Raw genomic sequence first — 71591 nt, 5'->3', positions numbered from 1 at the left:
GAAACAGCATCCCAAAAGAGACCACGGCAAAAATATAAAGAAGCAAGGATCCCCAAAACCCTTCAAGCACAAATAAAAAGGAAGACTGAGACAGATCGGTAGAAAGAAGACAGGAAAAGAAGAAAAAAACAAGAAGCGCAAAACGACCTCTCATGACACAGACAGCAAAAGGGCCTCGGGGAACCAGGACAGGGAAGAAAGAATAGCAACGAAGGACTTTCAAAAATGGCAGAACAAGATTCCACCCAAAAACGGAAAAGAGGAATACGCCAGAAATGAGGATACCGAGAAGGGCATACCTCAGCACGTCCCAAAGAGGATGGCCGACCAGAAGCTTTCGAAGGAATCAGAACCAAGAGAAGGAAAGAATGAGAGAAAACGGCAAAGGGACTTACCAAGGCAACAGGGACAGAACATGCTCTGTTTGCAAAAGAGCAAAACAGAGGAACCCGGGATACCCAGAAAAACTCCATTATAAAAGGAGGGGACGGGTTATGAAGAAGGCAGCGAGAAAAATAGAAAAGAAGCACAAAAAAAAAGAAGAAATTCTCTAGGAAGAACCATTAGAAAAATCCACCCAGAAAGAAAATACTAAGGGAAGAACAAAAAATACTGTTTTCCCGATATCCTGTAAAAGCCACTACTGCACATACTCGGATTCAACAGGAATCAAACTTTGCAAGTTTTGAAGGCTGAAATAGCCATTCAAGACTGCAACTTTTGAGCTTGATTGGACCTTGTATCACGTCCTAGTGAGCTTTCTGTAATCAAACAGATACTTTGTTAATGAAATACTGCTACATAATTCCCAGGATCCCCATAGCACTATTTCTCTGTTTTATCATTTTGCTAATCCTGCTTTGTTTCCTTCTGAGCTTACGTTGTTAATTTTGGTACTCCTCGATATCCTTGTTTGTTGTCTTTCTGTATATTGTCAGGAGTATTCTCTGCATTCACTTGATTCTTAAACAGCTCGTTAGCTGCGGTGAATCAAGGCCCGGTCAACCAAATCCTTCCTTTTCATTCAGGCCCAGGATCCTTGGGCTTGAGTATCCTGAAAAAGGCACTCTCACACAGTTCATGTGGTTTGGATTACAACTAAGATCCTATATCTTTACACCTATGTACTTTGGATTACTATTAATGGGATCCCCCAATTAGTACAGAGAATCCTACTTAGAATGGAATTACACATTTTGCTAGAAGCAGCCATTCTAGCTTTGAAAATCTCTTTAACCATTTACTTTGTTTTTCTTTCCTCAACATGGATCCTACCGTTTCTTTGTAGCCATATATATCCATTTCATTTTACAAAATGTTTCTCTAAAACTTTCCCTATTAGATTTCTTATTATTCCCCAATATATCAGCATATACCAACTAATATATCAGGCATCTGCACTATGCTCAATTTACTTTTGCTGTTTACCAATTCCTCTGATCTTTATAATCGCTAACACTTTACAGCACCTAGAGATTGAGAATGTTACAATTTCACGGCCTTGCTAGTTTGGTTGCCGAGTTTGAGATCAGTTCAGACACTTCAAATTATGGAATTTACAACGTACAATGTTTTTTTAAATGGCATTATAGTGGTCTTTAGAGATACTTTGTCATTCATATGATTTCTTTTTGTTTTCATATTATAAATTATTTGGAATTGGTAACATTTTAAAAGTAAATTCGTGACAATTCACTTCAAGCCCCATATATTATATGTGCAATATATTATAATTGATTTTTTTTTTTTTTTATCTTTTCTTCATATTTAAGTTCCAAATAACTGTATTTGGTTTTGGTCATTTGGTATTTTTCTATTGTTAAACTCTCTCACTAGACTCTTCACCTTATTTGATTGTGATCACAATTCACAACAAATATTAATGTTGCAAAGGAGATGTCCTACAAATTATTTTGAAACGATACTATAGTGTAGTTGCATCGTGCAGGTGATCATCACGTTACTTCTTAAAAAAAAAAAAAAAAAAAAAAAATCATCTTGTTACTTGGAAAATGTGGAGAATAATTGATTAAAAAAAAACATGAATGAAGTTTAAATTGACATAGTAGATATTAATATTTGGATTCTGAATTAAAAATCCACTTATAATGAGCATATTATCACCCTATAGACATGTAATGACAAATTTTCCATTTATCACACTCATTAGTTCTAAACTCATTTTATCGGATTGAAATTAGGGTATTGCACTTGATGCAATTGTTATGAACGATTATGATTTAAAGTTGCAAAAAAATAACTTAAAATTTCAACCATTGAATAAAAAAATGAAAAAAAAAATAGTAAAAAAATAAACAAATTTTGTGAGAGGAAGGAGTTTAATTGTACGATGCTATTGCAATTGTACCGGATCTCAATACCATTTTATCACATTCATTCATTTTTAACCCATTTGATATCATCATATTTTCAAGTTTTCCATTTCCATTACTTTTGGAGCATGCTGCTCTGATTCATAAAGTAATTTAGTAATCTTACAATTTTTTTTTTTATATAAATAATCTTTACACATTTTCTTTGTCCATAAGCAAATGACACTTTTCGGGTTTTCCATACAAATATTCGCATTCAATTTACCATTTAAAAATACAATTTTAATATTCATTTGATATATCTTTAAATTATGCAACACTGTAATAGCTATTAACATACAAAAGAATATTAGTATTGATATATGTCAAAGTGAAGCTAACTTTCTTTTTGATTGTAACCCATGACAAAAAGTCAGTTTTGTATTTGAAGCCACAAAATTTTAGTTTATGATATAATTTCTTTATTATAATAATTTTTGTTCATCAAATCAAGACACTAATTAATTTCAAGCATAGATAAGATTTGAATCTCTTATTTAAAAAAAAAAAAAATTACAAGTTGATGTAAAAATATTGAAAACTTGAGGAAAAAAGAAAAAAAGAAAAGGAAAACGCATTATTTTTCCAATAACCGCTTAAAATGATTGGTGGGTGAAAAAATGAAAATTGAAAAATAGGGCTTTGAAGTCTCTCACCTTCTCTTTTGAAAACCCCCCAATTCCTTTATTGGAATCCCAAATACCTGAGATTTTACATCCTCAAAATCAAAGAAATTGCAATGAGCAAGATAGGGTATGGGTTGAACCTTAGGCTGCCATCACAGCAGAAAAAGAAGAAGCAGCAGCAGTCTTCAAAGCCGCCTCGCCCACCTGCCTTCGGGTTTAACGACGACGACGACGACGACGATGATGTGGAGAGCGATATTTCTCGACAAGCTAGCAAGAACAAGTCTCTCAAGGACATTGAGGAACAGCAAAAGAAAGCCCTCGAAGAAGACCCCACTGTTTTTGATGTGGAGAGCGATATTAAAACACGTGCTCAACTGAGGTCCTTGTTTGTGTAAGTAGATCCCTGCAATCATTGATTAAATTTGTTAGAAGTGGAGGATATGTATTGTTCTCTGATGTAATTCATTGAACTGCTAGCTCGGAATCCAATTCTAATCCCCAATTCCAAGCCAATTGTAATCCATAGTTCCAGACCCAGTGATACAGATATTCAATTTAATAGAGAATATCATTAGTCAACATCCTTTATCGACTCAAAGAATGACCCCTGCACCGGCCATTCCTGGATTTCCTTTTACGCTTCCATTTTACAATCGACTCTTCTTGAATAGTTCATATTTCATTTTTAAAATTCCATTTATTAAACCATTTGGCAATTTCGGTGCCAACATTGGTATGAAAGGCATCATTCTTTGTATAGTATGTCACGGCTTCTATCTAGCCCATCTTTTTGCTTTCAGACAAATAATGAGATTCCACCAAATCTTTTATCAACTAGAGTATGTATCAAATAGTTAATTTACTTTCACTCAAAAGGAAAATGATCCCACCCAAACAAAATTAAAAGATATATACTTTGTCTCAATGCTTAAGTCTTTCCCTATTCCATGCTTTGCCAATGGCCTAAGAAAGAATCATAGTGCAATAATGACATCTCTTATTTGCAATTATATCCGAACTCTGGGGATCATATTGCCACAGAACCGTATAAGGCCCCAAGGTCTGTCTAATTCAGAATCCCAAGATATAGGATTTTTGGTTATAAAAACAGCTATTAAGACTTTAAAGGCATTGATTTACTTTACTATCAAGTATCAACCCCCTTTCCATCCCACCACCTTGAGAACATGGACGAAATAGCCAAGGGCATCGCAGGGAAGGTCTTGGACCAGCTTGGATCGCTTGTTTATGAGGAGCTCAGCTCAGCATGGGGTGTACGAAGTGATCTAACAAAGCTTGAGTGCACCGTGTCAGCCATTGAAGCCGTACTCTTAGATGCTGAGGAGAAGCAAGCAAGTAACCGTGGGCGGAGCCTTTGGCTAGGACAGCTCAAAGACGTTCTTAAGGAAGCGGAGAATGTGCTGGATGAATTTCAATACCGAGTTCTGCAGAAGGAAGTAGTGAAGAGATGCAGGAGCACTTGCAAAAAGGTGCGTTATTTCTTTTCTGGTTCTAACGCACTTGTATTCCGTTTTGAAATGGCACATAAAATCAAAGGTGTTAGGAAGAGGTTAGATGATATTGCAGCTCTTAAGGGTCAATTCAATCTTGCTGAACAACTTGATAGGAAGACAACAATACACAGGAGGGAAGTGACCCACTCCTTTGTTCCTCCTCATGTTGTCGGTAGGGATGAAGACAAAAAAAAAAAATTAAAGATCTTTTGAAGCAACAAGATGCAAATGTCCCTGTAAGTGTAATTCCTATAGTTGGGATTGGAGGTTTGGGGAAGACCACACTTGCCAAGTTGGTTTATAACGATGAGGAGGTAGTTAGTCATTTTCAATTGAGAATGTGGGTATGTGTGTCTGAGGATTTTAATGTTACAAGTTTAATAAAAGAAATCCTTAAATCTGCACTTGGTAAAATTGATGAGAATTTGGGCAGGGAACAATTGCAAAGGCTCTTAAGAGAAACTTTAAAAGATAAGAAGTTTCTGCTTGTCTTAGATGATGTTTGGAATGAAGATCCCATCAAATGGTTTGAATTGACAAATTTGTTATCTGAGGATTATAATGGAAGTAACATCATAGTAACTACACGGAATATCTCAGTTGCTACCGCTATGGGCACTGTTCCCCCACACAATTTAAATGGTCTATCCCCAGAGGATTGTTTGTCTTTGTTTAAGAAATTGGCATTCAAGGATGGAGAAGAAAAAATTCATCCAAACCTTTTAGAAATTGGAAATGATATTGTCAAAAAATGTAAAGGGGTTCCATTGGCAGTGATGACTTTAGCTAGTCTACTTTATTTAAAAGTTGATGAAGGCGAGTGGAAACGTGTGAGAGATAATGAGATATGGAGGTTGAAACAAAATGATGATGACGTCTTACCTATATTGCAGCTCAGTTACAATCACTTGCCCTTGCACTTGAAGAAATGCTTTGCCTATTGCTCTCTTTTCCCAAAGGATTTTGAATTTGATAACCTTCACTTGATTCAATTTTGGATGGCACATGGACTTCTTCAATCACCTAACAATGAAAATCAAAAGTTGGAAGATATTGGTGAGTTGTATATCAAGGAGTTAATGTCAAGATCTTTGTTTCAAGATGTTAATCAAGATATAGAATTAAATAGTCCCTTTTATTATACCTTTAAAATGCATGATCTTGTCCATGATCTTGCACTCTCAATTGCCAAAAGAGAGTGTTCGGTAGTGACCAAGGAGTCCACCCTTGCTACAGAAGTTTGTCATCTGTCAATTTCGGAGAATAGCCAAGAAGTTACAACACAATTAGAGAAGTTGAGCAAAGCTCAGACTATTATTTTCCAAACAGAGCAATCCATGTCCTTACTTGAAACATGCATATCAAGATTTAAGTACTTGCGGGTGCTTGATTTGAAAAATTCATCCTTTGAGGTGTTGCCAAGTTCTACCGGAAGTTTGAAACATTTGAGATATCTCGACCTATCAGGTAATGACATAATCAAGAAACTTCCAGATTCCATTTGCAAGTTGCACAGTTTGCAAACTTTACTGCTTGATGGTTGCTTCAGTCTTGAACGGTTGCCCAAAGGTATAAGGGACATAATCAGCCTCAGGTTTTTGGTTGTTACAACAAAGCATACCTGCTTGTCGGAGAAGGCAGTGGGTTGCTTGGATTCTCTTAGGTATTTGTTGATAGGTGGATGTGAGAATCTAAAATGTGTGTTTGAAGGGATGGAGGGCACCTCACCAATCTTCGAACATTGGTTGTTGCACAATGTCCAAGTTTGACCTCTTTATCACTCAGTATCAAACACCTAACTGCCCTAAAGAACCTACAAATTGTGGATTGTGAAGAGCTTAATTTGATGGAGATGGAGGGAGAAGACAATCAATATCTCAAGTTGAGCCTACAGAATTTGATAATTTCGAGTTTACCTAAGTTGGAGGTTTTTCCCCAACAGCTCCAAGGATCTGCAAACACTTTACGGCAGCTATTGATTCAAGAATGTGAAAATTTAATTGCTTTGCCGAAGTGGCTGCCACGTCTGAAATCGCTTCAGACACTTATGATTGACAATTGCCCTAAGTTGTCATCTCTATCGGAGGTGAGGAAAGGTCCTACTTCACTAAGAAAATTCATAATTACACGTTTATCTAAGTTGGAGGTTTTGCCCCAATGGCTCCAAGGATCTGCAAACACTTTACAGCTGCTAGGGATTGGACATTGTGAAAATTTGAAGGCTTTGCCGGAGTGGCTGCCATGTCTGAAATCACTTCACACACTTCGGATTGTCGAATGCCCTAAGTTGTCATCTCTACCGGAGGGGATGGAAGCTCTCACTACACTAAGACTATTGAAGATCAGAGGTTGTCCTAATTTGAGTAGAAAATGCAGAGAAGAAGATTCGCACAAGATTGCTCATGTACAACAGATTTATCTCGAAGGGACCTGGTTCACAAAAGAGATGAAGATGGCATCAGCGAGTACTTCCTAGAAGAAGAAGAGAAGGGAGATGAGGTAAGGTCATATCTGTCTTTTTGTTCTTCTTTGTTTTATTTAACTACAGTATTTATTATGGTTTTTAAGTTTTTAGTGTTTATGCTTAACAATGACTACTGATTTTTTTTTTTTTTTTCGATAAGCACAATGAATATTGATAGTTGATAAGTTGATAGTGGATACTAATCCTGAATGCTAGTTATGTAAATGTTTAGCCCTTTTCTTTGTCTAAATAGTTTTGAAGTAAATTGAAACCAAAAATATCTTTTTGGATGAAAATTGAAAATAAAATTCCAAAACTTAAGTAGTATTTCAAAGGGTAAAATACTCTCTTAGTTCTTAAACTTTACTAAAAGTTTGTTTTTCACCCTTAATCTTTACTAAAAGTTTGTTTTTCATCCTTAAACTTTAAGACGTTTATTTTTCGTCCATAAACTATTGAAAAGTTCATCTTTTGTCCCTAAATTATTAAAAATATTTGATTTATGTTCTTAAATTTTACTAAAAGTTTGTTTTTCATCTCTAAACTATTGAAAAAAGAAAATTTATCCTTACTTTTGTCTCTAAACTATTGAAAAAAACTCTTTACAAAATTTAGGGATGGAAAAAGAACTTTTTATATTTTAGGGACAAAAAACAAGCTTTTGTTAAAGTTTAGGGATCAAAATAATATTTTATACTATTTTATATCTTTTTTTCCCACACCTTTTCCTCACAAAAATATAAAAATAAATAGAAAAAAGAAATAAAGATAGAAGAAACATTGATCTATTTAATTTATGGAGGAATTAAATCTTGTTTATGGAACACTGTGTTTCGAAGTTTGGGCAACAAGGCATTGACACCCATAATCTTGATTGATTATATTAAAATTTTATTTATTTATTTAGTTATTCTCACCGTAATTTTCTTATATACTAGATAATTGCAAATTTTGTTTCAGGAGTTCAACATAAGTGACATCCAATAGAATTTGAACATTGCTCAATTCAAAGTCACAAGTTCCTTCCATAATTCATAAATATTTCTTGATTGCAATTTATATGATGTAAATAAAAAAATACTTCTGTTATTTAGTTCACTTTTGAGTGATGTAAATAAATAAATAATTCTGCTATTTTAATTTGCACTTACTAATGTAAATAAATAAACATATATGTCATTGTAATTCAAAGTAAGAGATGTAAATAAACAAAGAAGTGATGTGTATACTCACTTGACTACATTCTTGTGTATAAAGTGGAGAGTTCCATGGATTGGTTTATGCAATCGTCTGTTCTTATAATCATGTTTTATGATTCTTCTTTGTAAGCAATAAGTACTGTGTATATTAACATGCTTAATTAATTAGAAAATATGATGTGTAATTGACATTGAAGGGAGTGACATTTTTATTTGGAATAATAAATTTTCATTTCCATCAAAAGCTCCTTCTAACTTAAACTAAAGTTATAAATGATGTATTAAGATTAAGTTTAGAGAAAAATGACACGCCAAAGATTATAGGCCGTTGGTTCTCAGGTTTGGGAACAATGAGTGCCATTTTCAAATCCTTCTTATGCCAAAAGAGTCGAAACACTAGGGTTTCTCAACAAGAATTGCTTAAATCTCTACTACCATCATGTTAATTATTGAATTTTATGTTGTTGGAATTCCCTCCGATATTGTCCATATCAAAATTGAAGAACATAAATGCAATCCCACTAAAATTATTGGAAAAACATTTGAGGGAATAATATGAAATGGCCAATTATATAATGGAATTCTCTAATATTCAATTAAAATTTGGGATCTAACTTCTAAGAACTAGAATTTAACTACTCAAGAGCCAAGGTCCAATTAAAAGAAGAAGAAGATAATTTGGTCAATATTAAGATAATAGGGTTAATATTTAGACGTTGTAACTTAAACGCAACCATTTTTAAATAGATACGTGAAAACATGTAATGCAATCCCAAAATGAAAAAAATGAGTGTCACTTAAAGTCCAAAAGGCACAAAACGTTAAAAATAATAACTTCTATTTTTTCTTCTTTTTTTTTTTTTTTTTTGGAAACAGCCTTTACTTTTCTTGAAAGCTAATTTCTATGTCAAATTTAAGGACACTAGGACCAAAATGATTATTGCATTTGTTAGCAACTAAGGTTGCGTTTGTGTATGTTTGGATAGTGCTGAAAAGCACTTTTCAGCTGCGTGAGGTTGTCAAAATTGGGATCCTACGTAGGATCGTTGAAGGTAGGTGGGATCGTAAATCGTAGGATTGGATCGTGAATCGTAAGATCCTACATATTTTCAGATTTAAAGCAAAAAACGCATTGATAATGACTTTGTATGTTGAATAATCACGTAAATTATAAATTCATTCATAAAAAAAACTAAGATTTGCATCATATGATGTAATTTGCATGTCATATATCACTAAGTCTAAACTAACGAAACAAATATATTTAAATTTTGACTCAATGTATCTAAAAAGTTCAATAAATGTTTAATTAGTAACCAAATACCAAAATATGTATCAAAACATATGGAAAATATTTTCCAAGTTCTAAGTTCCAAGTTTGAAATCCAAAATAAGTTAGCAAATGGAAACTAGCTAACTACAATATGAAATCTAAAAGCAAGATGAATATTAAGGTGAAGTAAACATTTAATTATTCTCATTCTAATTAAGGTTTTCATAATCACCATCCTAAATTCCTAATCATCATCATCCATTTCATCATCTATGTAAACATTATATATTTATATATTTGTATACTAGAGTTGCAAAAGACATCAAGATACAATTTCACACTCAACTATTCAAGTTATATAACTCAACAACAATTAAAGAGCATGCTCAAAAAAATCAATCAATCAATATACAAATACAATTGTACAAGCATAATTGATAAAATTATATTAAAAAAAAAATATTTTAGTAATATTAAAACCCAAATTAGTATATTGATCAAACAAATTTAACAACATTATAGCTTAAAAGGCAACAAAGCCAACATCGAATTCTTCATTAAGAAATGAAGAAGCATTCCTTCATTTTAATTACAAGTGAACTAAAAATTAGAAAACATTTGTTTAAGTTAACATAATTTTATAAAAATAAAATAAAAAGTCATACCATCACAACATGGAAAAATAAAAACCCTTAAAGCTTCATCAAAAAAAAAAAAAAAAATTATCCCTAAAAAAAAAAAAAAAAAAACCAAAAATTTATTTTTTTGGTAAGATCGGTAGGATCGGTAGGATCTCATACGATCCTACATGATCCTACGTATGATCCTACCATTTTTACAATCCCAATGCGATCCTAAACGTTTTGGTGAGATGGGATCATAAAATCGTGCAATCCTACCATTCAGATCGCGATTTTGACAACCATGGCTGCATCCCACGTTTTTCAGTGGGTCCCCTACACTGTTTATGGGACTTACAAGTACCTTTTTCCTTTTAAACAACTTCAAAACTGGGTCCCACGGCACAATTTACACATTTAAAAATTATTTTGCTACAATGTTTTCAGTTTTCAATAATAAGCAGTATCCAAACACACCCTATATTTGGCAGTTTATTTTACTATTCAGCTTATTTTTGCTATTATTCATAGGTCCCATGACACTTTTTGGTACTATTCATAGGTTTCACTGTACTATTTCAACTAACTTTTAGCTTTATCTACAGTATTTTCAGCAAAAAGTTTTCAATTTCAGCTAAATAAGCTGTTCCCAAACGGACCTTAATTTGTGCTTAAAATTTAAAGACAATAATGTCTCAATACAAATTATTTCACCAACCATTTCGAAACATTCTTGTTAAATAATACCTTCAATGTTTTTCAATGATATCTAATGTTGATCAACTTTGCTGTATATTATAAAATCAAAGTGACCAATGGATTGTGATATCCTCCCTTGATTTTAATAATTCTCTAAATTAGATTTAGCTTTGAATTTTTCTTGCATCAATTACTTGCTACTTACTAGAATAATTTCTGAGCATTCTATAATAAAACCATGCTGTTATACTCTTATTACATGAAAAGATGAAAGAAAAGATTGTAATTAAAAATAGACAAAATAGTAAATTCTATTTATTTATTTATTTAAACATTTTCTCCCCTACTTTTCCTCCTTTTTTGTCTTTTTCACCATATTAAACAAGGGAAACCTCTCATTTTCCTACATTTTCCATCCTATCCCTATTAGACCCAACCAAATAGACCATGTAATGGAATTTTTAGAGACAACAAATTTTTTTTTTTTAAATACCTGGAATAAAAAACGCTTATCAATCTAAGCAGCAATTTGTAATTAGTGTTATTGAGTTCTAACTACTAATTTTGGACACAAAGATTGCTATAATCCATCAAAAAAAGAAAAAGAAAAAAGATTGCTATATCATCTAGTGCGTCCAAAATGGAGCATCATTAGCATTGGAATGCGGGTTTTTCATTAAGAGTGTGACAAGAACTCACCAACACATGCAAGCATCTGTTAGCTTTGTAATACAACTTTAGTAAATTTGAGACATCATCAAGAATGAATGGACCAAGTTTACCCACCCTAAATAAAGTAAGAAGCTTTTTTAATACTATCAAATGAGCTTCTGAGGCCTTATGAGGTATCTTTAATGCCTTCTGCAGTGCTTCAAACTGTTGCTCTATAAGACCCTTCAAGTCACTCTCATCTTCTACATTACCAGTGAAATCTAACAAAGTTAAATACAAAACATATTGGACTTCTGTGAAAAGATCTTGAAAGGGAAAACGTAAAGAACTCGAAATTCAGAAATGGGATAAAATAAAACGAGATATTCACAGGTCACATGGAGACCAACTGATATAAGCCAGTAATCCCATTTATTCTTTTTCAAATCTTCTCATTGAAATCAAAATATCCACCTCAAGCGACACGTTCTTACTCAATGATAGTGCAAAACATGTGAATTTACTCTTCCTTAATTAATGTATTGTCTATAGGGTTCCTTGTAAGTTTTCTCTTATTTATTTCTTCTAAATCAAATACCAAAATACTGTCCTTTTGCTTACCTTGACGTCATCTCAACCACCCTAAAACAAGCTTTTGTTGTTTGCTCATTTATCCCTACCATAAATTATTGTCATTCACTCTTTCAACAATTCTTCATTTTACTTGAATGGAATTACATATTTTGCTCGAAGCAGCCATTCTAGCTTTGAAAATCTCTTTTAACCATTTGCTTTGTTTTTATTTCCTCAAAACATGGATCCTACTATTTCTTTGAAGCCATATATATCCTGATAAATATATTATTATTATCAACACGATGTATGAGATGCTATGTCATATATGTTAGAGTGGATGCGGAAGGGGAAGCATAGAATAGGAACATCAAGAACACGAGAGTTACGTGGTTCAGCCTTGTTGGCCTACATCCACGGAGGAATCCCTTAAGAGTTACATCTTTAATGTATAAGAGTGTAGTACAAAACCTGTGTTGCAATGAACCCTAATATGAGTATATATAGGCGACTAAACCTTAAACTACTAGTACAAGTAGGAGTGGGCTTAGGCCTATTACATTGGGCTAATATGTTTAATATACTCTAACACCCTCCCTCAAACTCAAGGCGGAAGCTCGATGAAGGCTTGAGGTTGGATAAGTATGAGAAGATCACTTGGAGATGCCTTGAAGAATGCCTTTGAAGAAACCACAATGAATAATGTGCCAATTGACCAATTTCAGAGGTTCAAATGAAGAAACAGAGTCCAAAATTAGAATCTATGCGAAAAATTGAGCAAGATAAGCCCTTTCAAAAATTTTAACTTTTGGTCAAAGGTCAACGCAAAAGTCAAAGTCAACGGTCTGGTCAAAGTCAACGAGCTATACAGTCTAGGTCGGATCACTAGTCGAACAGCAGAGTAGCTGACATCACACGATGACGTGTCAATGACATGGACTAGGGCTGACGTGGATGTGCTTGTATGGCTGCTGACGTGGAGTGATGATGTCATCCAGTGACGTCAGATGACACCAGCAGGAGTTTGGGGCGTGGATGGCACGTGATCGCATCCACCAACGTGTGGTGGCGAGACAGAAAACTAGGAGGCGCGTGGAGGTGCGTGCTTCGTCGAATGACAACTAGATTTCTCTAAATGGCAGATCAGCAGTCAACAAGGCTTATATGATGGCGCGTGTGACCTGTGGATGAGTTGCATATGAGAAAAATCATGGCAGGGCATGGGAGAAGTTGCCTGAGACTCTATCTGCGCGTGGAGGCACGTTGAGAATCAGATAGTGGCTGGACTTCTGGGTTTTTCTTGCGAGTGCCTGTGGAGCACGTCTGTGGTGTTGGTTTCATCAAGTGAAGGCTTGATGTACACAAATCTGAGAAGGTAAGTCACAGTTTGGTTGGTTGTTGGATTTTGACACAGCACTGAGCCATGGTGGCTGCATGATGTCGTGGAGTCTAGATCCAGCAAACAAACATGTGTGACTTTAGATGGTGGTGTGCATGTGAGAATCTTTTTTACTTGCTAGAGATGTTTGTTTGATGCTAAGAATGAAGTTTTGCTCTGATACCGTGTTGAATATATTATTAACGACGCGATGTATGAGATGCCATGTTGTATATGCTAGAATGGATGCGGAAGGGGAAGCATATAATAGGAACATTGAGAACACGAGAGTTACATGGTTCAGCCTTGTCGGCCTACATCCACGGAGGAGTCCCTTAAGAGTTACATTTTTAATGTATAAGAGTGTAGTACAAAACCTATGTTGCAATAAACCCTAATATGAGTATATATAGGCGACTAACCCTAGACTACTAGTACAAGTAGGAGTGGGCTTGGGCCTATTACATTGGGCTAATATGTCTAATATATCTCTAACATATCCATTTCATTTTACAAAATGTTTCTCTAAAACTTTCCCTTATAGATTTCTTATTATTCCCCAACATATCAGCATATACCAAGTTACCAACTGGTAGGGACATCAAACACCAACTATAAGCCCATGATACTGATAGGCTTCCAAATTTCCTTCGTGAATGAGCAATAAAAGAGCAAGTGATTCATGTCTTTCGATGTTTTTTTCTGCATAATAGACAAGCAGAATCTTTTAGCTTCTTAGTTGCTCCCAAGTTGCTGCACAAACAAACTTGTTTGATGAAGAAACAGACCAGATTGTTCCATCACAATCCTTAATCAGGCATCTGCACTATGCTTAGTTTACTTTTTTTGTTTTCCAATTCCTCTGATCTTTATAATTGCTAACCACCCTAGACACCCTGATAATTGATAATTGCGAAGAGCTTAGTTTGACAGAAGAAGACAATCAAAATCTCAAATTGACTCTCCGAAAATTGAGATTGTCACTTCACAAAAGTTTGCGGTTTTGCCCCAGTGGCTCCAAGGATTTGCCAACACTTTACAGCACCTAGAGATTGAGAATGTTACAATTTCAATGGTCTTGCCAAATTGGTTGCCGAGTTTGAGATCAGTTCAGACACTTCAAATTACTAGTTGTCCTAAGTGTTTAAACAAGAGGAAGATTATGGAATTTCCAGCGTACAACATTTTTTAAATGTCATTCATATGATTTCTTTTTTCTTCCATATTGTATATTATAAGGAATTTGTGACATTTTAAAAGTAAATTTGTGACAATTCACTTTAGGCCCCGTATATTATATGTGCAATATATTATTATTGATTATTTTATCCCCTCTTCATGTTGAAGTTCTAGATAATTGTATTTGGTTTTGGTCATTTGGTATTTTTCTATTGTTAAACTCTCTTGTTAGACTCTTCACCTTATTCATTGTGATAACAACAATATTAGTTGCAAAGGAGATGTTCTTCAAATTATTTTGAAGCGAAACTAATACTATAGTGTAGCTGCATCGTGTGTGGACGATCATCTAGTTACTTCTTAAAAACAAATAAAAATCATCTAGTTACTTGGAAAATGTGGGGGTATAATTGATTTTTTTCTTTAAAAAAAAAAATGAATGAGGTTTAATTGACATAGTGGATATTAATATTTGGATTCTGAATTAAAAATCCACTTATAATGAGCATATTATCACCCTAGAGACATGTAATGACAAAGTTGATGTATCTTTAAATTATGCAACGCTATAATAACTATTAACATACAAATGAATGTGAGTATTGTAATTGGCAAATATATGTCAAAGTGAAGCTTACTTCTTCTTTTTTTGCTTGTAACCCTTAACAACAAGCCAATTTTGTAATTGAAGCCATAAAATTTTAGTTTATGTTATAATTTTCATTCTATAATAATAGTTTTTATCATCAAACCATGACACTAACTAATTTTAAGCTTAAACAAAAATTTTGAATATTATATCTCTTATAAATAAACAAAAAAAGTTTTACAAGTCCTTTTTTTTTTTTTTTAATGAAAGGTTTATAATTTGCTGTAAAGATATTGAAAACTTAAAATAAAATAAATAAAAAAAATGAAAACGTTTTTTTTTTTTTTTTTTAAACCGCCTGAAATGATTGGTGGGTGAAAAAAAGAAAATTGAAAAATAGGGCTTTGAATTCTCTCTCACCTTCTCTTTTGAAAACCCCCAAATTCCTTTATTCGAATCCCAAATACCTGAGATTTTACATCCTCAGAGAAATTGCAATGAGCAAGATAGGGTATGGGTTGAACCTTAGGCTGCCATCACAGCAGAAGAAGAAGCAACAGCAGCAGCAGTCATCAAAGCCGCCTCGCCCACCTGCCTTTGGGTTTAACGACGACGACGACGACGACGATGACGTGGAGAGCGATATTTCTCGGCAAGCTAGCAAGAACAAGTCTCTCAAGGACATTGAGGAACAGCAGAAGAAAGCCCTCGAAGAAGACCCCACTGTTTTTGATTATGACGGAGTTTATGATGACATGAAGCAGAAAGCCATTCAACCTCGAGTTCAAGATCGTCAAGACAGAATGGTAATGAAAATACAGTTTGATTTTTATTGAAAATTTTCCCAGAATCTAATTTATACTTACTGCATAAATAAATATAGAAATGATTTTTCTGTAGCGTTGATATCAATTTCTCTATGTTTAAAGGTTATAGAATGATTCTAGATCTTTAAGTTTGAAAGGGAAATTTTTATAAGACTGCTATACAACCAGCTATGTTCTTATGGTACCGAATGTTGGGTTGTTAAGAAGTAACATATTCGTAAAATGGGTGTAGCTGAAATGAGCATGTTAAGATAGTTTAAAGGTAATAGAGTGATTCTAAAACTCTAGTTAAGGAAAAATTTCATAGCACTGCTATTCAACCAGCTTTGCTCTTACGGTGCTGAATGTTGGGTTGTTAAGAACATATTTGTAAAATGGGTGTATCTGAAATGAGAATGTTAAAGATGGATAAATGGGAAATAGATGGAAAGATAGGATTTGAAATGAGAAAATTCACATAAAAGGGTAGTCCATATTGATGAAAAGATGAGAGAGAGTTGATTGATATGGTTTGGTCATGTTTAGAGAAGAGTGATTAGTGCACTAGTGAGAAAGAGTGAGTTGAACCAAGTTGAATGAACAGAAAAAGGGACATTTCAATTAAGGAAGTAATAGAGAGTATGATTTCAGATAAGCTCTTATCATTTACATGTTAATGAATTAACTTTGGTAGTAGAGAAAGCCATCATATTCAATGGAATGGAAGTGCTATATATGGATGTAAAATTATGTTAGAAAAATAGTTCATAAGTTATGGGCATATTTCATTCTTGATTTTTCTTTCCCAGGTTCTTATACTTTTATATGATGAAAATTGGAGCATTTATTTTTAATTTTGTTTGTCTTTCCATAGATTTGGTTAGATAGTGTTTATAATTAAAACATGCTTGTTTCTATTGCAGCCAAGATATATTCAGCTATTGAAAGAAAAAACAAAAGAACGAGAGAAATACCGTGAAGTAGTATATGAGAGAAAAATTGCAAAAGAGAGAAGCCAAGATGACCACCTCTATGCAGACAAGGACAAATTTGTGACTAGTGCTTACAAAAAGAAACTTGAAGAGCAGAAAAAATGGATGGAGGAAGAACGTTTGCGTGAACTTCGAGAGGCACAGGATGATGTATGTATAACTTTTGCCTGGTCTTGCATTTATCTAACTCCACTTGTGTTCTACTTATCATGGTTCTTGTTTTATATTACTTTACATGTGACTAACTGAAAATTGCTAGTTTAGATTATGCATTTATTTTTTGCATGCTCGCATTCTATATTAATCCTTTGTTATCCTGTTTACTACTGCACATTGACATTTTCTTTAATAAATTTTCTATTTCTACTTGACATATTATTTAGGCTGACACATAAAGGTAGTTTAATAATTGAATTCCAATGTGATGACTAATGAGTGGGGTTAGTGTGGAGATGGACTGCACTTAATGCCACTTGACATCCATTTCTAAAATCAATTATTTGTTTTGTGTAAGTGGGCTTGTACAAAGTCAAGAGTCATTAAATCCAGACAGGATTCAGGAGTTTCATTCATTTAATTGTGAGAATGTTTATCATAAGTTTTGGATGCAAGTTGGTTGGACATTTTCCTTTTTTCTTCTTCTCCCTTTTTTTTTGGAGAAAAGGGATTCCCTAATTCTCTCAGTTCCTTGTAAAGCAGCCTCCACCATTGGGTTTAGTTTTGGTTAATGTGTTCTCAATTGGATGGTTCTATTTGAAGAACTGAATTAGAGAGGGTTTTCTGTGGATCTTTTTCTAAAGGAATTTTCTGATGTAAATTTCCCAGCTTTTTGTTGGTTATTACCTAGGTTTAAATAATTTTCCTTCAAGTGTCACTTATTAAAAACAAAACATTCCTTCAAGTGTCTCATTTGCACATTTATATTTTTTAATGCCATTCCGCCAGGGTCTACCAGGAGATTTTAATCCTAATCCTTAAGTTTATCCTTAGGCCTTTGGTATCATTCATGCCTTACTCATCTAAGAGATAGATGAGTGGTAAAATGCATTATCATGGATTTTTCCTTGAAAGGCATCCTCCGTTGACGAATCAATTTGAAGCCTATGATTCCCCAAGTTTTTTGATTGTAAATGTCTCAATTATGGGTTGAAAACTCAATGGGTCCATCTGTAACTTACCAATAAAGTGAATGTCTATAGGCTTTTGGCAAACTAGTATAAGTTAAAGCCAGTGTTTGGTTAAGTTCTGTTTTGGCTAGGCATGGTCTAGACTGGTTTGGATTGGGTTGTGTCGCATAATTAGAAGGGGAGGCACTAGTCAGAAAGTAGGAAATGAAGGGTTGGTGTTCGCTTAATGTGGCAGCTTGGTTTGGTTTAGATGTTTAGTGACTCCAATACCTGTCCTGTTGGCATTAAACCTTAACTTCAATAAAATCAGGCAGCTTTAGGAAAGTTTCTGGTTACCTAAGAAAGATTAGCCTAATCACTGCAGATGGATCTAGAGAGGTGCATTCACCCTATGATTCAACCCTTATGATGATGGTAACAAAGAGGGTAAATAAAGTAAACATGTATGAGTGTCAGCCAGGGCAAGAACAGAAGTGTACAATCAGTATTACTTGACAAGTCTACAATGAGGGCAAGATCAGAAGGCACTCTCAAGGGTCCTTGAAGACCATTGGAGGTTTACATAATGGTCTGTTTGGATTGAGGGGAAGTAGAGTAGAGTTGGCCCAAAATTAGCCTATTTTCAGCCAACACTACTCTACTCCCCTCCACTCCCCCCTCAATCCAAACGAGCCCTAAGTCTTGTAAAATTCTTTGTGCAGCAGTTTGGAACACATGCACCGGTTGCTGCTGCTGTTTGAATGTTTGTGAAGAATATTTGAGAAGAGAATTCAAAAACATTTGTATGATATTTCATCCATTTTTTAGGAGGAGCTGAAAATCTGATACAATCCTGAGCCAATATATTCCTCATAAATAGGAGAGTTAGTTACAAGAAATAGATAATATTCTTGACAATGACAATTGGTGGGGATGCCAAGAGCTTTATAGCTCAACTGGTTGGCACATCTTGGTGTTTTCTAAACATTCAGGGTTCAAATCTCCCCTCCCTTGTTGTAACTATTGAATTTTCAAAAAGAAAAAAATGGCGGTTGGTGGGGACAACTCATTATTGACACCCTGCCACTGGGATTTCTAGACTCATATAGAAGTATTCAATATAATTTTTATTTAGTTTTTGGATAAGTAATCGAACTTCATTAAAAAAATTGAAAGAATGTATACAGGTGGTATACCAGAGTTTAAAAAAAGGAAAGCAGAAAGAAGAATAAAAGAGCAACAACAGAAAAGTTCAAAGCCTTTGTATCAACGGCTAAGGCATAAAGACTCTAAAAACACCATTATGGACTACATAGAAGGGGTATGAGACTGATGCCCGTTCGAAGAGAAACTTAATATTAGGCAGAGAAAGCTCCTTTCCCTAAAATGTGCATTGATTATGCTCCCTCCAAATACACCACGTAAGACACGCTGGCTCTACCCTCCAAACTTTTACATATCTTCAAACTCCCCTTACTCCATCCCAAGATTTCAGCATGGCTTCAACAGAGTTTGGCATAACCCAGTTAGTCCCAACTAGACAAAATATGAATGCCCACAGATCATGTACAAAAGGACAATGCAGCAGCAAATGATTAACAGATTCTCCATCAGATTGACAAAGACAGCACCAATCTGCCAAAAGGAAACCCCTCCTCCGCAGGTTGTCTATCATCAAAATTTTGCCTAGGGCGACCTCCCAAACATAAAAAGAAACTCTAGGAGGGGAAAGAGACTTTCATACACACTTCCAAGGAAACAGGGAAGTGACCTCAACACTTGCTCGCAGCACCCTATAGTAGCTCCTAGATGTAAATCCTTCTTTGGGTGAGCCATTGACTCCACCTCCCAATCTTGTGCCTCTCTGATGAACACCGGTTTCCAATGTAACCTACCATTCACCCACTCCATATAGTCTGACAGCTGACCATCTTGATCTCTAAGAAATTAAATAATTCCAGATAGTGGTCTTGAAAAGTACCACTTCCATCCCAAAATTGTTTCTAAAACTGAATTTGAGAACCACATCCTGCCTCAAACCGAATGGAAGATGCAATCATGCAAAGTGGTCCCACCCAATCTGATATGTTTCCAAAGCCCCACCCTTACCTCACCAGAGTATCGCTCACTGTTGTTTGTACCATATTTGCAATCAATAACCTTCCTCCATAAAGAATCCCTATCCAACCCATATCACTAGTCACTTACCTAACAGAGCATAATTGAAATACAACAACTTCCTCACACCCAAACCTCCTTGTCAAATCAGTCTACAAACGATGGACCAATTAACCTGATGAATTTTATGCTCTCCATGAAAGCCCCCCCCCCCCCCCCCCCCACAAAAAAAAAAAAATTCTCTTTGAATCTTATCCAGAAGAGTACTATATAATTGTACCAATATTAGTTCTATAGCTCTAACTGTGAATATGTCAATGAGTGGGTTTCAGTTTGTTCAATTGGGAAAGTTTCTTGTCATTGAATTAGAGATTTGTAGTTTGATTCCCGCCTATACCAAAAACCAATTGATGTTTTGGCCTAATAAAGAGTAATCATTATGGAGCGGACATTGTATTTATCAAAAAAATTATGGAGTGGGCATTGTATGTTTGAAATACTATCATTCATATCTATATTAAAAAAAACAGTGAATATGTCAATGAATGTCATATTTGTAAACAAGGTCCCAGGAAGCTTTATTGGTGAACATCCCAACTTCTATGTAACTATCACCATGTGGCGTTATGATAAAGTCATGTTACTTGGAGTGGAATCATGTGATAATTAGTACATGTAAGGTTACTTTTATATATAAAAAAAGGACATGTAAGGTTGTTGCTAAGTTGTAAGTCCTAAGGTACTAACCCATTGCCCTTATTCAATTCGTCCAAACTCCAAACTTCAACCCTCATGATTTATGTTATGCTCATACAAGCATCCTTGAGCCACTTTCCAAGTTTGGCCAAGGCGTGTTAAAGACCAAGTCAAGCATTAGCCATGTGTTATGTTTAGATAAATATTCTATCCACGTCTTTATGTGACTACATGCTGTGATTTATATTTTCTTGAAGACCACACTAAATTAAATGCTTTGATATGATCATTTTTTGTTTTTGTTTTTTTTGTTTTTTTGTTTTTTTTTTTTTTTTTAAGGTTTTTCTCAAATGCTTTGAATCCATATTGATAATTATATATATGCATTGTTGTTTAAAGGTTACAAAGAAGAGTGACTTGAGTGATTTTTACTTCAACATTGGAAAAAATGTTGCTTTTGGTGCAAAAGATGCTGAGGTGAGGAGATCAGAGAAGCAGGTTGAGTCAAAGAAGCCAGTGAAACTGGCCGAGTCAAGGGAGTTAGAGAAGCTTGAATTAAAAGGCTCTGATGATATATCAGATGAAGGTCAGTCACCAACTGCATCAAATGCACCTTTGAAGGTTTCAGTCATGGAAGACAAGCATCAAGGTGAAAGCTTCATTCTAACAAAGAAAAGCGTTGAATCCTTAGATAAAAAGCCAATAACCAACACTTCAGATCAAGAAAAAACTTCAGCTGAACAGCCATCAGCAGAACAGCCATCAGCAGAACAGCCAAAGCGTGACCATCATAAGAGAAGTGGAGATGCTGTGGCTGCAGCTAAAGAACGGTTTTTGGCAAGGAAGAAGGCAAAAGAACAGTGAAATCTCTCTTGGAGCATGTTAATACAAATTTTAGAAACTAAAAAGAAAAGTTGTCTTATTTTAATCTGGAATACCTGTAAAACGTTCTCTCAGAAGTAGATTGTGGATGCCATGTTTGGTTTGTGCACAAGCTTTTTGCTGTCTTTCCCTCCCCATCAAGGACTTTTTAAGTTTTATAAGTGATTAAATTACTAGAATGGTATGGGGCTTAGCAATCAAGAAGGATTTTATCTAACTTGTCCAGGAAACACTTTGGAGCCAGACCTTAATTCATCACTCGTAAGTGGAATGTTAAAAGTTTTATTAAAAACTCTGTGAAGCCAATGAATCTCTGGTTTACACTTGCGTGTTGTGTGATATACCATTGAATTTTAAAGTGATTTCACATGTCTACCAAATGGTAGGCTTTGGAGTTTGGACCCATTTCTCTCTTTGTGACTCAGATGTTATGATCCATCTCTCTGCTTTTAGATTACCTTAATCTCGTATTTAGATATTCTATTCATACAACAAAAAAAATATACAGTAAATTTTCTATTCTTACAGCAAGTTATTGTAGAGCTTTGAAAGTATTTAGAGGAACATGAAATAAGGGCAAGAGTTTTATTCAGTTTTGCGTAATGGTCTCATATTTGTCGATCTCTGAAGATTACTTGCTGCTAGTAGTACTAATGTCTATGCATTTGGGGGAGAAGAAAGAAACGTAAAACAGAGGTACGATTTTCATTTTACTTATGCACTGAATAAAATTTAGGAAGTCTTATAAATAAATATAAACAAATGAATAAAATTTAGAAAGAACTGTTTTATAAGCCTTAAATTGAATAGTGGTTTTAAATTAAATACGATGTGTTCAAAAGTTTTAAAAAAATTTTGAAGGCCCAGAAGTTTCAAGATAAGTCTTAACGTTTCATTAGTTTTACTTTTACCTAAAATATAAGATTTAAAATGTAAGTTATTCTAAATATTAAGTTGGTTTTTTGCGGTAAAGATTATTGTTAATTTTTTTATTGTTTTTCGAATCAAATCATGTTTATATTAGAAAATAAAAGGTTCCAAAGATAAGGGAGGGCAACCTCTCATTATGGAATCCATAAATCTAAGAGTAGTATTTATTTCATACTCACACAACCGTACACATATTTTGCACTGAAATTGTGACGGTTGTATGCAATAACCGAATGTGCACTGGTATTTATTTCAGTACAAAGTGTGTATGTAGGGTTGTGTGTAACAACTGAGTGTGCTGTCCAACATCTCTAATTTAACCAAATAAGCTTGCCAAGTAAATGCACATTCTCTATTTGTAATATAAATTTCAACTTCTAGCATCCTATTTTAATGTTATCTTTAATTCCAAACCAATCAATCTCTTTTGAAGTATACAAAGTATAATCATGATCACTCTTCTTGAATACATTACTTATCTCAATACATTCATAAAAATACATCAAATCCAAACATACCTATATGAAGATGCTGTGTAAAAAAACAAAATGTCTCATCAATCATCAGTTTGCAAAATGTCATATCAATCATTGCTTAAAAATGATTAATTTGATTGATTAGGAAAATAACTTTTTATTTATAATCTATTAAGATTATTTTTTCTGCAGAAACCGCAAATTTGTTCACTCAAAAAGATTATAGAATAAACAATTATTAGCAAAATCTCATAATTAAGTTTCTATGTGCATCATTATAATAATTAATAATAATAACAACAACAATAACAAAAATAATAATGAAAATTCAATTGTGAAAGCTAAAATATGTCACTCATTCAATTATTTCCATTTGATTAACCTTTGCTTTTATCTAAGTAAGTGGCACTATAGAGTATTTCTTATACAATTATTAAGAGTACTTTCTCTACAAAAACTATAGTTTTGTTCACACAAAATGATTTAAAAATAAACAAAACTTAGTAAAGTTTCATAATTTAATATCTAATTGAATCACTTAAAAAAAAAGGAATTTTTTTTATTTTTGATCGGGAATTGGAATACCAAAATACCTAAATATGCATAAAAGTTGATACAAATTTGCCAAAACCAAAACAAACGTGAAGTACAATTAAATCAACAATAACAAAACGAACTATTGGGGGGAAAAAGTGGTTGGAAAAAAAAAAAGCATCAAAAGAGAAAGAGAGAGAGAGAGAGAGAGAGAGAGAGAGAGAGAGAGAGAGAGAGAATTGACCTTTTTTTGCAATGAACAACTTGGAAGGAATAGGGGAGAGATGTGGAAATGAAGTAAAATAAATTTATAAGAAAATCAAGTTGGAAGAGGAAGAGTAAAAGCAGATGAAAGGTTCAAAAAAGTGAAACTGTATAATTTATGAAGATGAAAGGTAAGAAGGGTGGAAGTAGATGAAAGGTTCAAAAAAAGTGAAATCATAGAATTTATGAAGATATAAAGGAGAAAATTTAAAAATTTATAAAGGAAATCAAACGAAAAATTTAAGAAGCCAATGATTGGAGAAGATGAAAAATTGAACTAAGAAGACAATGGTTGAAAAATATGAAAGGTTAACAAAGTAAAAATTGCAAAAAATTAGAAAAGACTGCTAATGACATGACACAAAAAGAGTTTTTGTAAAATTTATTTTAAAGCTTCAATTATTATATAATAGTATAGATAGATATGTATAGACATTGTTTTTGATTTTAGATTCTTCATTGATTTTATTGCTTAGTTATAACATTTAAATTAAAGTAGATGAATGTGTAAAGGCCAAATTATATATAAAGTTAAAACCGCACAAGATAAATGTGTAAATTTAATTTATATATATATTTAATATATTCTCAAAAAAATATTTATATATTTAATATTCTCACACTTTCTCTCCTAAATTATCATTTTCTCTTAACACTCTGTTTGTTTTGTTAGAAAACCTTCTGTGAAGATAGTTTTCTACATTTTCTAGTGTTTGGTAACATAAAAAAAAAAAAAAATGGTCAATGGAAAACTAACTTTAGTTAATAGAAAACCCTAATAACTATAGGTTGTTTAAAAAAAAAAAGGGAAAACAATCTCTCTCTCACGCAGCGTATAACTCTTATAAATATTATATTCTTCTGGCCCAGGAAACTATATATTTTTTTTTCTTTAGTCTTTCTCATAGTAAGCTCTCTCACTTCTTCTCTTTACTTTGTTTTTTTTTCTCTCTTCTCACACCCTCACTGCCACCCCCTCTATTCTCTTCTCTACCCACAGATTTCTCTCTCTATCTATCTCTCTTCTCTTTTTACTCCCTGTTTCTCTTCCCCTCTATAACACCGTTCTCTGATAAAGTTTTTTATTTTTTTCCCCCTTACAAATCAGTCAACAGTTTTATAACAATTTGGCATATTGGTATTTATCAAACTATTTGTTCTGGATTATTTTCCCGGTTAAATTATTTCGCCAATGTGGCATTTTGAACTATTTAAAATAGAGCTTACGCCTATTTTGAATTATGAGAAGTATGGTTGATTTATATATATATCTATATATCTATATATATATATATATATATATATATATATTTAAAATAGAGCTTATGACTATTTTGAATTATGAAAGCTTATGAATATATATTATTTACGTTACTGTTCATATATATGAGCAAGATGGGTGTTTGAGATCATGAAAGTTAGACAACTAATTTTGATTGTATTTGTTGTCAAAATTTTAGTTTGAAACCAAATTCATTTATTTATTTATTTATATTGATTACATTAGGTGGGTTTACACAATACACATGTTATACATGTTTTAAATTATACAAGAAACGTTATAAAAATTTGTGCATACCAAACACTAGAAAACATTTTCAAACTCATTTTCAAGGTTGTTGCCAAACACCAAAAAAATGGGATAGTTTTTTTTTTTTTAAATGCTCTCTAAAAAATGAACAATTTTTTTAGAAAATGTTAATGCTAAAACATTTAGAGTGGAAAATATAGACTTAAATTATCATTCTCTTTAGTAATAGACTAATAGTATTTCTAACAATTATATTGTAAGGATTGGAATTTGAGCCACCACAGCCCAGCAAGAACAATGGATGTTGGCCCAACAAGCCCAAAACAAAATATTTGTTAGAGAATGGGTGTTACAAGAAAACATCTTAGCACATTAAATATGGACCACAGATAATGGGATTCATGCCAATAAGAATGCAAACACAAATTAAGAGAAATAATGCTCCTCGGTCAAGTCTGAGGATGAGGTATTCTTATATTAATTCAAGCTTATGTTAATAGAATGTCTTTCTTCTTTTCTTTTTCCTTCTTAGATTCCATGCCTATTTTTTACGATGACCACTGTCTTATATAGTCCTTCAAACCTCCATCCCAACCTTCCACTTGTTGATCTTGTAGGTAATCTCTTGGATGTCTGTCCCATTAGAACCTCTTGGAAGTTTTGTGAATAGCTGTAAGCTGAAATAACATTGTTCAGGTGTCATTTCCCAATAAATACGGTCAGTTAGTTTGGTGTAGAGTATTTAATGTGGTGGTGACAACCTTCACCCAAGATATTTCTTCCTTTATTGTAAGCTTAGCTCTGTTATCCTCAAAAGAATGATTGTCTTTTGTATAGCATTCTCAAGATGGCTGGGTTCCAACCTTCCACAAGGCTTTCCCAAGGAGGCTCAGCTCCTCGGGAACTATTGCCGATCCATTATTATCTTCTCCTATCCTTGGCCCATTGTCTCCAAATCTTAACAAACCTTTTGACCATCCTTCAGCTTATATTTATCCTCGGGCAAGGCCCACAGCCCAACACACTTACTCGGCCTATTTATCCACAAGTATATAAACTCCAATTTCCATAACTAAAAATAAGAGATATATTACACTATTGTTAATTTCAAATTTTTTTGTTTTAATATAAAAATATTAAAAATCAAAATAAGTACACTTGCTGCAAAGCCACTTCAAAGTTGAAACTTCAAATATATGAACGTGAGGCCTGTTACTTCATCCCCTCCGATAAGGCCTTAGGCCTCCCATTGAAATTTTAGGCCCAGTATCATCCCTAACTCCAAAGCTCTAATTCAGAGAAAAAAAAAAGTAAAAAGTAAAAAACCATAGCTTTGAATTCCTACTAGTTAAACAAGCATGGCTCAGCCAATAGAGAGGTCACAACTCTGATTTCTCTGTTCTTCATCCATGGTTTTCTCACCGTTTCTCTCTAAGTACGTGTTACTACTTTTTCTTAGAGTTTCACCATTCATCACTCATTTCATTGAAATTGAAACTTAGACCAAATCGGAAGAAGGGTCATTGCCATTTCGCCCTTTTTTTTTTGATAAGTAATAAAGATTCATTGATATCAAAAAGAGAGAGACACCCAAGTACACAGGGAGTATACAGAGGTGAACATATCAAAAAAGAACATTACAAAAATCAAGTGAATCCAAAATAGAAGAAAAAGGTTGGTTTCTCCACACAGAAAACCAATCCAATAAAGTTTTGAAAATAGAAGCTTGAGATTAGGCATGGAACGCTCATTGTCTTCAAAACACCTACTATTCATCTCTTTCCAAATACACCATATCAAACAGTGAGGAACAACCATCCATATATCTCCATTACGATGGCGACCAAATCGACCTTGCCAGCAAGCAAATAGCCCAACAACAGACATTGGCATAACCCAATAAACTCCAAATAAACCAAACACCATATCCCACAACTTCAAAGCAACCGGGCAATGAAGGAATAGATAGTCAACAGTTTCACTATTACACTTGCACATTTAACACCAATCCAAAATGCAAACCTTTCTTTTCCTTAAAATGTCAATTGTTAAACATTTCCCAAAGGCAACGGTCCGTACAAAGAAAGCCACTCTAGAGGGAATCTTTTGCTTCCAAATGCTTTTTTAAGGGAAAAACTGCTTACTATGGCCAACTAGAAGATGGTAGTATGCACTAACCGTGAACCCCTTACTCTTACAAGGCAGCCAACATCTCTTATCTTCCCTTATCCCCCTTATAGGAGTGCTATAAATGGTATTGATGAAGCTCTTGAAAGCTTCCAATTCCCGATTTGCACATCCCTACAAAAATGTATTTCCCAATGGCATTGGTGTACCTCATTAGATCCGCCACACTTGCCTTTTTGTTATGACAAATCCTATATAATTCAGGATAGCGGTCTGCGAGAGAAGTTCCACATCAATGATCTAGCCAAAACTACACTTTTGATCCATCTCCAATTTCATACAGAATAAACTGAGGTAAGGAGTGCCACCCTTTTCTAATATTTTTCCACAAACTGAAGGAATGCCACCCTTTTCTAATATTTTTCCACAAACTGACTCCATATGGACCAAAGGAAGAGCTAGAACACCAACCACCCCAATCACAACCATACTTCACCTCTATCATTTGACGCCATGGAGCATCCCTTTCTTGCCCAAATCTCCATAACCACTTCCTTAATAAGGCTACATTGAAAGTTCTCAGGTTCTTAATCCCCAACCCACTTGAAGAAAGCGGAGTACACACCGTAAACCAATCAACCAGATGGAAGTTGGGCTCATCTCCTAGGCCACCCCACAGAAAGTCCCGCTGAAGTCTAGCAATTCGGTTGACCACTGAAGCAGGAATAAGAAATAAAGAAAGAAAATAAGTACGGAGATTTGCGAGAGTGCTTTTAATTAAAGTGACTCTACCTCCCTTGAATAAATATAATTTTTTCCAACCTGCTAATTTTCTTTCCATCTTCTCTAGAATTGGATTCCAAATTGACTTGTCCTTAAATTTTACCCTTAAAGGAATACCCAAATATTTCATTGGGAGAGACCCTTGCTTGCATCCTGAGACAGCCACCAAAAGATCCATGTTATGAACTGCTCCCACAGCCACCAGCTCAGAATTACCCAAATTTACCTTCAGACCAGACACGGCCTCAAACCAAATGAGCACCATACAGAGAATCAGGATTTGATCAATATTAGTATCACAAAAAATTAAAGTATCATCAGTGAAAAGGAGATGGGAAACCATCAAAGATCTTCCAACAGAAACACCTACACTAAAACCTGACAAACGACCTTCATGGACAGCCTTATCCAACATTCTACCGATGGCTTCCATAACCAACACAAATAACAAAAGGGACAAAGAAACACCTTGCTGCAACCCCCTTGAACTTCCAAAAAACCCATAGGGAGTACCATTAATAAGGATAAAAAAACAAACCGTTGATAAACAAAAAGAAATCCATTACCTCCACTTATCAGAAAATCCACACCGCTCAAGCACGTGAGTAAGAAATCCCTAGTTCACTTGATCAAAGGCTTTCTCTATGTTCAATTTACATAACAACCCTGGCTGACCAGACTTCAATTTACTATCAAGACATTCATTAGTAATGAGAACGGAATCAAGAATCTGCCTATTAAGAACAAAGGCATTCTAAGGAGCTGAGATGATCTCTCCTAAAACCATGCGAAGACGAATAGCCAAAACTTTAGCAAGAATTTTATAAACCCCCCCAACAAGGCTGATAGGCCGAAAGTCCTTTACTTCCACTGCTGCAGCTTTTTTAAGAATGAGAGCAATGAAAGTTGCATTCAAACTTTTTTCAAACTGAGCTGTAACATGGAAATGGTGGAACACAGCCATGATATCTGATTTGAGAGTCCCCCAGCAAACTTGAAAGAAAGCCATCGAAAAACCGTCAGGCTTAGGAGATTTATCCCCACTAAACTCCTTGATGACTTCAAAAATCTCAGCTTCCTCAAAAGGTCTCTTTAACCAATCCACATTATCCCCTGAAATCCTTGGAAAATCCAATACATCCGAGAAAGGATGCTGCTCTTGCTGCTCAGAGTATAGGTTCATATAGAATTGTTCAATATGGTTAGCAATCCTATCCTGGTTAGAAGACAAAGCCCCATCAATCATAAGGTTTTCAATACAATTATTTCTTCTATTAGAATTAGCCATCCTATGAAAAAACCTCGTATTGGAGTCGCTCTCCTTTAAATATAACACTTTGGACTTTTGTCTTCAGCTAATCTCCTCTAACAAGGCTGCCTTCTCAAGTTCAGCGCTAAAGGTTGCTTTTTCCAATTTTTCCTCCTTTGTTAGAGGTTGAATGTCCTCTTTTACATCTAAAGCATTCAGCTTACTCCATAAAAGTTGTTTCTTGGCTGTGATATTGTCAAAATTTGTTTCGTTCCACTTCTTTAGATCCGATTTTAGAGCAGTCAACTTCTTGGCAAGAATGTAACTAGGAGTCCCTTGAAAGTGGTAATTCTCCCACCAGGACTTCACCTTATCTAAAAACCCTTCTGCCTTCAACCACATATTCTCAAAACGAAAAGGAATTCTCCCTCTTCGATGACTCCCACTCTTCAAAAGAATTGGGCAGTGATCGGATAACACTCTAGGAAGCCTTTTTTGGGAGAAATGTGTGAAGTATTCTGCCAATACCGGAGAGAAGAGAAACCGATCTATTCTAAAGGCTGAGGTGGAGTTAGACCATGTATAAAGACCTCCCTCGAAAGGATTATCCATTAGCCCATGAAGAGATATAAAATCTGAAAAATCATACATGTAGCGAGAAAATCTTCCTACCCCTAACCTCTTCGATGGAAAGCAGATAACATTAAAGTCACCTCCCAAACACCATGGCAAATTCCACCAACTGTTCAAGCTTGCCAATTCCTCTCACATAAATTGACGCTTCCTGTTCAAATTTGGACCATAGATACCAGTGAATGCCCACTCAAATTGGTCACTGACGTTTTTGAACCTACACGAAATCGAAAAATGCCCTACTGTTTCCTCTATCTTTTCAACCACCCTTCTGTCCCACGTGAGCAAAATTCCACCAAAAGCACCCTCAGAACCCAAATATAACCAATCTATGTAAGGACAACTCCATATACTTCTAACAAGTCCTCTTGTAACCCATTCCAATTTTGTCTCTTGCAAACAAACGGTATCTCCAAGAATGTAAAAAATTACGAACCTTGAGCCATTTTTCCTTCTCATTTAAGCCTCTAACATTCCAAGATATAATCTTCAAATTCATTGGGAAATAATTAGAGCCATGTCCTTACCATTACCAATGCGCCTTAAAGAAGCTGAACCATAATTGACAGAGCAAAATAAACCCCTCAATTCCCTTATTCCTTTCCTCCCTGAGCTTTTCACGGCTTTTTCAGTTTTTTCCTTAATAGGCCTTTGCTGAGTTTCAGCTTCAAAAGCCAACAGGAATTTGGTTGCTGGCTTTTCCAAACCTTTAAGGGATGTCCCAAGAAAATCATCAAAACCACTGAATTTTTCTTGAAACCATTCTGAGTAATTGTCCTTACCCAGCAATTTCTCCACATCCCGAGTTGCTGACCCTTCAGAATTATCCTTGACGCCCCTAGGTAAAGAGAAAGCCAGTGGTTCGACGTTTAGAGGTGGTGAAGAATCAGTAAACTGAAAAGTATCCTCGGAACAAATATCTAAAACCAATCCTCCACAATAATATCAACCCCTTTTTCCAATTCTAAATTTATCTCCTTAGATTTCGATGACACCCCCAGTACCATCGCCAACTGGTTTGAGTCGTCCACTCCGACAACGACATCTCCCGGTGGCAAAGAAATTTGAATCGGGACTGCCACCCTCTTCCCATCTCGTAATGCAAGAACCCATTGCTCGGAATTCCCCCATTTCTTGATGACGTTGTCTGTGCGCTAATGGATGATCCGTTGGATGTCACGTTGCAAGGCCACATCACCATCTGAACATAGGGACTTATCCACGGAAGCATCGGAGCACAGAGACTCAGTCACGGAGGCATCAGAGTTGTCGAGCACTGAGAGAAACTTCTTGATGCATGTCGGTTCCAAGTGGGTCAGCGTTAGCTTAGCGTTGGCCTTAACGCTACCAGCTTTTGATGATGCCGAAGAGATTAGGTGAGAGGAAGGGACTTGCGAGGAGTACTTAGAGTGTGGGTGGGTCTGATATTGTGTCATATAGGGCTAGGAGGGTTTGGGCTTCCATTTAAAAACAGGTTTATGTTTGGGCTTATAAAAGTCAAAGGGCTTTGGGTTTGAAATTTGGCCAACCGTAAGGACAGGTTTATGTTTGGGCTTATTAAAATCAATGGGCTTTGGGTTTGGGACATGGCCAACCGAAGGGTCCACCTCAATAACTTTGGATCTGCTAATCCCTCACTTACCATGAGGCCCACGGCTGAGCATTCACCTTCCCAAGGCTGCTCTCGTGAGAATCCAGGGTCTGAAACTCAGGATTTGCTGAGTTTGAATTTCGAGAATCCAGCATTAAATGTTTTCCTTTGTGACCTCCGCTGCCATCGTTCTGGCTTCTCTCCGCCGCTGCCTGCCTGTGGGTTTTGGATTCAATTCGTCGGCCTGCCTTGCACCACCCTTTTTGCTTCATAGATACTCCAAATCTCCGAATTTTGGGTTAGTTTCTGAACATTCTTAGCTATTTATTCTTTGTAATGTTGAAAATATCAAAACTTTCAACCCATGCGAGCAAAAAGCTACAATCTTTGTTCAAAACCCATTGTTTTGCAATTTACTTAGGTGGGGTTAGTAGTAGAAATTTTAGTGATGATGGACATGGAGTCTTCTTGAATGATAACAATGGATTATCAGAGTCTGAGACTGAGTGGGAAAGGTTACTTAAACCCTTTGACCTCAAAGAGCTTAGGAAGTCACTTAATCAAATAAGCCCCTATCAGCTCTGTAAATTGCTTGAGCTCCCACTTGACGTGCCCACATCAATGGAGATATTCGAATGGGCGGGTGCCCAGAAGGGCTATTGCCATTCATTTGATGTGTATTATGTATTGATAGATAAGCTAGGGGCGGCCGGGGAGTTTAAGGTCATAGATAGGTTGTTAATGCAGATGAAAGAAGAAGGGATTGTCTTTAAAGAGACCCTTTTCCTTATGATTATGAAATATTATGGGAGTGCCAGTTTGCCTGGCCAAGCAACTAGGTTGCTTTTGGATATGAGGGGTATTTATTCTTGTGAACCAACTTTTAGATCTTATAATGTTGTATTGGATATATTGGTGGCTGGGAATTGTCCTAAAGTTGCACCTAATGTTTTCTATGACATGTTGAGCAAGGGTGTTTCTCCCACTGCCTACACTTTTGGGGTGGTGATGAAAGCACTTTGTATGGTTGGTGAAGTGGATTCTGCATGCTCTCTCCTCAGGGACATGACTAAGCACGGGTGTGTGCCGAATTCAGTGGTATACCAGACTTTGATACATGCACTCTCTAAGAATAATCGAGTAAATGAAGCATTGAAACTTTTGGATGAAATGTTTCTTATGGGTTGTACACCTGATGTTCAGACCTTCAATGATGTAATCCATGGCCTTTGCAAGCTCAATCGGATTCATGAGGCAGCAAAGTTGGTTGATCGGATGCTTCATCGGGGTTTCTCCCCTGATAATATAACTTATGGAGTTTTAATGCATGGGTTGTGTAGAATGGGGAAAGTTGATGAAGCAAGGGCATTGTTGAATAAAGTGCCAGCTCCAAATGTCGTGCTCTTCAGTACCTTAATTAATGGGTATGTGACTAGTGGACGGTTTTATGAAGCCAAAGATGTTATGTACAATTGCATGCTAAGTATCGGCTGTGCCCCTGATGTTTTTACATTTAACATGCTGATTCATGGGCTTTGTAAGAAGGGTTCTTTGACTTCAGCTTGCAGATTGGTTAATGAGATGGAAATAAGGGGTTGCGAACCTAATGTGGTAACATACACAACATTGATAGATGGGTTTTGCAAAGCAGGCCAACTAGAGGAAGCTAGTGATGTTTTAAATGAGATGTCAGCTAAGGGACTTAGTCTGAATACAGTAGGGTACAATTGCCTTATATGTGCTCTGTGCAAGGATGAAAAGGTTAATGAAGCTTTGGAAATGCTTGGTGAAATGTCTAGGAAAGGATGTAAACCTGATATTTTTACATTTAATTCTTTAATATTTGGACTTTGTAAGGCCAACAAGATAGATGAGGCCTTGGGAGTCTATCGTGATATGTTATTGGAGGGTGTAATTGCCAACACTGTAACTTACAACACTTTGATTCATGCTTTTCTGAGGAGAGGTGAGATCCAAGAAGCGTTTAAGCTTGTAAATGAAATGTTATTTAGAGGATGCCCTCTTGATATAATCACCTATAATGGCCTAATTAAGGCACTGTGTAAAGCTGGGGCTGTTGAGAAAGGGTTGGCGCTGTTTGAAGAAATGATGAGGAAAGGACTTAATATTAATAATATCTCATGCAATATTTTGATCAATGGTCTTTGTAGAGTTGGAAAAGTACATAATGCACTCGAGTTTCTAAGAGATATGATTCATCGGGGTTTGATGCCGGACATAGTCACTTATAACACCCTGATAAATGGTTTATGCAAGATGAGGCGTCTTCAGGAGGCTTGGAATCTCTTTGATCGATTACAACTTGAAGGAATCTGTCCTGATGCTATTACTTATAACACTTTAATCTGTTGGCACTGCAAAGAGGACATGCTTGATAATGCCTATTTGATTCTACATAAGGGAGTGGAGAATGGTTTCATACCTAATAATGTGACCTGGTATTTATTGGTCTCCAATTTTGTTAAAGAAAGTGCCAAGGAGAGTCAGACTTTTTCCTCAGATCTGTTTTAGTGTCTAGAAAGAAATTTTGCTCATGGAATGATCTCTTTGTTTAATATCTTGAGTTAAGCTTCAGAAAGAGTTGCTTGGACATTTGGTTTTAGCTATTATCCACACGTATCTTCTATTCTCAAGCAAGTGTATTGCTGATTAACCATTGATTCTCTTGCTTTCGAATATTTTGCAATGCACATCATTTGAGGCTTTTGGATCTCTGTTTGGATAGGTCACTAGTCACCTGGATTGTTCAGTGTAAATGTTTGCTTTTTGGGAGCAGTTGTGCTTGAAGCTAATCAGAATGGCTATGAAGATGACTTTGGTATGATTTCGTACGTGAATGTAATTTAAGGAAATGGCCCTTACAAAGCACAATTTCTTGCATTTCATATATTTGGAATTTGGGTTGGATGAGGGAAAAGTTGGCTGGCTGTTCTTTTTTTTTGGCTCATCTCAGTTTTGCGATGGTTAAGGCAGAAGGTTTCACAGCATAATGTATATTTCAAAGAAGAAACAATCATTTCCAAACTTGAGGTGATCATATCATTTATCATTTTCCTATATGTCTGCTATTTTACTGATTTATTTCCTGTATTTGATTATTTACTTTTAGAAACTTAATTGGTATTGGTTCATTTTTCAAGTATTCAAACTCAGTGGTTCATGCATAGTTGTATGTTGTGTTGTTAGAAATAAGTAAATTCTCCTTTGATAACTTCAACAGTTGGGATGGAAGCATCAGTGATATTAATTATCTGATTATCGAACTAGGGAGTTAAGTTTTATCCTCCACTTTAAGATCTTATGCAATGCATTATTGGCCTAAAATGTCTTATGGAAATCTTGGTTGTGGTACTCAGGGACTATTATAATGGTGTATCAAATTCTTCTTTGTTGACTTATAGATTATACATAAATATTAGTGTCTTTTAAGTTTTAACTGAATGATTAGAGTTACACACGCCTTAGCTAGGGATTTTTTTTTTCATTTTTGGCTTGTGGCTTATCTGCTTTATCCTGAGTTTGATTTATAATTTTTAAACTCTTAATGTTAAGCTTTAGGTTTGTATATGCCGACAATTGTGTAATTACAGTGATTTATTTATTATTACTACTTGTTTTATGGGCAAGTGAAAAAAAAAAAAAAAAAAAAACCATCAGATTTTGAGAGGAAAAGAAAAGCTCTCTTTTTTTGCATCTGTGTTAACATTTTTGTGAAACTTCAGTGTAGTTGAGTTCTTCAAAAGGGACCTCTGTCAGGGGCAAAAGAGAAGAAAATTATCTCTCTCTCTCTCAGGGATAATTCATGGATATAATTGCAGGCAGTTTTTTTTTTTTTTTTTAAAGTGCAGGTAAAAAATATAAAAAAAAAAAAACAGAAGACAGAATCCTGATTTGGTTTTACATATATATGCATCATTATAGCTTGGTTTTTTTTATGTTTCTGTTACAACCTTGCAGCATTTATTTTTAATTTTGTTTGTCTTTCCATAGATTTGGTTAAATAGTGTTTATAATTAAAACATGCTTGTTTCTATTGCAGCCAAGATGTATACAGCTATTGAAAGAAAAAACAAAAGAACGAGAGAAATACCGTGAAGTAGTGTATGAGAGAAAAATTGCGAAAGAGAGAAGCCAAGATGACCACCTCTATGCAGACAGGGACAAATTTGTGACGAGTGCTTACAAAAAGAAACTTGAAGAGCAGAAAAAATGGATGGAGGAAGAATGTTTGCGTGAACTTCGAGAGGCGCAGGATGATGTATGTATAACTTTTGCCTGGTCTTGCATTTATCCAACTCCACTTGTGTTCGACTTATCATGGTTCTTGTTTTATATTACTTTACATGTGACTAACTGAAAATTGCTAGTTTAGATTATGCGTTTATTTTTTGCATGCTCGCGTTCTATATTAATTCTTTGTTATCCTGTTTACTACTGCACATTGACATTTTCTTTAATGAATTTTCTATTTCTACTTTACATATTATATAGGTTGACACATAAAGGTAGTTTAATAGTTGAATTCCAATGTGATGACTAATGAGTGGGGTGAGTGTGGAGATGGACTGCACTTAATGCAACTTGACATCCATTTCTAAAATCAATTATTTGTTTTGTATAAGTTTCTAGGGCTTGTACAAAGTCAAGAGTCATTAAATCCAGACAGGATTCAGCAGTTTCATGCATTCAATTGTGAGAATGTTTGTCATAAGTTTTGGATGCAAGTTGGTTAGACATTTTCATTTTTTCTTCTTATCCCTTTTTTTTGGGAGAAAAGGGATTCCCTAATTTTCTCAGTTCCTTGTAAAGCAGCCTCCACCGTTGGGTGTAGTTTTAGTTAATGTGTTCTCAATTGGATGGTTCTATTTGAAGAACTGCATTAGAGAGGGTTTTCTGTGGATCTTTTTCCAAAGGAGTTTTCTGATGTAAATTTCCCAGCATTTTGTTGGTTATTACCTAGGTTTAAACAATTTTCCTTCAAGTGTCAGTTATTAAAAACAAAACATTCCTTCAAGTGTCTCATTTGCACATTTATATTTTTTAATGCCATTCCACCAGGGCCCACCAGGGGATTTTAATCCTAATCCTTAAGTTTATCCTTAGGCCTTTGGTATCATTCATACCTTACTCACCTAAAAGATAGATGAGTGGTAAAATGCATTATCATGGATTTTTCCTTGAAAGGCATCCTCCGTTGACAAATCAATTTGAAGCCTATCATTCCCCAAGTTTTTTGATTGTAAATGTCTCGATTATGGGTTGAAAACTCAATGGGTCCATCTGTAACTTACCAATAAAGTAAATGTCTATAGGCTTTTGGCAAACTAGTATAAGTTAGAGCCAGTGGTTGGTTAAGTTCTGTTTTGGCTAGGCATGGTCTAGACTGGTTTGGATTCGGTTGTGTTGAATAATTAGAAGGGGAGGCACTAGTCAGAAAGCAGAAAATGAAGGGTTGGTGCTGGTTGGTATTAGCTTAATGTGGCGGCTTGGTTTGGTTTAGACGTTTAGTGACTCCAATACCTGTCCTGTTGGCATGTAACCTTAACTTCGATAAAATCAGGCAGCTTTAGGAAAGTTTCTGGTTACCTAAGAAAGATTAGCCTAATCACTGCAGATGGATCTAGAGAGGTGCATTCACCCTATGATTCAACCCTTATGATGATGGTAACAAAGAGGGTAAACGAAGTAAACATGTATGAGTGTCAGCCAGGGCAAGAACAGAAGTGTACAATCAGTATTACTTGACAAGTCTACAATGAGGGCAAGAACAGAAGACACTCTCAAGGGTCCTTGAAGACCATTGGAGGTTTACATAATGATCCGTTTGGATTGAGGGGGAGTAGAGTAGAGTTGGCCCAAAATTAGCCTATTTTCAGCCAACACTACTCTACTCCCCTCAATCCAAATGGGCCCTAAGTCTTGTAATATGCTCTATGCAGCAGTTTGGAACACATGCACTGGTTGCTGCTGCTGTTTGAATGTTTGTGAAGAATATTTGAGAAGAGAATTCAAAAACATTTGTATGATATTTCATCCATTTTTTAGGAGGAGCTGAAAATCTGATACAATCCTGAGCCAATATATTCCTCATATATAGGAGAGTTAGTTACAAGAAATAGATAATATTCTTGACAATGACAATTGGTGGGGATGCCAAGAGTTTTGTAGTTCAACTAGTTGGCACCTCTTGGTATTTTCTAAACATTCAAGGTTCAAATCTCCTCTCCATTGTTGTAACTATTGAATTTTCAAAAAGAAAAAAATGACGGTTGGTGGGGACAACTCATTAGTGACACCCCGCCACTGGGATTTCTAGACTCTTATAGAAAAGTACAATATAATTTTTATTTATTTTTTGGATAAGTAATCAAACTTCATTAAAAAAATTGAAAGAATGTATACAGGTGGTATACCAGAGTTTAAAAAAAGGAAAAAAATGCAGAAAGAAGAATAAAAGAGCAACAACAGAAAAGTTCAAAGCCTTTGTATCAACGGCATAAAGACTCTAAAAACTCCATTAAGGAGTACACAGAAGGGGTATGAGACTGATGCCCGTTCGAAGAGTCTTCAAGAAGAGAAACCTAATATTAGGCAGAGAAAGCTCCTTTCCCTCAAACGTGCATTGATTATGCTCCCTCCAAATACACCACGTAATACATGCTGGCTCTGCCCTCCAAACTTTTACATATCTTCAAACTCCCCTTACTCCATCCCAAGATTTCAGCATGGCTTCAACAGAGTTTGGCATAACACAGTTAGTCCCAACTAGACAAAATATGAATGCCCACAGATCATGTACAAAAGGACAATGCAGCAGCAAATGATTAACAGATTCTCCATCAGATTGACAAAGACAACACCAATCTGCCAAAAGGAAACCCCTCCTCCGCAGGTTGTCTGTCATCAAAATTTTGCCTAGGGCGACCTCCCAAACATAAAAAGAAACTCTAGGAGGGGAAAGAGACTTTCATACACACTTCCAAGAAAACAGGGAAGTAACCTCAACGCTTGCTTGCAGCACCCTATAGTAGCTCCTAGATGTAAATCCTTCTTTGGGTGAGCCATTGACTCCAACTCCCAATCTTGTGCCTCTCTGATGAACACCGGTTTCCAATGTAACCTACCATTCACCCACTCCATATAGTCTGACAGCTGACCATCTTGATCTCTAACAAATTGAATAATTCCAGATAGTGGTCTTGAAAAGTACCACTTCCATCCCAAAATTGTTTCTAAAACTGAATTTGAGAACCACATCCTGCCTCAAACCGAATGGAAGATGCAATCATGCAAAGTGGTCCCACCCAATCTGATATGTTTCCAAAGCCCCACCATTACCTCACCAGAGTACCGCGCACTATTGTTTGTACCATATTTGCAATCAATAACCTTCCTCCATAAAGAATCCCTATCCAACCCATATCGCTAGTCACTTACGTAACAGAGCATAATTGAAATACAACAACTTCCTCACACCCAAACCTCCTTGTCAAATTGGTCTACAAATGATGGACCAATTAACCAGATGAATTTTATGCTCTCCATGAAAGCTTTCCCACAAAAAATCTCTTTGAATCTTCTCCAAAAGAGTACAATATAATTGTACCAATATTAGTTCTGTAGCTCTAATTGTAAATATGTCAAATAGTGGGTTTTAGTTAGTTCAATTAGGAAAATTTCTTGTCATTGAATAAAAGATCTGGGATTTGATCCCCGCCTATATCAAATACCAATTGATGTTTTGGCCTAATAAAGAGTAATCATTATGGAGCGGACATTGTACATTTGAAATATTATCATTCATATCTATATTAAAAAAAAAAATAGTGAATATGTCAATGAATGCCATATTCATAAACAAGGTCCCAGGAAGCTTTATTGGTGAACATCCCAACTTCTATGTAACTATCACTATGTGGTGTTATGATAAAGTCATGTTACTTGGAGTGGAATCATGTGATAATTAGTACATGTAAGGTTACTTTTATATATAAAAAAAGGACATGTAAGGTTGTTGCTAAGTTGTAAGTCCTAAGGTACTAACCCATTGCCCTTATTCAATTCGTCCAAACTCCAAACTTCAACCCTCATGATTTATGTTATGCTCATACAAGCATCCTTGAGCCACTTTCCAAGTTTGGCCAAGGCGTGTTAAAGACCAAGTCAAGCATTAGCCACGTTTTATGTTTAGATTTATATTCTATCCACGTCTTTATGCGACTACATGCTGTGATTTATATTTTCTTGAAGACCACACTAAATTAAATGCTTTGATATGATCAATTTTTTTTTTTTTTAGGTTTTTCTCAAATGCTTTGAATCCATATTGATAATTTATATATGCATTGTTGTTTAAAGGTTACAAAGAAGAGTGACTTGAGTGATTTTTACTTCAACATTGGAAAAAATTTTGCTTTTGGTGCAAAAGATGCTGAGGTGAGGAGATCAGAGAAGCAGGTTGAGTCAAAGAAGCCAGTGAAACTTGCCGAGTCAAGGGAGTTAGAGAAGCTTGAATTAAAAGGCTCTGATGATACATCAGATGAAGGTCAGTCACCAAATGCATCAAATGCACCTTTGAAGGTTTCAGTCATGGAAGACAAGCATCAAGGTGAAAGCTCCATTCTGCCAAAGAAAAGCGTTGAATCCTTAGAGAAAAAGCCAATAACCAACACTTAAGATCAAGAAAAAACTTCAGCTGAACAGCCATCAGCAGAACAGCCAAAGCGTGACCATCATAAGAGAAGTGGAGATGCTGTGGCTGCAGCTAAAGAACAGTTTTTGGAAAGGAAGAAGGCAAAAGAACAGTGAAATCTCTCTTGGAGCATGTTAATACAAATATTAGAAACTAAAAAGAAAAGTTGTCTTGTTTTAATCTCGAATACCTGTAAAACATTCTCTCAGAAGCAGATAGTGGCTACCATGTTTGGTTTGTGCACAAGCTTTTTGCTGTCTTTGCCTCCCCATCAAGGACTTTTTAAGTTTTATGAGTGATTAAATTACTAGTATGGTATGGGGCTTAGCAATCAAGAAGGAATTTATTGAACTTGTCTAGGTAACACTGTGGAGCGAGACCTGTAATTCATCACTCATTAGTGGAATGTTAAAAATTTTATTAGAAATTCTGTGAAGCCAATGAATTTCTGGATTACACTTGCGTGTTGTGGGCTATACCATTGGATTTGTACAGTGATTTCACATATTTACCAAATGGTAGACTTTGGACCCATTTCTCTCTGACTTAGATGTTATGATCCATCTCTCTGCTTTTAGATTACCTGTATCTCGTATTAGATATGCTATTCATACAACAAAACAAATGTATAGTAAATTTTCTATTCTTACAGCAAGTTATTGTAGAGCTTTGAAAGAATTTAGAGGAACATGAAATAAGAGCAGGAGTTTTATTCAGTTTTGCGTAATGGTCTCATATTTGTCGATCTCTGAAGATTACTTGCTGCTAGTAGTACTAATGTCTATGCATTTGGGGGAGAAGAAAGAAACGTAAAACAGATGTACAATTTTCATTTTACTTATGCACTATATAAAATTTAGGAAGTCTTACAAATAAATATAAACAAATGAATAAAATTTAGAAAGACCTATTTTATAAGCCTTAAATTTTAATAGTGGTTTTAAATTAAATATGATGTGTTCAAAAGTTTTTAAATTTTTTTGAAGGCCCAGAAGTTTCAAATTAAGTCTGAACATTTCATTAGTTTTACTTTTACCTAAAATATAAGGTCTAAAATATAAGATTTGAAATGTAAGCTATTCTAAATATTAAGTTGGTTTTTCGCAGTAAAGCTTATTTTTAATTTTTTAGTGTACTTTGAATCAAATCATGCTTATATTAGAAAATAAGAGGTTCTAGAGATAAGAGAGAGCAACCTCTCGTTATGGAATCCATAAATCTAAAAGCAGTATTTATTTCATATTCACACAACCATACACACATTTTGCACTGAAATTGTAACGGTTGTGTGAAACAATCGAGTTTGCACTAATATTTATTTCATTACAAAGTGTGTATGTACGGTTGTGTGTAAAAACCAAGTGTGCACTAGTATTTAGCCTATATCTAAAAGACAAAAAAAAAAATAATAATAATAAATAAATAAAAATCAATGTCTTCAACGATTTGGTGGCTTGATCTTGCATTGTTCAGCCACGAATTTAAAAAAAAAAAAAAAAACATATTTTCTGCATATTTTCAACCAGAGAGTCTTTGATTTTTTCCTCTCTTTTTTACCTAAGAAATCATATTCATTGACTTAAGCCAATATTAGCAATAAAAAAAAATGCATTTTTTCAAAAAGTTGAGTTTTTAAGAGCAATTATATCTAAAAGACTTGGCTTAAATATTCTTCTTTGTGCTTTTTGGTTCCAATTTCTTTCAATAAAGTGATAAACAAGAATCTCGGATAGGAAAGTGATGCCATTTTCTAAACCAATCTGCATTCAACAAACTTCTTGTTTAAGATTCACATTAAAAAATATATTGTTTAAGACCAAGTCCCACTTAGTGCTTGGCCTTGTTAAAATTAAAATGAATGTCATTGGCACATGTTGGAGCATGTTGCTACTGTTTCTCATACTGGTCTTTGGTCTACACACCTGGCATTTCAATAAATTGATCATGATTACCACTCACTAAGAGCATTCTAAAATGGGGCTAGATTGCTAGAAGCAGTGGTTGGCTATGCACTTTAGCAGTTGCTAATTTGACTCAAATATGGAAATTAATGGCTGAAAATCCAATCAGGAAATTGTCCAGTTGACTCGTTATTAGGCAGTTGTTGTTGCTTGTTGATCATGACATTAGCACAGCATCGTTCCCACGTTGGGGCTTAGTCCCCTACAACTAATCCAAAAGATTTAAGTAATTAACCAAAACAAATATGTACATTGGAATTCCCAAAAACTATCTGTTATTTTCTAAACTTTTAAATTTTCGAATTATATATTTCAATGAGAATTTGAAACTTATGTTAATGGGTCTCATTCACTTTATCTCTTTTTATTATTAGCTTTTTAAAAGAAAGTGTACTTCCAACTTTAGCAAAATCAATTTACTTGGATTAAAAAAAATGTGAAATGCCCTCCTAAGTCACATAGGACCATTAGTGAAAAAAAAAAAAACAAAAACAATAACGAAGCATTTATATTACAAATAGAGAATGTGCATTTATTTGGCTCGCTTATTTGGTTAAAGGTGAGACAAAAAACATTATTATTAGAAAAGATTTACAAATCAATATGATTATTACTATATCAATAACTTAATAAATATATTTTTTATTAATTTGTTATTTTTGTATTTAAAAGTTGATAAATCAATTGAAAAAATTGTAATAGTATAGCACCGCTAAAAAAAAATATAGGGTGTTGGGAAAAAAAATGAGCTGAACCCAGCTAATCACTGCAGCCAACTCATATGTCGTTCAGACCATTACTCTAACTGGGTCCTGAGGTGATCTTTTCAACAACTGGAATTGGAGACTGAAGGTTGAAGTTAATTAGCTCTTTGCATTGTATATTTTCTGTTCAAGGTAGGTGAAGGTGGGAGACATGAGCCTTAAAAGCCATGGGGAGCCTTTAAGGTGGTGCACTAAAAGCATGGGAGCCCCTTAATGGCCTACCAGCAAGTCTACCACCTTGTGATTGTTTCTTATTACAGCATATAGCCTCTCTTTCTTTCTTTTTTTTCTTTTTTGTTTTTGTTTTTTTTTTATAGTTACAACATGCTGATAATCCATAACTCAAATCCTTTACTCTTAAATCCTCAAGCATTTTTGTGCATGAAGAAGTGTCAATGAAGTTACAAGGTTCTTGGCAATTTCAACTTATAACTATGGTTGTAATTTTGCAGTACTACTGTCAACTAGGTCAAAGTGGAAACAACAAAGAATACAAATAATCCATTTTAAAGTGTTTGCATAATGTATGTTACGCGATTATACTTTTTTTATATATCTAATAATAAAATTATAAAAAAAAAGTTGATAAAATAAGAAAAGATATAGAAAAATAATAATAATATAAGAAGTGTTAAAAAGGACATATCAATTAAAGAAATAACAAAGATTATAACTTTGGATAACAAATACATGGTCGATTTTGATTAATCTATTAAAATTCTATAACTAACTTCTCCAATAAGGCATTAATATTCTTTCTCAAAAACAAAAAGGAATTAATATTGAAAAAGAAACACTTATAAAAATTAAAATTGATTTATTTTTTGTTTATGGAAACAACTTTTGAAGAACATGGTGATTATTGAGTTTGCTGTCCAACATCTCTAATATAGTCACTAACCCTTTGGTTATGTCTAATACCTTATAATTTAACTTTAAATTTAATTTTGTAAATAATAGTATGAGATTATATCATGGGATTGAGATTTATAGAATATAAAACTAAGCTTTTGTTAATGAATACCCTAAAGAAAAAACTTTATATTTTTATACATTGTTTAAAAAAAATAAAGTTAAAAAGTACACAAATATTCATAAAAACACGCACAACTTCAATAAATTTGTGTATAGTAAGTCAATAAATAATTGACAGAGTATAAATTTTTTTTTATTACAATTCATAATTAAATATTTATTAATCCTTAATTTAAAAAAATAAATTCTCTCATTTTTCTTTTGCTCATTATTTTATTTATTATTATTATTAAGAAGTTGGAATAAGAGTGTGAGTGATGAATCAGAATCACTCGACACACAGTCCAGCCAAATAAATCTCAATCTCAAATTTCCAACGTACGGGCAAAGCTTACATAAAAGCAAAGCATCACTAACACGTGTGTTAGATTTCAATGAAATTTATACTGGATCCACCGTCAAAACAGTACTGCGTGTGTGTGGGAACGAAACTCAATGATCGTATTCATTCATTGGGACCAAACTTATAAATTATAATTCATCATCTTCAACCATCTCAGATCTTCTTGTCCTGTTTATTTGGTCTCACCATCATATTCATAACCCCCACACCCAATTTTAGGCGCGTGCATTACCAATCCAATCAGTTCACAATGAAGATCTATGATCTATATATCTGCACAATGCAGAAATAATTGGCTTCCAAAACTGGGTGGTGTGTGTTTTTACTACTTTTTTTTTTTTTTTGATAATAGTGTGTTTTTACTACCTTGGGAAACTATTTTTGGGTAATTAATATAAGAATTTGTTATAACGTACCCAAATGCCAAAGCGTATTGAATGCAGTGTTTAATTCAACAACGCCTTTTTCTTTTGCTACATTAATAAGTTGGGGGTGTGAGATCAAGATCACCGTCTGCACCATGTGTCCACAATGAGTCCAAGGTCAATTGATCACTATTGTGTTTAGTAAGATTGTTGGGAACATTGAAGTCGATAGTAGAGCTGTAAATGAGCGAGTTTTGTCGAAATAATGAATGTTTGAGTTCAGCTTGACAACAAAAGTAAAATGTTTAAGCTTGACTTAAACTCTAACCAAGCTTAGAGTTGTTTTTGAATGGTTTGGTTAATTTACAAAAAAAGTGTTGTCTTATTTTAAGCGTTTCACTTTATAATTTATATTTTATACTGTTCCATTTACAACTTGTTAAGTAATTACTCCCTCCGTCCCACTTTGTTTGTCCTCTATTCTATTTTGGAATGTCCCAAAATATTGTCCTGTTTCTAAAAATAAAAGTCATTAATTTACTAATATTCTTATTATACCCCTATTAATTTACTAATTCAATTTTTTGATAAATTTATTTAAGGGTAGTTTTGGAAACTTATACATTTTTAAAAGTTAGACAAGACAATAAATGATGTTCCCTTAAAAAATTTGACTTTTCAAACAGGACAAACAAAGTGGGACGAAGGGAGTATGAGTTTAGATTAAAAAAAATAAATAAATAATAATAATAATTATAATCAAACACCTGTATATCATACCAAAGGTGAAAGAGGAGGTTTTTATTTAACCATTGCAAGTTTCTAAAAGGGATAAGAATGAGGATTTTCCAAATTGCACGTGCACTAGAAATTCTGGTTGTTGTAAGCTTTGTTAGGCAATTGACAAAAATGGAGGAAGAAAATTGCAGTCTTATTTGACAAAGTTAGCTTGAGTTTCACATGCATGGTTGCTTTATTTGGCTTGTAGAGAAATGCTCAAATTCATTCCTTCTATGGCAAGGATGAGAAAGGCATTGGATAAGAGGTAGCTTGCTGTGGGAGAGTTAAAGTAAAAGAGACAATAAGGAATAAAACATTGTGTGAAAGTTGGACAATTATTTTGGACATGGTTGCTCTTTGGCCTTTTTTTATTCTCTGTTCTTGGTATCGTTTTACGAGTGAAAAAAAATTGGAAAGCTACTATGAACTGAGGAGGATTTTACATGTAATTCGTGTTTGTTTGTGTAAACATCTTGACCCCACATTTTTCAATTTATTATCAAATCACTTGGTTTTTTTTAATCAATTGTTTAAGCAAGAATAAAAGTTTTCCTTAATTGGGATTGCTTGAAGATGACAATAACATAAAAAAATGAATGAATGATTCTGAGCATGAGCATTTATATCGATGAACAAAAGGAAAATTTTTGAATAACATAATTTTCACTAAGAAATTTACATCTCCATTGTCTTTTTGTGTTGTGGTGGATCCAAGCGAGATCCCATGTGAATGAGAGTTTGATTTTTCAATGAAAAATTCGATACCTAGATCAAGGTTGGGACGAAAAAAACACAACATCACATAGATTTTTATTTTTAAACCACAATCCTAATCAGTACTTAACATACATAATATAAGTACTACCAAACACGAGTTTGCTGACCTGTTGTGTATTATTGACATCTTTAAGAAAAAGAGGAAAAAAAAAAAAGGATAATTACATTTTTCTGCAAAAAGTTAGTCCTGTTTTAGATTCTTATTAAAAAGAATTGTACAAGTGTATACTTTTTTTTTTTTGAGAATGTACAAGAGTATACTTCTGATAGAAGTTAGAAGTTAGAAGTTAGAGATTCCTTATCCTTTAATTATGTTAATATATATATATGGCACAATTCCATAAAAAAAAAAAAAAAAAAAATTACTAGCGTTTTATAATTTTGCATTTGTTATGAACAGTTTTCTCATTTTTCATTATATTTTTGATTGGGATGGTATGCATTTGTCATTACACAAAAGAAAAGAAAAGAAAAGAAGAGCTTTCTCATAATTACTTATATATTTAATATAATCTAATAAATATCCCATGTGGAACTTAGCATATATACACTTTGTATAACATACTTATTCAATTATATTCTCATAATATGAGATATCAGAATTTGAGTTTTTCTACCAGTACAACAAAATCTCACAATATTTTTTACGATAGATGGAGGTGTCCACTCACCATAAGTCAAAAAAAAAAAAAAATTGAACCCACCAAACTCAAAACAATAGTATTATGAAAATGTTGTAAGATTTTATTGTACTTCTAAACTTTTTATTGAATATCACAGGTTTACCCAGTGACTAGTGTTTAAGAATTTTTTGTTGACACTAAGTCATTGTGGATAAATAAATATTTGTTTATGTGGGTCATCTAATCTCAATCAATTTAAAAAAAAAAAAAAAAAAATTAATGTGCCTCATCTCAATCAAAATTGATTTCTCAACATTTTTGGTTACCGATGTTAGGACATGATTGTAAATTTCCAAATTATTTCAATATTTAATTATGATTGCAATTTGCATGACAGGGTTTAAGCCGCAGGGAGCAATGAGCACTCTTACAAGTTTTTTAATTTAATTTAATTTAATATATAGTTATCAACAAAACACCAAATTAATATCTTTTGTATTTTTAAGTACCAAATAAGTGTTTGTCATTTTATATATATATATATATATATATATATATATATATAAAGTGTTTGTCCAAAAGAAATATTAAAAAGTAAATAAACTATAAAGAGTGAAGAGCCCGAGTGTGGCACGGCACGCACGCGTGTGGGGCTGAGGCCACTGGGCAGTGGGCATAGAGTAGGACTGGCTGGCCATAGATTTTGTAAGAAGATGAATGGTTAGCAATAGCGTAGAAGCTATATATTGTGGGATCAATAGAACAGGGCTTCCCATTTATTAATTGGACCCTACCAGTACCCACATCCACATACATTTCAACCTACTTCACACTACATTCCATTTCATATATAGTGTTTTCATAGCCAATAGCATAAATATTGTCGGCAGGTTTTTATTTTTTATTTTTTATATATTAAATTTTTTTACATTTTTGTGATGTCAGGTGCTGAAGATTGAAGAACGAAGCCATCAATAAGTGGACCTTGTACTCTAAAACAATTAATATTTATTTAATGAAAATTCAATTCTGCTCACCCGTACAATGCAATCCAATGATGTTTCAGGTTTTTTTTTTTTTTTTTTCTTAATCCTGCTATTTTAAGGAGGAAAGAAGTACATGTAGTTAAACAAATCATACCAATTGCGTACATTGTGTAGGAGTATCATATGTAACACGAAATTAAGCTAAATATGATGTGATGCAGAAGAGATCTTGGACGAGCCTACTCGGCGTCAACGACCTTTGCATTTTGGGACACAGGGACATGACCCGATCATCCTCGCCATTCCAACAACCCAATGCTCATCTAATGAAGGAATGGTTTGAGTGGTCGAACAACTGACCACCACATTCAATGTTACTGGAATGTTTCACTTCCTACATATTAAGGCTACACGCTGCTTTGACACGTGTCCTCTCAATTGATTCAAGATGACAACTAGCTGGCAAGTCTATTACTTAGTTTTAAAATGATTGGGAATTTTTCCCTATCACATAACCAATTAGTTAAGAGGTTTATTGCTTAGTTTTAGGTTATTTTCCACCAAAACTTCGCCCATGCACATTTGCCATAATAAAATCTTGGATTAATTGCACATATGTACTTTAAAATATAGAGATATTTTTAATGGGCACCATAATATTCAAAATGTTAAAATCAAAACCCTAATTCAAGAATCATTTGCCAAATATACTCATCATTCAAATCAGAGTCCATATTAAAAGTGTAATTGGAAATGCTTTCATGGTTTAGTGTCTACATTTTTAACGCTATACAAGTTTAGGATAGATGTCAGGATTGATATTAACCTCAAATTAAGGTTTTGTTGCCCCCATTAAAAAAAAAAAAAAAGGTGTTGATGCAAAATTTATAAATGTGAAGTGCATATACATTACTTAAAATCATATCTTGAGAAAGTTTCAACTTATGACGTCCGCTTCTGATAAAAAAATCTTTATTATCATACCAAAACACCAATCAGTTTTTGGTGTAAGCGGAGATTGAACTCCAAATTTTTTATTCAACCATAAGAGACTTTATCAGTTGAGTTAACTAAAACTCATTCACCTAAGATCATATAATTTAGGATTGATGATTATAACTAACCCAAAAATCTTGGTCTACTGACTAGACATTTATGAAGAGCCGTCACTATTGCTAAGTCAAAACGACCTGAAAAGGCCACGCAGCTCACGTTGGGCAGGTTATGAAAATTTTTTCACCCAAAATTGGCACGGTATGGGCATAAAGAAAAAGAAAAAGATCAATTGCACCTAGGCCTTTCAATGTTTTTGTTTTGGGTCTAGTCATAAAACTTTCATCTGACAAGACTGACATCCACTTTTGATTTAAAATTTTCATTGTTATAATAATTGAATAAATTTGATGGGTGGAATTTGTTTCATAATAATAGAATTAATTTGAAGGAATAGAAAGAGGGCATGAGAGCTGAGGTGTCTTAAGTACTGTATGGTACATCCCAAAAGAAAAAGAAGGATTATGATTTGTGACTCATAGAAAGAAAGCGTCAGGAACTTACTTTCATTCTAAACCTTGTGGGGACTACACTATACTCTACACCAATGAGTTTTTGCTAGAGTAGTATTTCGCTTTTTATTTGCTTCTAAGTTTTAATTATACGATATTGACGGTTTATTTAATTAGTGTATTTGAAATTTGAAATTAGGTCTATTATTTGAAGATAATTGAACTAAATAGAACTCAAAATTACAAATATTAATTTTTGAAATGACACTACAGGTTTTTTTAATGGAATGTTATTTTCACAAAGTTCCTTTCAATCATAAGCCCTAGTCTCTCTCTCTCGTTGGCCATATCTTAATTGTCCCATGTACTGTACTTTTAAAAATCAATAATGAAGGTGAAACATTGATAAAGATCCTTAATCATGCAATTCTTTGCATTCACAATCTTCACCAGCTTCGAAAATTTATTAACAAGAAAATCACAAAATGGCAAATGTCCATAAAATACCACTTGGTGTATATAATGTTTTGAAGCCATAAACAATTAAGGAGAGAGGGTTAATTATCTAAAATCGTCTATAAACTCAATCTAAATATCTCCCATAAATATGAAACGTAATTACTGTTTTACATTGTGTTCCATTTGATATGAGTCATACAATTGGGAAAGAACACCCAAAAGAAGAAACAAAAAAGTCAAAAAAGAAGAAGAAGAAGAAGAAGAAGACATCCATGCCATGCGTAAGCGTGCATCACTTTCATTGCTGAGGCTGTGGATATCAGTAGTCCATATATACTTACTGATAGAGTGATAGTGATAGTGATATCATACGACTACGAGGTAATCCCAATTAACCCCGCGGGCATGACCTTTTTTGTACCTTCCTAGTTCCTATTCTACCTTTCTTCCTTGCTGGTTACTGTTTTCAACCTGCATCTTTCACGATGTTTCTTTTTCCACGATTAAGTCACCCGCGCGTAATATTTACGCAACAAATTTACAATAAAACATAAATGATAAATTGTTAATGATTAATAAAAAAAGATACAGTATTTAAGTGCAATTACTTAGATTTCATTTTTAAAATTTTGTTATGTTGATTTTTTTTTATGAAATAGAAGTGTATTTTTAAGTTAAGTAACCACATGACTGAATCTTAAGAGGAAAACTTAAACTACAGCATCTAAAGTATTGTAACTAAGTTTTATCCTTAATAAAATATTAATGTCAACAGGGGTATAAATGAGAATCATTAATAGCCTACCATTTAAGTTTTGTTCTGAAATTATTATAAAAATATTATGTTCATTGCATTACTCTTCCTTCCAATGTGATTTATTATGGGTGATTAAAAAAAGAAAAATATAGGTGTAATTCCTATTAGATACAAAAAAAAAATATATATATATATATATATATAATGTTTTTTAATTAAATTTGTAAGGACACAATTCTCTGGCGGCCCAATAAGGATGTTGGGCTCGCGTACGAAAGATCCCTCACAATATGATTTGTAGAGAGTGGGCTTGAAAAGCTAGCCGTTGGTCAAGTGGCGTTGTCCGGTCATGGCTTTAGAGGAATCTACGTAGAAAAAGGGAATTGGGTATGAACATTTAAGCCCTAAGGCGTCGTACCCCGTGGGATGGAGCTCCTCGGAGTTGATCCGAGAGCCTGTTGAGGTCTTCTCTCGGTTGCCCAACGACGGACTTTCTTCCATGAAGTCCGGTGTTCCTGAGATGTTTTCCCATGTAGTCTCTCTTTTTTCGGAGGTGGAAAAAAGGGCCTCCCTCCAGATCTACTTACTTCCTTATTTTATACTAGCTTGCATTCATTGCCCTTCGTCCACGTGTAGGGTCAATCTTTACGAACATTGACATTTGTCCCATCAGTCCAATCCCGGAATTGTTGGGGATGGTTTGATAAAGCTGCAGAGTACGGCTCTGTCAGGCGTCGGGCCTTATCTAGAAGGGTAGTATGGATAACTTCCCCAAGATATTCTGGATTTCCTTACTAATTCGTCCCTATTCCAGTTTTGCCCCTTTATTCTGGTGGGATTATGGATCTGCCGAGGACTAAACTGTCCTCGGCTGCTTCCCAAAAATTGTTTTGTACTCTGCGTTGTAGAGCTTGGGCCACAGCTCTCCTCGGATTGGGCCTTCGGACGCTCTAAGGATAAATGGGCCTGGTCCACGAATTGTTGGGCCCCACAAAATTCAAATATATAAATTTATATTAAATTTAATTTTTTTTGGGGAAAAGACCATTTTGTTTGTATAGATTTCATTGCTTAATATAATTTTTATAGTTACGTGTTTGAATTTAATTTAAGAATAAAAAATGTACTGCACCTAACGAATTATATTTAAGTTTTTTCCTAATACAAAGATGCTACTTCAATTACAATAAACCTTGTGAACATTTTTTCTCTATGAAAACATCATTTCAACTATCAAAATACTGGACGCTATAGGTTAAACTCTCTCTCTCTCTTTCTTTCTCTCTCTCTCTCTCTCTCTCTCTCTCTCTCTCTCTCTCTCTCTCTCTCTATATATATATATATATATATATATATATATTAAAAAAAAAAAAACTAAACTTAGTTATAGTACTTAAGTGTTGTTCCTTAGGTTCTCCTAGGGGCGGTGTTATATGGAGTTCAGGGGGTTCAAATAAACCCCTTGAGCTGGCTTTTTTTTTATTTTTTATAATATATAATATATAATATTTTTATTTTTATTTTTAATTTTTGATTTGTTCCTCTTAAAATAAAAATTTGAACACCCTGTCCCTAAAATATTTTTTAGTACAATTCAAATAAGCTTAAATATAATTTTTTTAACACTATTTTGGTCTTTTTAAACACACAAAAAAAGCCCAACAACAAAAGTAAAAAAAAAAAAAATTCATCTTAAACCTAAAAAAAAAAAGCCTATTTAGATCTTAACAAATTTGGAATAAACTAATAGAAAATTCTTAGTTTACATTGTATATATAAGGTTTACATTGCCTCTAAACAAATGTGTATTGTACATTTTTTGCAAATTTGTATAATATTGCACATATTTGTTTAATCTACAATATAAATTTTACATTGATAATACAATATTGACATATCATTGTCGTAAACTAATAGATAAAAGTATTTTAAATAGTAATAACTAAAGTTCACTTAATGAAAATAATTAATATGTTCATTGTATTAAAAATAATGTGCTAAATGAACTAATAGTTTATCTTTTATTCTTTTACTCATGCATTCTATGGGCAATTTGTAATAAGAAATTTTTGTAAAGCGCAAAATTCATCTCTTACCAAAAATACATCTTTTTGTTGACCCCCCTATAAAAAAAAAAAATCTGGAGCAGCCACTGGGTTCTCCTTTTAAAATTCTGTTATGTAGATTTTTTCTTATGAGATGAAAGTGTATTTTTTTTAGTTAAGTAGTCACATGGCTACATGGCTAAATCTTAAGAAAAGAATCTAAGAAATAGTACCTCAAGTACTGTACCTAAGTTTTATAAAAAAAAAAAAATCAAAATACTTAATAAAAAAATGTTTCTTAGGTATCATTATTATCACTAAATGGTGTCTATTTGGGAAGCTTTTTGCCTTTTTTTTTCAAGTTTTTGTCACATATTTAATATAAAAATGATAATTTATTTTTTAATAAATACTATGTAAAAAAAAAAAAAAACTATTGAAAAAAACCACCCTTACCCATTTGACATTCAACTAAAAGCTAATTTATTTTTTGCTTATTTTATTTATTGTTTTTAGGTCTCATACTATTTTTTTCTCAGCTCTAATTAAACTTTTTTTTGTTTTTTTTTTTTTTTAAGTTTCAGCTTATTGAAAATAATAACTTTTCTTTTTTGTATATATATTAAGAGCATTAGCATTGGAGAATGCTAATGCTAAATCTAAGGGAAATTTGGAATCTTAAGCACCAAAACCATCTGCATTAGAGAATGCTAAACAACAGTATTGCAAATTTTTTTGCAATACTGCTACAGTGCAATTCTATGTTTAGAATTGCACTGTAGCAAGTATTGTAAAATATATATATATATATATATATTTTATCTGACTCTCTCTCCTCTGTCTCTCATCTCTGTTTCTCCATCGCTGAACCCAAAAACCAACACCACAGTGAAACAGCCACCCACCCAGCACCATATCATGCCAACCCAAAAATCGAAACAGCCACCCGCACCATGGCGAAATAGCCACCCAGCACCATATGAAGCCAACCCAAAAACTGAAACAGCCACCCGCAACCCAGCATCACAGAGCACAGCCAACCCAGCACCATATCACGCCATCGAGCATGGCGAAACCCATATCACGAATTTGCGATCCACGACCCACGATCCACGACCGGAGCAGTGCGAGTACGAGCTCGTCATGGAGCGAATGAAGTTTTGGGTTTTATTGAAGCCGAGTTGTGAAATTTAGGATTTTTTGTTTGTGGGTTTTGTTGATTGATGCGTTTTTGGTTGATCTATGAAGTGTTGGATGTTTGAGTTGATGGGTTATTGTTGGACTATTTCACCACCTCGCCGGAAATGAAGGCTCCGGCGGAAGAGAGCTAAAAATGAGATGGAAGAGGGTTGAAAATGAGAGAGAAGAGAGAGATGGAGAGAAAATATATAATTTTGAGATATATTATTTTATTACGTAGATATATTATTTTCATGAGTAAAAGAGGAAAATAGAAGTTTGAGATGTGGAGGTATTGTAAAATAGTATGGTATAAATGATAAAGAAGTTTTTAGAATTGTAAAACAGAATAGCATTGCAATTTTCTAATTCTAATGCTCTAATAAAGCTATTTCCAAACAAACAAAGTTTCTCTCTAAATTAGTTTTAAAAGAAATTTTTCAAAATTTTTATATATCTTTTTTTTTTAGTGTAAATTATAAAAAACTAATTATTAAATTCCATGTTTCTTATGTTTTTAACATATATATCAAATTTTGTTTAAATTAAATATTATTTACTATTCGATCAATAACATTTATTTTTTATATATAATTTTAGATCATAAAAACTTGACATTTGTTTGTTGACATAATAATTGATATTTTATTTTCTTGAAATTTTATAAACATAAAGGGTATAATAAAAATATGTAATTTAATTATTAAATTTTTAAAATTCACACTTAATATAAAGATATATAAAAAATTTATAAGAGTTCCTTCTAAAATAATTTAAAGAGAAATTTTATTCTTTTCGAATCTTGTGACAGGTTGATAATAAATAAAGTTAACACAAATACAGGTAAAAAACTAATGATGCTTACGGTGAAAACAGGTGAAAATTATGTTAAGGGAACGTGAAAAATGTTTGGTTGGTGAGCATTATAACTGTGGTCATTATTCTTTTTTCTGCCCGCTGTAATTAAGGACAATATTCTGTCTCGAAGGTACAAAACAATAATTATTAAAATACAGAAAGTGCTAGGAAAGGGGTTATGGACAAAAACAACAATCTCATTGCCTCAGCCTCATACGCCATCTCAACCAAAACAGCCAAAACAAACAAAAAAAACTGTGAGTGTTTCTGTGTGTGAGTGTGAGTAAAAGCTAGAGATCAAGTAAGATATGGGATTCTCTTCCGCAAAGGCCAAGCTCAAAGCTATCAACAAGAACAACAACAACACCACTGGCAGTGGTAGCAATAGCAGTAGCGAAAACTGGGGCATGGGTTTACTTCTAGTATTCTTTCCTGAAGATAACAGTAGTACTACTAATAATAATCACCCCACCATTAATGTCGAAAAAAACCACCTCTTTTCTTCTCCTAATTCCTCATCGCCATCTTCTTCTTCTTCTTCTTTGAAATCCAAAAGCCTTAGAAGAAATGGTTCTAATTTCATTCTCTCTAGAGCTCAATCCACTATTTCAATTTGTGCTCTTTTTCTCTTCATCACGCTCCTCCTCTTCACTCTCTCTACTTTTGAACCCTCTATCACACCACACACTCCCAGCTCCCCAAGACGCTTCCTTTCCCATAAACCCATTTCCGAATCCTCTTCTTTTGCTAAGATATCACACCCCAGAGCCATAAAGACACCTCTTTTACAGCTTTCACCGACTGCGTTACAAGGAATGGGAGCTCTTTATAGAAGAGGCACTAGAGCTATGAACGATCTTGTTGTTGGTCATGTACCTGAGGATGTCACTGACAATGATCTCCGCTTGTTTTTAAGACTCTTACATAGGTCTAGCCTCACTGCTAAAGCGGACTTAGTTCTCATCTTTCCCAATTCTACTTCTTTATCGAGTTTTAGTCCCATTTTTCAAGAAGAGAACGACTCGTTCTTCAAACTCGTTCACCATTACAACAATGATTTGAATAGTACTGCTAGTCCAAAGCGGGTCCTGGGTTTTGATGTGACTCAGTTTATGAGGCCTGGGAAGAAGGAAATGGGGGAGTCTATGTGGGGTAAGAGAGTTCAGAAAAGTAATTCTAGTATCAACTCGGATGGTGGTGGGGAAGAAATTGAGACTGAGTCGACTCGGTTGAGTTATGGCTCAGTGGTCGGTTTTGAATCGTCTGAGCTTGACCCGGAGAACTCGCTTGCTGGGTTTCTAGACCACGTTCCAATGAGTTTGAGAAGATGGGCTTGTTATCCGATGCTACTCGGCCGAGTTCGGAGGAATTTCAAGCATATAATGCTGGTGGACGTGAAGAGCTCGGTTTTACTCCGTGATCCACTCGGCCGAGTCAGGAATCAGAACCCCGTGTCGGTTTACTTATCAACTAAACCAGGGAGTTCTAGCAAGCATAATAAGAAGAACTCGGACAAAACTCAGTCTCATTTCCTAGTCAACTCAGCTGTGATCATGGGTGGAGCTCGAGGGGTTCGAAGGTTATCAAATTCAATGTTAACCGAAATTGTTCGAGCTGCCATGCAACACAAGAAGAAGAACTCGGTCACCGAGTCGGAAATTTTGAGTCAACTCATTGCGAACGAGTTCTTATTGAAGAACATCAATTTGGTAACGAACACTGAGTCAATCCCAGAAACGAGTTCATTGATTCCTGGTCTAAACTCAGCTTCTGCCACGTCATTGTCAGATTACGCTATAATCCAACGTGGTAATGGTAATTATGATTTTAATTCTTTGATTATGAAGTTAATATGTTCATTTGAGGAAGATTCTTCTGTTTATAGGGATTGTTAGACTTTAGTGGACCACTAAAAAGGAAAGAGAATAGAATTTATAACTATTATAAATTTTTGTTTTTGTTTTGTTTTTCAATTAGTTTTGTTTTTACGTGTATATAATATTTGGGAATAAAACTGTTGTATTCTTCTATGGACACGTTATGGGTATGTTAATAAATTTAGTGGATACATACATGAGAAAGTTAGCAAAAGCACAATTTTGTGGTCTTGGCTATATATCTATATCTTTTTTTAGTACTTATCTGTTTAATTGGATATAAACGGGCCATGAACACATTACCATTTTGATAATAATGATCAAAACAAGGAGTCATAATCAATAATTAATCTTGGCTAATATAAAAAACAATATTAATCCTGGTGTCTGTTAATTCTATTATTGGGTAATTAAGAATGATACTCTCCTTGAAGGAGAAGTTTTTGTAATTGCTATGTAACATATTATTACCATTTAATGAAAAGAAAAAAGATACTACTTTTGTTGTTTTTGTTTGTATCCGATCGACTAGAAGTTGCCTTTATACTCTAATTAATGTTATAAATCGATTTATATATATATATATATAATCGATCATCCCAAGTGTTAAGTTACAGAAAATTATTCCACCCTTGTCGGTGAGATGGTATCTTCCCATACGAGTAGTTGGAGATTCCAAAGAAGATGGATTCTTTTTTTCTTTTTCCTTTTTGGATAAAGAAAAAAGGCTTTATCCCAATAGAGAAAAAACAATTACATATTAACATAAATAATAGGTAATTTTCACGATCTCAAAAAAAGACAGGGTTTAGTTAACAGGTATCTTTAAAGTATTTGTTAACGGATTATTCTAAGAAAATTTAAAAAATATTGTCAAAAAATAAAATTTTTTTTCTATAAAAAATTTTTAAAAATATTTTCTAAATTAATACCGTTTGGTCATCTTTTAACATCTCTTAAAAATATATATATATATATATATATATCTAAAAGTATAACTGCATTCCGTATAGGAAACATATATGTATAAACAAAGTGCATAAATTAGCACAAAAGTGGTAGTAAATCAGCCATGTGTAAAGAAGAAAGAGTAATTAAGTAGGAGCATGGAAAGCAAAGCGTTGAGTACTTTTTGAGTTATTGGTGCTTCTTTCTAGAGAATGTGAAAGAAAATTATTTACCATAACTAAAATTAAAGGCAGAAAATGAAATAAAGGAAGAAAGAGGAAAAAAGAAAAGAGAGTCATGGCGGGAATGTGAGGCAACTAATTTTTAAGTTTAGGGATGAGTGAAACACCGTATTCATTAACCCCATCCCCATGTGCCTTCTGCTTCTGCATGTGCTTTGTGATCTTCATTTTCCTTCCTACCTCCTCAGTCTCCGCGTTATATTTTTTTCTATGGATTTTTTTTTTTTTTTTTCTTTTAAAAGCAGAGAAAGCACCAAAACGTGTTATTTACGTGCCTTTTTGGATTATTCTTTCATTTTTTGCCAGCTCTGTGCTTTGCCCATGTCTAACTTCATGTTGCATTAAAGTGGTGGCAACAAAGAAAAGAAAGCATTAATTTTTGTGTGATCTGTGATCTAGATGAGGGTTTTAATCAAGGGGGGTTACTGATCAAGAGAGAAATTATATAATGTGGTGTTGGAGTTTGCTACTCCCAATACTGATCTCTTTTCCCGTTTCAATTCAAAGGCTGACATATTCCATTGACTTTTCTTTACATTACAACATTTGGTGAGCTGGGGGGACTTTTGTTTTTGTTGACAGGGGAGACTACTGTACACTCTTAATTACCATGAAATTAATAAGCATTTTAGTTTTTTATTTCTTGATAAGTAGTTGTATTTATCCCTCTTGACTGTGGTATAGCTAGGATCAATAAAATTTTCATTTATTAATGCTACACATGCAAAATCTTTCACAACTTATCAAGGTGTTAGAGTTGTTGATTTTCACATAGATCCATAAGGGCCATAACTAACATGTCTATCATTGATAATTGAAAAATGTTAAAGGATGTTTTAAGGATATTGGTTTATGAAATATTTTTAGAAACCTTTTAAGAAAAAAAAAAGAGAAAAGCTATTGATTTTAACCTATAAAAGTGGTACTAACATGACCCTTGATAATTTATATTTTGTGTGAAAAAAATTGTGAAAAAAAAAGTTATTTAGATATAATGAATTTCTCTTTAACCCATCAAAAGTGGCCACTCAGAACTGCTTCATTAACTCTTCAAAAAAAAAAAAACTGCTTCGTTAATTAGGGGATTGTGATGTTTATAATAGAGAAGATTTAGGTCAAATGCCAGCTGGTTTAATCATAGTGAAGGGTTTAGGGGAGACCATATCCTAATAAGTAAACTACGGTTTTAATTCTTACTTTCGGCGTGAATATTGTGATCAATGCCTAAACAAAGATCATTGCCAATCAAGGAGAACATGGTTCTATTAAAGAACTATATATTATACTATGGGGCATGCCTTATATAGTGTCCTATAAGGCATGCCTTACATGCTATGGGGCATGTCTTATATAGTGTCCTATAAGGCATGCCTTATATTTTCACATCTTTCTGTGAAAACTTCGAAACTTATATTCCTATCACCCCTTTACTCAATCATTTAAAAATACTAATTAATCTGGTATTCTATTCTTAAATTAAGAGAAGCAAAAAGCACAAGAATGGAAGCTAGCTAAATACGTATATGTTACAGCTAAGTTATGTAAAATTATGAAAGTTGATCAAGATTGCTTTGATCCCAAAAACTTCAACCTTCTTGAACCCACCACCAATCACCTGATTCACCTTAGTTATTAAACTTTGGGTCCTGGAGTGTACTTAAGGATATATTCTATATCACCTTCTTGTGAAATATAAAAACTGTAAAAAAATAATAATAATTACTTTTTTCATTTCTTATAAAAAATTTTTAAAAATATTTTTAAAACCAATATCGTTCTTAAGACATTTAATAATTAAATTTTCCCTTAAACTTATATTCGTCTATAATCCTTTAATAAACCCGTGGGACATTGATTTCCCAAACAAAACAAAAAAGAAAAAGAAGAAGAAGAAAGAAATAAGATGGGACATGATAGAGTCCAAAACAAAACCAGCGGCATTAAAAACAAAGTAGACATACCGCAAAGGCAAAACAAAAGTTGTAATAACTAATAAGGTCTAATCTTTCGTACATTGTCATTAATAGAGAAGACTTGGTAGATATATGCCGTGTGGTTATCATATAACTTCTGAAACTTACATAACTAGTACTTTGATGAATAATTAGGGTTCAATTACAACTTACGTACAAGATGTATTGGGTGTGATAATCAAAGTGAGTGTAGGTTACACTAATGGCAATGGAATTTAATTGAATTGGTGAAACCCATATAATCATACCAAAACTCAGATTTTGATCCCAATAAATACATATAGAAGATAATTACAACAAAGAAAATTCGTGAAGTATTTGGTACCAAAGGTATATGGAAGTTTAAATGTTTAGAATATAATTTCCTTATTTGGAGGAAATTTTCTCTAATCCATTATAGTGGTAATTTAAAAGATTTTTTTATGTGCACTTTTTAATTATATGCCTTACATAATAGTCATTTAGCTTATTTAAAAATTAATGAATTATATGATTTAGAATACATTGAAAGTTAATTAATCTCACGTAATCTTCTCCAACCCATTTTGAATGACATCTTTGTCCAAATATTAAATACATTATTAAGATGGAGGGGTATTAACCTAGTCTATAAAGCGCTCACAAATAAAGTAGCATATAATGCTTGTATCAATATTTTTTAGTGAAGTCAAGATTAACGTGGCTGATACGAGCAACCAAAGCATGAAATAGCCAATGAAACACATTGACGTTTTAATTTTTTTTATGAGTGAAGAAAAGGGAAGATTTGAGTGAAGGTAAGAGAAAGATTTGAACAATTTCACCTTGAAGTTCAATTGAAGGTTGATCATATTTAAAATATCATATTACCATTTAATAATAAAATTTGAAAGCTCCATTTAGATAAAACTAGCTAGCTAGCTAGCTAGCTAGCTAGTGATAGAATTATGATGGGACAAGTTTCCTATATAATTCACCACCATTTACTTGTTGCTATTAAAGTACTTCTCAAAAAAAAAAAAATGTAGCTATTAAAGTGATTGCGTTTATATTCAAGGTGATGTATCTAACTATCTAAGGTCATAAGAGTTTTGGCTCTAAAATAATTCCCATGAGTCTCTATCAACTTCATACGTGTAATATCATACTACTCATTAAATTGATGTGTATAGTTGTTTGATGGTAATGGGTGATAACGATTGACTCATTGAATTAGGGCGTATATGATCAATTTTCTATCATTATTAAAGAAATATAGAGCATTTGAATTTGTATTATCTTTCACTTATTTTCATTCGTAGATTACTCTAAAAGTAAACTTCTTCAAGTTTTGGTAAACGATAGAAGTGCTCTCTTATTTTCACTAAATAAAAAAACACTCCACCCATTAAGGTTTTTATTTATATAAATTTAATGTTTCCTAGGAACTAGACTCATTATTTGTTATTAAAAAAAAAAAGACTTCAGCGGGTTTACTATTATTTATAGAAAGGAATTTCTAACATTTTTTTTTCGAATCTCATGAGGTTTATTGAAATTATTTATTCATATTATTTAGCATTATTAACTTCCCCATGCCGACATGCGTCATTTGAAAAATATGTATCCTCAGAATATTTGATGAATGAAATCAATATATCCTTAGAAGGTGTGGAGTTGAGTTGAATAAGTCCAACAAATTTTACCAATTAGAAAATAGATTGATTATCTGTCAATGTCACACATTCTTTATACATAAATTCTAAACAATTTTATAGTTTAACACTGGTCGTGAAGGAAAGCACACACGATGCTCTCTTGGTAGAACAGAAATTAAACTATTAATTAGTTTTTGGTAGAAAACCTCGAATCCACGAGGGGTTTCCCTGAATCCACAAGGAGAAGAAAATTGGAATCTATCAAAGAAATAATTTGACAAAAGTCTGTGTTTATTGATAATAGTCTGATTTGTCTCTGACGGCTACAAAACATATAAATATTGAGAAAAATGTCTAAAACCCTAATTCACACTTATTGCGCGATTAGGTGACAAAATACCGAAATTTATCAAAAATGGAAAAATTGAGTTAAATGCAGAATCATAAAGAGGCCTTAATGAAGGAATTCGCCTAAATTTTGGTGACATTAATGATATGAATCTGGATCAGAACGTCGTTTCCTTTTAACCTGCCAAATTTCATGCAATTTCGACACTATCATCTCGATAGCCTCTACTGGCACCCTCTTTAATCTTGCATTGTGACTTCCTGCACCCCTACTGCTCTAGAAAGGCATGGGCTATTTGTTCTACATCAAATAGAAAGGAATTTCTAACTTTTTTTTTTTTTTTTTCCAATCTCATGAGGTATTATTGAAATTATTTATTCATATTATTTAGCATTATTAACTCCCACATGCCAACATGCGTCATTCGAAAAATATGTATCCTTTAGAATATTTGATGAATGAAATCAATATATCCTTAGAAGGTGTGGAGTTGAGTTGAATAAGTCTAACAAATTTTACCAATTAAAAAATAGATTGATTATATGTCAATGTTACATATTCTAGCTTTATCCATAAATTCTAAACAATTTTATAGTTTAACACTGACTTAAAAATAAATAAATAAATAAATCCAATTCTACCTGAATCCCCATATTGTAACTTGTAAGGGAAAAAAAAAAAAAATTTGTTCTTAAAATGTATCAATACTTTTATTTAAAAGGACCCCAATTTTGTGACATTTAATTATCATAATTCAGAATCACAATTAAAAAAAAAAAGAAAAAAAAAAGGAACATTAATAATGCTGAATTTTGGCATTGGATTCTTTTTTACCAAGTGCTTGGAACATAACCATCTCTCCATGGTAAGGGCCAAGCCACCGACACCAATAATGTGACATGTGTCATCACATAATTCATATGAGACAATTACTAGCCTTTCTTTGATTTGAGGTGGGATGCTCTACCTTGGACCCCATAATCCCATTTACACACACTCTGTGTGTGTGTGAGAGAGAGAGAGAGAGAGAGAGAGAAAGAGAAGTTGATTCCATATTTATTAGAAGATAGAAAGATAGGATCTTAAAAGCTTTTGGGTGGACCGAGTTGAAAACTAACACAGGAAGAGGAATGAAGAAAAGAAAACACCCAAGATCTTGTTGTATGAACACAAATACTTATGGGTTAGGCTGAAAAAGAATTAGGCTACACAGCCTACTCATTCCTTTTTAGTCTTTGGACGATTTTGAATGAGCAGCCAAAGTCCTTAGTATTACTTTTTGAATTGGAGTACCCGTAGTCGTAGTCGTAGTCCTTGCCTGTGCCACACATTTTCCACAACCACAAGTCAAATAACGGTAACCTCTACTCATGTTACTAACATAAAATAAATAAATAAATAAATAAATAAGAAGAAGAAGAAAAAAAAAAGTCACAAATTTTGCATTGGTAGGTATAAATAAGTAATTTGATGTATTATTCTTTTCAATTCAAAATCAAGCTTATATTAAGGCTTGGCCGGTCACGCATGCACGCACAATATTGTTTCTTTGTGCTATTAATGTAGAAAGCACGCCGAAAGATTTTGAGGCCCCTCTCATACCATATTGTAAGCATTATTATACAGCTTTAAAATATGCAACACTACTGCGGTATAAAGTTAAAAAAGAAAAGTTAACTCTAGCTGATTTTTTTTATAAAATAAATAATATACTTGGGAAGGTTTTATCGAGGAGAAGCCAAATTTAGATGCATCAATCTAATTTTGATTTTCTTGAATTGAAAGTGACTGTATTAGAGTCATGTCGAAGATTTTGAATATTAAGTTCTTGGACTTGTCCTTTTGTTGAGTAAGTGGGTTGGAGAAAGGAGATAGGATAGGATGATAGGAATTGGTTTGTCAACATATAATTCACAATGGGAATGGGTTATTTGGATGTGATTTTGATTCACATACTGTTTTGTAGAATTTGGTCGGTTCTCTTCTCTTCTTACCATGCATGTTAATGGTCGTCTTTGTGATTGATTGAATGAATGAAATTGAAATACACCGTCAATTTTGGTTTAGCATGGCTTGTTCATAATTTTAAGTTTGAAAACTATTACTTTATTTCAATTTTGGTTAATAATTTTTTTTTTAAAATTACAGTATGGTATTAACTTCACAACTCGAACTTTGATCTTCGAGCACTTTATATATGAAGATGTGTCAATTCAATTATAAGATCTTTGGCAAGTTTACAATCCTAATAGTAACCGATTATGATAAAATTTCCAGAAAAAATCATCACTAAACATAAAAATTAATCAATCCTATAATTGCTTAAAGAAAAAAAGGAAAAAAAAAAAGAAAAAAAGAAAAAAGAAAAAGAAATCAACAAAAGAAATATACCACAAGTGTCTGTACTGTGGTTATCCATACTTTTCTGAAGTGTAAACAACAGTGTATTGTGTGTGTGTGGCTTTCTCCATATTATATATCATATGTTGGAGAATCAAAGAAAATCAGTAATAGCTAGCATTGGAAAGATGATTCGCGAGCATATGTATATGTGGTAGTCACTATCGAAAGGCTTAAGGTTCAATGTCTGAAAGAAAGAAGGTCTAAACACGGGGCATATATTCTCACGGGTAGCTTATGAGTTCCAATGTGGGAAGTGGGGATTGTTTATGACATGTGATGTGATCACATTCTAATATTTCATGTGAACCTTATGTCATTACACACTACTATTTACCTAACATTTAGGCCTTCAATATGACACCAAACCATATGTAATTTTGTAATCTTTGAAACTGAGCTTCTTCAATATTGTATGGCTATAATTTATGTAAATTCTAATAATTTGAATTTCGAAACCTTTTCTATAGATATAATAGGATTTAAATTATCTTTTCTATTATAATAATAATTTTTTATCATTAAGCCAAAGAAACCCAAAATATCAGTTTTTATTTTTTATTTGTTGTACAGTTAGGAACTTAGGATTTGAACCTAGTTCCTTATTTGATGACAAATATTTTATCAACTGAATTGTCATTATATACAATTTGAACCTAGTTTCTCTTGGCTAATAGTTTTACTTTGTATACTTATTAATACAATTTCAATTTTTTCCCTTAAAAAAAAATTTAATCATTGTCGAGGAAGAAAAAAAATCCTAATTGAAACCCATGGGTTGAGACTAGTGCAAATCTTAACTATTGCAATGTGCAATTGGCTTTCAAGGATTGAATTTGAAAATTAAAATGAGTGCACTTTTAATTTCAACCATTAATTATTTTTTTATTTAACTTTTAAATTTTTTTTGCCTTTCTAATTTTTCTCTCTCATATTAAATGTGCAATTGGACGGTACTCTAAATTCAAAATCCGAAACCCACAACAAATTCAGGGACTTCCAAATCTGACTACGAAACTTCTATTGGCAACAGTATAGTTTAGTCATTGGCTAAAGCCAATGAAAACATTTGATGACAGTCAAGGAGATGTTGGCCTAATGTCACATACCTTTTGTCTAACCACAAAAAGATTTCATTAATTAAGGCATGCTAATGATAATGATAATACTTAAAAAGAAAAACTATGTTAACTCCACTTTGTAATGACCCAGAACATTCAGCTAATCATACTCGTAAATGGTGGGTGCTTTGGATTAGCTGTTTGATATTATAGTTTGTGGTTGAGAGTTTAGACGCCACAGATGTGCACCAATTAATATTTGGTACCCATATTGATTGTACAAGGCTATGTACGTTATGTAGTGTGGACTTTGGAGCAAAAATAAACACATATTATCCCAAGTGGGGCCTTAAATAAAGGTCACTTTAAATGAAGTGATAGTTTTTGCCTAAAGAACACAATTAGATTATCTTTCTTTAACCATTCTCAAAAAAAAGATTATCTTTCTTTAATAATAAAAAATTAAGATTATCAAAAGCTTAAAGTATTATAGTTAGGTAAAGGGTACGATCCTGGCAAAAAAACAAAGGGTAAAAGATATGGGATAAACACAATTTTAGGTGGGTCATGAGCCTTCTCTTTCAAGATCTTCCTATTGTGCCACAAAACTATATCATATTCCACAATCTTAGAAATTGGTTACAGTGTAAATTGGGTTAAAGACTTAAGAGAAGAGAATGAATGCTATGGAATCTGAATATGAATAAATGATTTGTTTATTTAGCCCACTTGACTTCTTATTTGTCATTATGAGGATCACTTTAGTTCTATCATAGTTCAACCAAAACCATGGTTTACGTTATTATTCTTATTCACTAGGAATAATTTTTAGTAGGAGAGTTGACATACGTGGCTCAAATCAAGGGGGGTAAAGCTAGCTCTTAAATCTTACCAGGAAAAAAAAAAAAATTGGTATGAAATTCAATTCAAGCATATTTTATTTCCCTATTGAATGGGTACATTAGTAGGACAAGTAGCAGGACAAGGGCAATTGCAAGAAAAATTGACGAGGCATTTGGACCACTGTTGTCAGTTGTTAGAATTAATTATGTAAAGCATGTTCCAAAAGATTCACATAACCAAAAAGAATTTTTTTCTCTTTGTTTGGTTGCGAACCTTCCTCCAAAATCAAAAATCATGGTGGTCCATGACAGATTATAAGTGTTTTTGTTTTTGTTAGAAGAGATAATAGGTATCTTCAACAAACAATAATTAATAGTTACACATTTCATGAAATTTAACTATTTACAAGTATCATAAAATTTCAAATCCTTTTGTTTAACTTATATAACTCCCAACTATGATAGTCCATGAATTGCATAAGTAAACTCACAAATTTACTTGGAAAAAATATGAATAAAGAAGATCACATTCTCACTGAAAAAGAGTGATTCCAAAAGTGTTATGCAACTATTTATATCAAATTTAGCAATTTTATTTGTTGATGGCAATACCAACTGCATCGAAGGAAAATGAAAACAGTGTTTATAATGTAAAATTATGATAAAATTTTTCAAACCATGGGTGAATCCTAACAATTATATCATTAAGAAAACAATTTGTTGAACAAAACTCAGATGAGTTTGGCTTGCCTAAAAGAGATATCGAAAGGAAAAAAAAGAACTATAGTACAAGGAAGCGTACCAAGAATTCATTGAGCTTGTATAAAAGTGAAGAAAGCAACAACAAAAGAAAGAAAAGAAGCTCCATTAATATATTTTTTTTTTAAGTTTATGTTTTGGGCCTTTTGGCCCTCTATGCCTCTGGCCTCGGTTTTGCAATTGGTATCCCAGACCAGTGCATAAAGATTAAAGTAAAGAAGGTATGAATATCATGCGTCAATTTACTTGCTCAACAACCGTCTGTAGTAATAATAATAATAATCATCATCATCATCAATTTCTTTTTAGTGTGGTTTTTTCATTGTTAGTATATTAGTCTTGAAGTGTTGACCAATTTATAGAGTCCAGATCAGCCATGAACAATATAACATATAATTGGTTTAATCTTTTTTTATTCAATGAACTAATCCCAATTTTGATTTTTCCCCCATCCAAGCTTCAAAGGGCAAACAAACAACACCAAAACCAGAATTTAACTTTTTTTGAAACAAATTATGTATAGAATAAACACACTTTAAACCTAATATAGAAATGATTTCATTTTATTACTATATGCTGAGTTCCCAAATAAAGAGCAAATTGACTTTGGAAGTTCACAGTACGTAGACTTCCATATAAAATGAGTATCACTCACACAACAGAAATTGTAGCAAGACTTATCCCCTATCATTCATTAAACGTGGATTTATAAAAAAAACCCACAACCACCGTTCAACTCTTTCACTGACAAAACATGCAACTATCTCCAACTTCAAAAGTTTCGAGTACAAGATTTTTCTCTATAGGTAAAAGAAACAACATAATTATGCCATATCCCTGTTTTCGAATCTCATAAACCAGTTTTTATATTTGAGAACAAAATCTGCAAACAAAGATTGTAAAAGATGAGAAAGTTGAAAAGGAATGAGGATAGAGAAGAAGTAGTAGTTCATAAGCTACTTAGTAATGCTAGGATAAATATCAAAATAAAACCAACCAGGATGTTCACAGCCAGATATACATAACTCATACATGGCAACCAACAAACAAATTTTCATTCCTTATATAATAAAATCGCGTACAAATGCAATACATATACAACCCCCCCTTTTAACAAAATAGAAGATGATGATTGTCAGATAACCACAAAAGAAATACATACTGACCAATTAAAAGAATTTGACCTGCCTGAAGTCTTTAAAACTAGAATCTGTGAGCATTACAAAAAGCAGGATCAGTTGAAAGTAAAGAAATAAAAGAATCACTCTTCAGATGGCATCACAATCAATACCGATGCTATCACAGCTATTGACCATCAAGGGCAGATAGCAAAATGCTAAGAAGACATTGCAAACCAGGCATGTTCTACCAATAAACCACAGATATCCAACTTAGAAGCAGAGATCGATATAATTAAGGAATAAGGATGCAGAAGAAGGCAGAAATTTCATTCTTTTAATCAGTTTGATCCCTAAAATAAATCAACTTTCTTCTTCTGCATGTCTTGCTTCCACCTTGGCAATTTATTGAAAGCTTCTTTGGTAATCCCAAATACAGACTGGAACTCCTCGTCTGACAGATATGCCTACAAATTTGGGGAAAAAAAACCATTAATACTGATTCTACATATGGAATAAAATGAAGGCATTCATAATAGAAACTACCTCTCTCCTCTTAAAATCAATTCCAGTCACTGGATTATCAGATTTTGCCTTTAGTTGATCATAACTGAATGTTCGACCACTTCCACTATCATTCTCCTGCACTGTCTCTTGCTTTGGTTCTGAATTCCCCCCATTGCTTTCAGATCTGGGTGCAACTTCCTCACTCTCCTTGATTTCTGCAACCTCTTGAGGTCCCTCTGATTCAGATTGATCATTTTCACTTTTTGTTTCTGCTGCAAGGACTCAAACATGCCAAACGTTCAAAAGTTTTAGATACAAGCGAGCAAATACAAAGGTCAAAAATATAGTTTTTATGGAAAAACAGTCACTAGGTAGTGGCCATGGCATTTCTTTTAAGACAAAAATACACTTCATACCCTATACCTTTTATCAATTGTCATTTTAGTCCGCTAAATTTAAAGATTATCATTTTCGTCCATTAATTTTGATCACTTGTCATTTAGTCCATTAAATTCGAACAATTGTTATTTTAGTCCACTAAGTTTAAAAATTGTCAAAAAAAAAAAAAAATTGTTTAAATAAATTAATAAATAATCTCTAAAGTTATTTTTTAATGTTAAAAATGTGAAATGACATTGTTTTAAAGGAGTTAACTGAAATATTACAAAATAGCAGCCTTGGAAAAGATAACTTTATGCAAACAATTCAGAGGTTTAATGTATTTATAGATGTATATTACTTGTAAAAAAAAAAGGGTAATCTCTTACTTACCAGGAGAGTTAGTTTCTGGTGGAGGACTGCTACTGGATCGAGTAGGAGATTCATCAGACTTTTTTTCAGCTGTAAGAACAGATGAAAGAGCAGCTACTGCTGCTGCTCTTTGTGATCCTTGACCTCTGCCAGATGGCCTAGGAGCAGAAGTTTTGGCACCAGGGGATGAATTAAACGCAGAGTTTAAGGCAGCCAGAGCTTCAGCCCTTTGCCTAGGTCCTTGATTTGACCCGTTGGATTTGTCCTGAAAATGGGATAGCACAAGAATTGATCAAGTATATGAATGTCCCAAACACATGCACATACATTGCCATTATTATCATTATCGTCAACTATAAAATTGATTCTATTTAGATATGTATAATAAGGGGGAAAAAATTGCAGAAGCATGAAATATATAGCAATGATGACAACCATACTTGCACCAAAATCATAAGCTAGCTTTAGGTTATAACTTGGAATGCAGATTGAATGCTACCATTAGATGTTCTTGAAAACCAAATAGACCACATTGACCATACAACTTTCCCAACTAAACCGTCCACTGAGAAAGAAGAAAAGGCAAAGGTTTTTCAAAATAACCAAAGCTTGCCCCACATAGCACACAGTCAAACAGAGCTGCTCAACTGAATGATCCTTACAAAATAGGGAAAGGCAAAGACTTATCCAACTAACTAAAGTTTGCCCCAGGTTTCCCCACTAGTACTTTTATGTTCACCAAGAAAATTGCTGATAGATGAAAACAAGTAATAATTAACATGAATAGAATTTGCGTAGCATGTCTATCTGAAAATTAAAAATAAAAAAGACTTAAATTACACTTTCTGTTCTTAACTGGTGGGGTTCTTTTTATTTTGGCTCCTCAAGTTTGAAACTTTTTATTTTGGTCCATCAAGTTTGATTCCGTTTTCAAAATAGCCATTCCATTCATATCTCTTGGAGATTTTATTTTGGCTCCTTAACTTCACAGGAGTTGCACCTTTTTTGGACCATTTATTTCTATTATATCTAATGGTGAAAAACACTCATGGTCATGCCATTATTGTTCTCTAGAAATTAGTGATTTAAGGCACTAACTCTTCTCAATAGGGGAAAAAAACAGCATTAATTGAACCTTTCCACAACATCTTCTTCCTCTCTCAGAGTCTTCTTGCTCTCATGCAAACAAATAGTATGGAAGCATATTCATCTCTCACGTCATGGTTAAGAAAAAATATATATAAACCTTAATTTTCCTTGTATCTTTCTCTCACAAAATATGTAAACCTTAATTTTCCTTGTATCTTTCTTGCAAACGGTGTTGCTGCCGCCTCATGGGAAGATTAATGTGTTCTAAATTATTTAGAAACACCAATGCCCACCTCATCAGCTCACTGGTTCAAGGAGTGCGTCATGGTGTGGCAGTGCCCCATCCAAAGCCACCGCTGTCAAGCACTCAATAATTTGATTTTGATAAGGAAGAAAAAAGTGGTTTCTAAAAGGCTAAAATTATGATTTGGGGAGTAAGAGGCAAAGGATGAGGTGAGATTATAATTTGCGTCATGGTGCGGCAGTGCCTCATCCTTTGCTATATATGCAAGTATTTTTGCAGATCCATTTACATCAAATTTTACATAATCAAAGCTTAAAAGGTCCCACCAAAACCAAAGTCTTTTATATTTTGATTTTTCTATTAAGAACCCAACTCCGCCAAACTTTAGGGATTTTTGAATTGATGACAGCAGTAATTCATAGAACTCCAAAGCATAATTGCATATTACACAGCCTTCTGCATTACCTCAGTAACAGTCAATTCTTTTCACTCAAATTAATATTGATTTTTGTTGGCTCGTAGAAAGAACGTTGTTGTGCAAAAATATCTTTATTTGTGGTTGTTGAAGATTTTGTAGCAGAGATAGGGATGATTAGATGAAGAAGACATAGAACATGCTGGAGAAATTTTATTTTCTTGTTTAAAGATCAAGGCTGAAGAGAGTTAATGTGGTTTGATTACAAATTTCTAGGACAATTATGATATGGCATGATTGTTTTTCCACCTTTAGATTTAATAGAGATCAATGGTCAAGAAAATGTGTAACTCTTGTAAAGTTACACCCAAGTGTCACTTGAACCCATCTCTC

At 33.7% G+C, this 71591-nt stretch overlaps 8 protein-coding genes across 11 annotated transcripts in view; 6 read left to right on the top strand and 2 right to left on the bottom strand.

The window, feature by feature from the left end:
• The first annotated feature begins 4188 nt into the window (after positions 1-4188).
• On the top strand, positions 4189-8002 carry LOC115953174 (putative disease resistance protein RGA3). Its single transcript, XM_031070708.1, has 3 exons — positions 4189-4597; positions 4720-7014; positions 7940-8002. Exons 1-2 carry the CDS (start codon positions 4189-4191, stop codon positions 6282-6284), a joined length of 1974 nt encoding a protein of 657 aa, XP_030926568.1. The 3' UTR covers positions 6285-7014; positions 7940-8002.
• Positions 6368-6991, top strand: LOC115953173 (disease resistance protein RGA2-like). Its single transcript, XM_031070707.1, has one exon. It carries the CDS (start codon positions 6368-6370, stop codon positions 6989-6991), a length of 624 nt encoding a protein of 207 aa, XP_030926567.1.
• Positions 8003-15507: 7505 nt separating the features above from the next.
• On the top strand, positions 15508-22061 carry LOC115952654 (nuclear speckle splicing regulatory protein 1-like). The gene is made up of 3 exons (XM_031069844.1): positions 15508-15946; positions 16870-17088; positions 21258-22061. Exons 1-3 carry the CDS (start codon positions 15638-15640, stop codon positions 21720-21722), a joined length of 993 nt encoding a protein of 330 aa, XP_030925704.1. The 5' UTR covers positions 15508-15637; the 3' UTR covers positions 21723-22061.
• A 3991-nt stretch (positions 22062-26052) lies between these two features.
• LOC115953172 lies at positions 26053-28818 on the bottom strand. Its single transcript, XM_031070706.1, has 3 exons — positions 28425-28818; positions 28094-28316; positions 26053-26152 (listed from the first exon to the last, which is right to left on the bottom strand). The coding sequence occupies exons 1-3, from the start codon at positions 28816-28818 to the stop codon at positions 26053-26055; spliced, it is 717 nt and encodes a 238-aa protein (XP_030926566.1).
• A 3108-nt stretch (positions 28819-31926) lies between these two features.
• On the top strand, positions 31927-40998 carry LOC115953020 (pentatricopeptide repeat-containing protein At5g64320, mitochondrial-like). Its single transcript, XM_031070439.1, has 3 exons — positions 31927-34909; positions 35919-36137; positions 40238-40998. The coding sequence occupies exon 1, from the start codon at positions 32195-32197 to the stop codon at positions 34388-34390; it is 2196 nt and encodes a 731-aa protein (XP_030926299.1). The 5' UTR covers positions 31927-32194; the 3' UTR covers positions 34391-34909; positions 35919-36137; positions 40238-40998.
• Positions 34677-40555, top strand: LOC115953170 (nuclear speckle splicing regulatory protein 1-like). The gene is made up of 3 exons (XM_031070703.1): positions 34677-34697; positions 35919-36137; positions 40238-40555. Exons 1-3 carry the CDS (start codon positions 34677-34679, stop codon positions 40553-40555), a joined length of 558 nt encoding a protein of 185 aa, XP_030926563.1.
• Positions 40999-55191: 14193 nt separating the features above from the next.
• Positions 55192-57042, top strand: LOC115954161. Its single transcript, XM_031072066.1, has one exon. It carries the CDS (start codon positions 55317-55319, stop codon positions 56901-56903), a length of 1587 nt encoding a protein of 528 aa, XP_030927926.1. The 5' UTR covers positions 55192-55316; the 3' UTR covers positions 56904-57042.
• An 11062-nt stretch (positions 57043-68104) lies between these two features.
• The window catches only part of LOC115953988 (villin-2), a 20443-nt gene continuing 16956 nt past the window's right edge, over positions 68105-71591 (bottom strand). For 2 of the 4 annotated variants that reach the window (XM_031071828.1, XM_031071830.1), the window contains 3 exons: positions 69472-69715; positions 68740-68981; positions 68105-68660 (listed from right to left, as the gene is read on the bottom strand). In XM_031071828.1, the coding sequence (XP_030927688.1) occupies positions 68547-68660; positions 68740-68981; positions 69472-69715 (600 nt within the window). In that variant the 3' untranslated portion in view covers positions 68105-68546. The remainder of the gene's footprint in view (positions 68661-68739; positions 68982-69471; positions 69716-71591) is intronic. The other 2 variants (XM_031071829.1, XM_031071831.1) reach the window with 1 other exon arrangement.

Source organism: Quercus lobata, chromosome 7, assembly GCF_001633185.2.
Source record: "Quercus lobata isolate SW786 chromosome 7, ValleyOak3.0 Primary Assembly, whole genome shotgun sequence".
NCBI lineage: Eukaryota > Viridiplantae > Streptophyta > Magnoliopsida > Fagales > Fagaceae > Quercus > Quercus lobata.
This window is presented reverse-complemented; position numbering and strand designations above follow the sequence as displayed.

What these genes read in the sequence shown, in the direction of transcription:
- LOC115953174 (XM_031070708.1), top strand. Translation starts at nt 4,189, where the DNA reads ATGGACGAAATAGCCAAGGGCATCGCAGGGAAGGTCTTGGACCAGCTT. An exon ending in TGATATTGCAGCTCTTAAGG is followed by an intron (nt 4,598 to 4,719) that starts GTCAATTCAATC and finishes AAAAAATTAAAG; the next exon opens with ATCTTTTGAAGCAACAAGAT.
- LOC115953173 (XM_031070707.1), top strand. Translation starts at nt 6,368, where the DNA reads ATGGAGGGAGAAGACAATCAATATCTCAAGTTGAGCCTACAGAATTTG.
- LOC115952654 (XM_031069844.1), top strand. Translation starts at nt 15,638, where the DNA reads ATGAGCAAGATAGGGTATGGGTTGAACCTTAGGCTGCCATCACAGCAG. An exon ending in AAGATCGTCAAGACAGAATG is followed by an intron (nt 15,947 to 16,869) that starts GTAATGAAAATA and finishes TTTCTATTGCAG; the next exon opens with CCAAGATATATTCAGCTATT. An exon ending in TTCGAGAGGCACAGGATGAT is followed by an intron (nt 17,089 to 21,257) that starts GTATGTATAACT and finishes TGTTGTTTAAAG; the next exon opens with GTTACAAAGAAGAGTGACTT.
- LOC115953172 (XM_031070706.1), bottom strand. Translation starts at nt 28,818, where the DNA reads ATGGAAGCCATCGGTAGAATGTTGGATAAGGCTGTCCATGAAGGTCGT. An exon ending in GATGGAAAGAAAATTAGCAG is followed by an intron (nt 28,317 to 28,424) that starts GTTGGAAAAAAT and finishes TTCCTGCTTCAG; the next exon opens with TGGTCAACCGAATTGCTAGA. An exon ending in CGTCAAATGATAGAGGTGAA is followed by an intron (nt 26,153 to 28,093) that starts GTATGGTTGTGA and finishes ATGTTATTTCAG; the next exon opens with CTTACAGCTATTCACAAAAC.
- LOC115953020 (XM_031070439.1), top strand. Translation starts at nt 32,195, where the DNA reads ATGTTGAAAATATCAAAACTTTCAACCCATGCGAGCAAAAAGCTACAA.
- LOC115953170 (XM_031070703.1), top strand. Translation starts at nt 34,677, where the DNA reads ATGGCTATGAAGATGACTTTG. An exon ending in TGGCTATGAAGATGACTTTG is followed by an intron (nt 34,698 to 35,918) that starts GTATGATTTCGT and finishes TTTCTATTGCAG; the next exon opens with CCAAGATGTATACAGCTATT. An exon ending in TTCGAGAGGCGCAGGATGAT is followed by an intron (nt 36,138 to 40,237) that starts GTATGTATAACT and finishes TGTTGTTTAAAG; the next exon opens with GTTACAAAGAAGAGTGACTT.
- LOC115954161 (XM_031072066.1), top strand. Translation starts at nt 55,317, where the DNA reads ATGGGATTCTCTTCCGCAAAGGCCAAGCTCAAAGCTATCAACAAGAAC.